This window comes from Rutidosis leptorrhynchoides, chromosome 2, assembly GCF_046630445.1.
Source record: "Rutidosis leptorrhynchoides isolate AG116_Rl617_1_P2 chromosome 2, CSIRO_AGI_Rlap_v1, whole genome shotgun sequence".
NCBI lineage: Eukaryota > Viridiplantae > Streptophyta > Magnoliopsida > Asterales > Asteraceae > Rutidosis > Rutidosis leptorrhynchoides.
The window spans coordinates 119,012,594-119,084,682 of record NC_092334.1 but is presented as its reverse complement, the minus strand read 5'-3'; positions in this window follow the sequence as shown (position 1 = coordinate 119,084,682).

Genomic DNA, 72,089 nt, shown 5'->3' with positions numbered 1-72,089 from the left:
TCACGGTAAGGACTTGGGTCATTCGGGTACTAGGATTTATCGCGTCTTTTTTTGTGTGAGTGTTGCGTCAGTCCGGGTAAAGTACTTTGCATGACCATGTGGAAATAGTAAGGTACGCATTTGTAATAGTGACTGATCACCATTATTACGAAAGTGTATCTTGACACCAAGCATGACATGACAAGTACCGAACGGAGGAAACGTGGCATGGTTGGGATAGAACGGGACGAATTAGGAATCTTTTATTGGTTCCTAGGATATAGTGGTCTCGAGTGATGTGCTTGTTGTCACATCGAGTTCTTTACGAGTCGGGAAGTGTTACGGTGGATTCGGTTAGCTAAGGTGAGTGAGCAATTCACGAGTTTGGTGCGTGCTTAGTAACCCTAAGTAGTGGGTGCACTGTTGAGATTGTTGTTGGTTTTAGTTACCCATCGTAACTAGGATGACCGATTTACGTGTGCGTGTGTGCGGCGAAGACTTGAATTCCGTAATGGAATGCAATAAGTCTAATGATTGTAGTTTTGAGTTACACTCGGTAGAGTGTGTGGTTAGAGAATCGTGTTAGGATTCTTGTTGTGAGTCGCCTTGGAATTGGCGAAATCGAGGAGTCTTCGGGTCGTTAAACTCATGGGAGTGAGACCCGTATAATGTTGATTGTGTTAGTGTGTTGTGGGTTATAGGGTAACATTCCTAATGGAATATCCCTTGTAGTAGTGGTTTTATTGAGGTGTGGAAGGATGTAAGACTTGGTGTTGCCAAGCATCTCCTTAGTAATGGGTGAAAAGTTTCGTTAGGCTATATCGATTGGCCTTGTGGAATTTTGCGTGTAGCGTGTGATCGCTAGGAACTTTTGATAAGAAAATAAACCGTGAGGTTTGTCGGGTAGGTATGACTGCAGGCCACTATTATAGAGAGATGGGTGACATCGGGTGTATGGAACCTAAAGATCGAGTTTCTAAAATTCGGTTGATTGTGGTGGGAGTCTGCATGACACGGCGTCAGGTGCCTTCTTATACCTGCTAGTGTAATGTTCAACTCCGGTGATGGTGTGACCACTTTGTGCTTAGGGTGCCCGTGAGATACCCTTGGAAGCATCGAAGATTTTAAATAGTGATCGACGGGTGATAGTGATTCGACGGTTGCGAAAGTCGAAGTTTAAGAGCATTGCAGTAAATACTTCGTAGGAAGTGGCGGATGAGCGAATAGTCGAGGCATATGTCGGACTTTGGTGGAGTTCGCTTTGCGAACGATGAAGGGGCTATTAGTTGTGATTTGTGGTATGAAGGTGCGATGTCGTCGCGTGTACCACATCTCTAGTGATGGTGTATGATGGCTCTGAGAGCTAAAGTAAATTTGCGGTGATTCGGTGATTATGATCAATGATGAGAATGATCATGTTTGTGTTGTGGAATGGTAATTATGCGGGATGTTATCCTAAGTGGGGGAGTTTTTACTACCGCACGAGGAAGCTCCGGTGGTGTTATGTAAAGAGAAGTGGCGTAGTGTACCGTGCTAGGCCTCAATAGGGATTTGGAGTTCCTAACGAAGAAGAGTGACAGGTTGCTAGTGTCGACTCAAGATCGTGCGTTATGATTGAGAGTTACAATTTCGGAATGTTATGTGTAGAATCGTGATGTAAAATTGGGTTGGTGCGAAACCCGGATAGTACTGTTGAGTAGGTACGAGTTCGATTTCGGTATGGATACTGTATTTTCCCTTTCGGGAAACGTGATCTTGGAAATCGTCAGTGGATTATTCCATTTTATGGACGATTGTGAGGCGGGAGTGCCGGTTCCGATTGTCTCACTTAGAGACACGCAGATGTTGTTTGTATGTGAGGGTGTTTGCCCTAGTGATGTGACCCGTTGGGTGCATTGAAATGTCGAGGCCATCCTTAATGGATGGTCTAGGCAGGAGGATTCACCCGGCGTTGGTGAATATTTTGTGGGTCGTGTGGCGAATTGCGAATTTGTTGTCATGATAATTCGCTGTTGACAGGATTCTAGTGCACAAATAGTTTGCATGCTAGTACTAGGAAGCCGTATTGTATGGATGTGTTGCAGGGTTTAGGGGAAAAACCCTGTGTCGAGTATTGACGTTTTGTCTAGCTCGTGGTGTATGATTGTAGTCCTGGATTAATCCAGTGGCAGATGGTTGTATACAGATTGATTGATGGGAAAGTTGTGTCCCTAGTGTGATTAGTTGGCGATACTGAAATTTCTTCGTTGAAGGAAAGTATCTTGTTGCGAGTTGTAGCCGAGAGAACTTGAAGGAATATATGGTGTTTTCTGTATTTCCTAAGTGGGCAGTTTGAACGTTGAGCGCGTGAAATATCGCTTGTTGCGGTAATGCACGCTAGTGATTATTAGCGTGTGGTGAAAACTTCGGATTAATGGAAATTGTTATTGGAATTATTGCGGACATCGAGTTTGGATGTGTGTCGGAGGACTATAGAGTGCGGGTTCACATTTGGTTAAGTGACTAGGATCACGAGGACGTGATCGAAATAAGTGGGGGAGAGTTGTAAGACCCGTTCATTCGTACGATGTATATATGAAGAACACGTACGACGTACAACGAATATATATATATGTAAAGAATGTATATATAAGTATCAAGTATGTATATATATATTATATATATATATATATAAATATATATATATATATATATATATATATATATATATATATATATATATATATATATATATAGTGTACAAGGGTTGAACGAAGGGTTGTATAATGGTATAAAGATGATTGTATGATGTGTGTAAGAAGTGTACCAAGCATGTGCGTATTGCTTGTTCGAATGTCGAAGAAAACTGGAAGTTGTCTGAGTCACAAGGTGTGTACGTACCTTTTCGACCCCAAATAAAGTTTGAGTTGATGTTTCAAAACCTTACCATTAGAAAGGAAATCTTATTACCTTTCCAACGATATTTGATTCATCGAAAACGGAGCTACGATCGAAAAGTTATGGCCAAAACAAGTTACTGAAAACTGTTTTTCCTCGATTGCCAGCACCTGAAGGTTGGAGCGGCGCTCCACCCTATTGAGCGGCGCTCCGATTGCATCTGATGCGTTTTTCAGCATTTTTAAAGAGTTTAAATGAGGGGTGTAAGTAACTAGAGGGGGGTGAATAGTTACTTAATGCGTTTTTACCAATTTTTCGATTGATCACCAAATTCGATTTTACTTTGATCAACCAATTCAACTCAAACTTGATGTGTGTAGTGTATATGTTCAAAATGATAAATGAAGTAATGTAAAGAACATAGACACAAGGATTTATAGTGGTTCGGGTGGATGTTAACTAATCCACCTTAATCCACTCCCTGATTACACTAATCGGGATTTGTTGCTTCACTAAGCACTTTTCTCCAAACCCGGTGGAGATCCGATTTACAAGTCTTCAATCTTCTTTAGTAGACAACAAACCTAATCTTTCTATCCCTTTGAAAGATCAACTCTAACCTAGATCAACTTGTCTTCACCTTGGACAAGTATTAATCTCCAAATAAGATTAATCAACTTCATAAGTCCCTTTAAGGAAGTGGATCACTAAGCTAGCCTATGCTTCCACTAATTGAAGTTACAAGACTTATACACTTTGCAATGATGATCCTAACACGATACTAGGACATACATTACATTAAGTAAACTCACAAGATAAATGATTTTGATTAGTAAGTTTACAACAACCCAATTCTATATCTATAAGATCATAGAATTTTCTCTTGCTAGATCACATTTGAGTAGTAATTTATGCCCTTGTGATCTCTAGAGATATGCCTTTTTAATGTGCAAGAGGGTCAGCTTCAAATGCACTCAAATGTTTGCCTTTTATAGTGAGATTCAAAAAATAGCCGTTGACACACGGTTTCCAGCACGGTCGACCGTGGTGCGACCGTGCGTGCTCCAGTTCAAAATTAGTATCCGTGGTATAGCCGTTTGACTCAGTTTTGAACACCACATTTTGGCACCTTTACTCCTTCTAGCACCTGCAAAAGAAACCAAACATCCTATACAAGTACTATATGCATTAAGTATGTGAGATTTGGTCTTATTGCATGAAAGTGACTAATCATTCCAAAAGTGGCAAACCCAACATTCTTGGAGAAGTGTCTTGATTGATATTTAGGGAAATTTCAGATTGGTCAAGACTTAGTTAGTCACTTTAATGCTATTGGTTCAATTCTAAATGCTAGTCACTATATCATTAACTTTCTAGTTCCAATTAATCACAAGTCATGTTTCATTTGGATTTAGTTAGGGATTAATTGAATAATGTCTCTATAAGATAATCATGAAGTGTTTAGAGACATTAAGGTTAATTTATTCTTGATCAAGCAATCACACTTAGTTACTTAGACTAGACCAAATAGACAATTGACTATAGTTTCATTGTGAACCATTTTACACTTAATCTATTGGAGTAAGTTAGTTACTTGAATCCTAACTAATGAGCACATGGCAAACATATTAATCAAGTTGACAAGTTTATGAGTATTAAGCATATTAGCAAGTAGCAAGTAATACTCACATAGCAAGAGATAGTTATTCTAATATCAATCATATAGATACTTGCACAACTTATAATTCAAGCACTCAATGAGTTTAATGTGCAATATAACACATTACATGATTAATGTGTAAGCACACATTAATGTCCAACAATGCACAAGGGAAGAGCAATATCTAGTTGGGACTTGGTGACCATCCTAAATGTATCTAGGTGTGTTTTAGGATTACAAGTCATTTCTAGTTTTAACCTTGAGATCATTGTTCTTCATTTAGCCTTAATTAATCACTAAGTCATTTCTAATAGCAATCATTGTTCTAGTGACATTGGCTTAAGTGTGTTGGTACTTGATGATCGTACTAAATATATCTAGATAAGAATTAAGATCACAAGTTGTTGATTAACACTTATGTGTTATGCCTAATCTTGGTTAATTAGTCATTAAGATGTCATTATGAAAGGATCCGAAACTAATCATCCGGACGTTGTCCATATTGATTACAAACGAATTACAATAGTTGATAACATTGCGAGGTGCTTGCCCTCTATATGATACATCTTACAAACGTTGCATATATTCTTAAAAGGCAATCTATAGTTACATCCAGAATTGACATATTCGCCTGACATTTCATAATATTCAAATGACCTAAACCGCCATTTACTTAATAATAGTCTCTATGAACTTCAATGACTCGAATGCAACGCCTTATGATATAAGTCCTTAATGGCCTCAAGTAGTATCCTTAGTACGAGCTAATGCACAGCGGAAGACTTAATTCATACCTGAGAATAACATGCTTTAAAATGTCAACATAAAGTTGGTGAGATATAGGTTTAATGCCGGCAGCGATATATATATATATAGACCACAAGATTTCATATATAAACATTTTCATAAAAATATTCTAAGTGGTTGAGCACTTGGTAACCATACTTAACATTTAATCACGTTGCATATTCCCTTTAATATGAAATCTTACTACACTGTACCAAGTGTAGTCACGAAACGAAGTACTGTGCAACCGTTGAATACTGGTCGTCCAGTCCGGTTGGGGTTGTCAGGCCCGATAGATCTATCAACAGGATTCGCGTTTACAATACCGCTGTAAATATTAGTTACCAAGCTACAGGGAAGTATGCCAGTGGTACAACTCAACGTAGAATATATTTTTCAGTTACTTGTGTCCATAACGTAAAACATAAAATACATGTATTCTCATCCCGAAATATTTAGAGTTTAAAAGTGGGACTATATACTCACTGTTGTCTTGAAGATATGTAATTTCGACTCGGTCTCCGATTGATATCACGAACCTATCCATATATAATATATTAATATATTTTCATTTTAAACAATCGTCACATATATATACTTATAATACTTTTAATACTTTGAATAATTCCTTAGTCCGTAGTTAGCAGTCCGATGTTAGTAATTCAATTTTAATGGTTCATTTTTAGGTGTTTAATAAACCCCCAATGAAATAAATAAAAACCCCATCGTATATGTATTGGTCGAGATTAATCTTGACCCACGGTACCGGTGTTGTCAAATGACGTGTTGCGTACATAAAGTACCGGTGTTGTCAAATGATGTGTTGCGTACAAACATGGGATCTTATGATTAATCTTATCGTATTGTTTACGGGTGATCCTGAACCATATAAAATTGAATTATGAGTACATATATATAAAATATCATGTTATCTTAGAAATATGTGATTTATATAAATTTTTCCCAATTAATCCCGAAGTTAAACTAGTCTTGGATAACCAATTTTGTTTCGGTCATAGTTTCTTCGTTACAACTCCGTTTTCGTTGATTCAACTTGCCATCTCCTTGGATCGAGTCCCTCTTTAAGACTATGAACTGTAAATACCTTAGTTTGTATTCAAAATCACACGGCATAGGTGAAACTTTAGTGAAACTTATGAAGTTAAACATTTTCCTTTATGTAAACAACCTTAAATGATTATTTTTCTAAAAATACTTATACTTTGAATTAAATCATGAAATTTTTATGTGTTATCATATTCATAGTAAAAATCATTTTTCCAGAGAATAAACCTCCAATTCAAAGTTTAAAATGGTTTTTAATTATCCAACCCAAAACAGCCCCCGGTTGCACTCCGACGTCGTAAAAACAGTTTTTAAGGTGTTCTTTGAAAAACCAAGTTTTACCTTGTTAAGTTAGCATATATTTAAGTTATATTACAGGTCTTGAAGTATTTTAAAAGTTAAGTTAGAAGGATCTATTTAGTTTGCAAACAAGTTTGAAAACTTTCAAACTATGTTCTTGTTGTTAAAATTGTATACCACAAAATATGATAGCTATATATATATGAATCGAATAAGGTTATGAACATAGATTCTACCTCAATTTCCTTGGACAAGGTTGCTGTAAAAGAGGAGTAAGAACCTAGAACCAAAAGGGTGATGGAAGTGGATGAAAGATTGGAAGTAAGTTGGTGTTCTTGGAAGGATTTCTTGAAGTGTTTTTGTATGGTTTTCTTATGGTGTTTAAGTAAGGTTTTTGAAGGTAAATGATGGGGAAAATGCTTGGAGATGATCAAGTATGAAGTTAAGAGTATTTTGAGAGAGAAATGGAAGTGTAAGTATGAGAAAATGGGGTGAAGAAATGGTGTGCATGCATAAAAACGTTTTTAGGTTATAAAGGAAAAAAAAGATACCTAACTTTGTTTTCTTGCTAAATAATTCATGCTACTTGACAAATGGTTGGTTCCACATGTTTCTTAATCATTTAAGGCTGCTAAGGAGCAGATTTTTATTGGTATATACCAATAGTAAATACATCTAGAAGCTGCGTATGATACGGGTACATATACTCTAGGTATACGTATAGAAATCTTTGAGGAAACGGAACGAGGATTCAAATATAGCTATCTTTTGTAAATATACTTATATTGTTTTATGTATGTAAGCCCTTTAAAAGTGATAAAATACATATCTATACGATGCATGTATAAGTAATATAGGTTATAAGTATTTACGTCGAAAAAACATTACGTATAGTTATCGTTTTGAAAACTTAAGTTAGTAGTTTCAAAATATACTTATAACTTATTGTTATTAATACAAAATGAGATATTAAAACATTCTTAGATCATGTTAAATATGTATATATACATATATATACACAAACGTATAATTATCATATGTTATATAGTTCGTGATATCATCGGTCAAACTAGACGGTCAAACGTTGTGTAAAACTCTTTTCGAAAACATAAGTCTCAACAATTTGGATTGCTTATCATGTTGGTAAGGTTTAATTTATGTACATATTAATCTTATAAGTATAGAACGATCGAAAATAAAAAAATGCGGGTCAACTTTAGGGTTTTTGCTTATCGTGTCGGAACCATATAGAGATTAGAGTTTAAATTTGGTCGGAAATTTCCGGGTCGTTACAGTACCCACCCGTTAAAGAAATTTCGTCCTCGAAATTTGGTAGAGGTTGTCATAAATCACAATAGGAATGTTTTCATGACGAATATGAGGTAATAATGAAATTTTATCATTATTAAAAGATTTAGATAAAATGATTCGGTTATGTGAGACGCACGAGCGAAGCTATCACAAAAGAGTGAAATGAGTAAATATAGAATTGTTGTAACCGATGACGTGATTATGATCGATTTCCGAGATTTAAGGGTTTTAAAGAAAATCTTATGTAATAAGATTTAGTTTTGCGGCGATCAGGATCTTCTTTGATTTAACGCGGCAATCTGTTTTGATTTCTTTGTCGAATATTTCACTATAAATTTACCTCCTTCCCTTTCTTTCTTCCCACATCTTCTATTCTTTCTCTTTAGTTCCTACTTTAAGACATTCGCTAATATGCTCCATCCCATTCTAATCCTTGTTATATTTCTAACTTTCATATCTTTCATTCTTCTTTTTCATCTATCACCAGAAGAATCTATTCTCTTTTATCCTTTCCTTGGAATTATAATGTTTTTAATTCTCCCGTGCCTTTACGTTGCAATACGTATTGATATGCACGGTTTGTAGTTTCGGGGTTGTTGTTAGGTTTTATACCTTCCCTTATATTTCGATGTTCCTACTCCCGTCCCTTAAAATCATTGTCATCCACAGTTAATGCTCTCTCTTATTTGCTGTGGTTTATGTTCCTATTTCTATTCTGAGGTTTTGTCCCTTCGTTTCTTCTTCCCGTCCTCGAGCCAAGCGAACAATGGTCCGAAATTCGTAGGTAGGAAATTTGGAATGAACCTAGCTATCGGTTTTAGAATGAAATTGTAATGGCACGATCTTGATTCGTTAAATTACTCGAATATTCCGGAAAAATAGAACTATCAAGGTGATACGTTCTAATATGTTTGGAGACTTGATAGAATGTAAGAGCCGTGTAACATGGCACATGATGACGGTACTGTGAATCATCACATTCCATTAGAAACTTAACATGACTTACTGTAATATAATGAAGTTGATCAAGTTTCATTATATTATACTAATTCATGCATCAGTTCCCAACACTACTTCAAATCATTTATATTTTAATCTCGAAGGTTTCAGAATTTAGAAATTAACACAGTTTCTTTTATATTGTAATGCAGATGTTACGGAGAGATAAATGATCGCAGATAGGAATAGTTGTAAAAATATCTCCAGAAATATGAAAAATATGTATAACGAATGATATGAAGATATCTTATAATATCTAAGATAAGATGATGATGAAAAATATCATCCGGGCAAGGTTTTGAATAAAGAGTAGGGTTCTTACTGACGGTTTCAGCAGGTACGGAATCGTTTGTATTCTTTGAGAGCAGGTTCAGTCCCTGTGATTTATCCACAGCCTCTTTCATACTTTGCTTCATCCATTTTCTAGTTCCAAACTTTTTTTTTTCCAGCTTTACCACCTTACTTTTCTTTGTCATCAAACTTTTGACCGTTAAAGTCGTTTACAGTTTTTGCTGCTTCGTTAGCATTTCAAGAACTATTTCATAGTCCCGGGTGTTTTTCAGAAACTTCACGTTCAGATTATGAAATTCTTAGGGATAGACATTATAGATATGATGGAAGAAGTTCCGCGAGATTTTCAAAATACTGATTGTTGATTTCGCCAAAAGGATAACGATCTGCTGGTGCACCTGTTGATGTTGTCGAGGGATATAAAAGGTTTTCCGGTAATGACGGCGAAAGGACAAGGTATAAATATCATGATTATAATAGAAATAATCTCACTGAAAAGTCGAAGTGGAGCTGTGACAAAATTAGCTTCTTGAAAAGGAATTGTAGGGTTGTTCTAATAAATGGCAAAGGATTCAATACGTTATGTGTTAAATTATGAATTTGGGTTCGAGAGTTCTTCAGGTGTATAACTGTATGTATAAATCTTCATTCCTTAGGCGAGGTGCGGCGGGTTCAACTTCTCGGTCGAGGTGTTTTCAGGAATCATGAAAGGATTTGAATGCGAATTGTAATCGTCAAGTTACGAATGAGGTTTAAGATAAAAATCAAGTGGCAAGCTTGAAGAATTGTTTAGTTTCATATGTTACAATCAACATTTTAATTCATTTTAATTGTCCAGAGTTTTCTTCTTTATGCCACTTGTTGGATTCTGGTAGGTCAAAATCCGAATATGAAATTTGATTGAAAATGGTTATTCTGGGGTGAGCGGATACGAATATCGGTGGTTGTAAGTAAGATAATAGGTAACCGTTGAATCAGATTCAAGAATGTACAATATAACTTATTAATGTGAATTCTAAATATTCCTCGGGTACTACCCACCCGTTAAAATATTTTCATCATTAATAGTTTGTACGAAGGAATTTTTAATTACTATCTTTATGAAAATATACTTGCATATATATTTTCTTCAGAGATAATCATAGATTTAATGAGTCAATAAGATATTAAACTCATTTGATTTATCGTTAATTCTAGATTACATAATCTCTAAGACTTTAGAAATTACATAATCGTCATACGATACGTAAAGCGAAGATAATCGATGTAGAACGATATATAGAACGAAGATCATACTCGAAGTACAGATATTGAGTCGTGTGATGTTGATATTCGAGATACAGATTGTGATGTTGAGATTTAAGGCGCGGTTGTGATTGGGGTGATAAAGGTACTATCGGCGTTGACGATGGTAGTACGGATTATGCTGCTGGTGCTGCTGTTGGTGTTTGTAACCTTCGCACCATATTCTCCAAAACCACTACCCGAGCACGGAGTTCGTTGACTTCTTCTATTATACCGGGATGATTGACGGTTGGAACGAGCGAATGAACAAGATTTGAAATATGGGATAGTATGTAATCATGACGAGATACTCTAGAAATGAGCGAGAAAATGGTGTTTCGAATAGGTTCGCCGGTAAGTGCTTCAGGTTCATCGTTAAGAGGACAATTTGGTGGATGGAATGGATCACCTTCTTCTTGCCTCCAGAAATTTAGTATATTACGAACCCATCCCCAATTCATCTAGAATAGATGATGGGAAATTGGTTGATCCATTCCGGTAACGCTGTTCTCGGAGCTCGAATGGAAATCCATATCGGCGAAGCTATCGAAGTCGGAGGAATTTGAGCTGGATGAAGAATCCATCTTGTATGGTCGGAGAAATGAATTTTTTTGTTTGGAATAGATTATAGGAGTTGGGTTTGGTACTCTTCAATACATAATTTACATATGTATATATAATATCAAAATCCCATGAATTACGGAGAATCTTTGAAATACGTCAGGCAATGTCTATAGTAACATATACGCTAGGATATGAATTTTGTCTATACACTATCGATGCACTAAATGCAGTAAGACGTGTCTAGACTTAAGAATGATAAGCAGGCAGTTCCCTAAGGATGATAAGCAGATGATTTCCGACTAGGATTGATAAGCAAAACTTTTGACAGGCAGACACGGTCAAAGTCCAGACTCACTCAATGTATCCTAACAACTACTAGTTAGACACACTAATGCAAGGCCTGGTTCGCTAAGACCAATGCTCTGATACCAACTGAAAGGATCCGAAACTAATCATCCGGACGTTGTCCATATTGATTACAAACGAATTACAATAGTTGATAACATTGCGAGGTGCTTGCCCTCTATATGATACATCTTACAAACGTTGCATATATTCTTAAAAGGCAATCTATAGTTACATCCAGAATTGACATATTCGCCTGACATTTCATAATATTCAAATGACCTAAACCGCCATTTACTTAATAATAGTCTCTATGAACGTCAATGACTCGAATGCAACGCCTTATGATATAAGTCCTTAATGGCCTCAAGTAGTATCCTTAGTACGAGCTAATGCACAGCGGAAGACTTAATTCATACCTGAGAATAACATGCTTTAAAATGTCAACATAAAGTTGGTGAGATATAGGTTTAATGCCGGCAGCGATATATATATATATAGACCACAAGATTTCATATATAAACATTTTCATAAAAATATTCTAAGTGGTTGAGCACTTGGTAACCATACTTAACATTTAATCACGTTGCATATTCCCTTTAATATGAAATCTTACTACACTGTACCAAGTGTAGTCACGAAACGAAGTACTGTGCAACCGTTGAATACTGGTCGTCCAGTCCGGTTGGGGTTGTCAGGCCCGATAGATCTATCAACAGGATTCGCGTTTACAATACCGCTGTAAATATTAGTTACCAAGCTACAGGGAAGTATGCCAGTGGTACAACTCAACGTAGAATATATTTTTCAGTTACTTGTGTCCATAACGTAAAACATAAAATACATGTATTCTCATCCCGAAATATTTAGAGTTTAAAAGTGGGACTATATACTCACTGTTGTCTTGAAGATATGTAATTTCGACTCGGTCTCCGATTGATATCACGAACCTATCCATATATAATATATCAATATATTTTCATTTTAAACAATCGTCACATATATATACTTATAATATTTTTAATACTTTGAATAATTCCTTAGTCCGTAGTTAGCAGTCCGATGTTAGTAATTCAATTTTAATGGTTCATTTTTAGGTGTTTAATAAACCCCCAATGAAATAAATAAAAACCCCATCGTATATGTATTGGTCGAGATTAATCTTGACCCACGGTACCGGTGTTGTCAAATGACGTGTTGCGTACATAAAGTACCGGTGTTGTCAAATGACGTGTTGCGTACAAACATGGGATCTTATGATTAATCTTATCGTATTGTTTACGGGTGATCCTGAACCATATAAAATTGAATTATGAGTACATATATATAAAATATCATGTTATCTTAGAAATATGTGATTTATATAAATTTTTCCCAATTAATCCCGAAGTTAAACTAGTCTTGGATAACCAATTTTGTTTCGGTCATAGTTTCTTCGTTACAACTCCGTTTTCGTTGATTCAACTTGCCATCTCCTTGGATCGAGTCCCTCTTTAAGACTATGAACTGTAAATACCTTAGTTTGTATTCAAAATCACACGGCATAGGTGAAACTTTAGTGAAACTTATGAAGTTAAACATTTTCCTTTATGTAAACAACCTTAAATGATTATTTTTCTAAAAATACTTATACTTTGAATTAAATCATGAAATTTTTATGTGTTATCATATTCATAGTAAAAATCATTTTTCCAGAGAATAAACCTCCAATTCAAAGTTTAAAATGGTTTTTAATTATCCAACCCAAAACAGCCCCCGGTTGCACTCCGACGTCGTAAAAACAGTTTTTAAGGTGTTCTTTGAAAAACCAAGTTTTACCTTGTTAAGTTAGCATATATTTAAGTTATATTACAGGTCTTGAAGTATTTTAAAAGTTAAGTTAGAAGGATCTATTTAGTTTGCAAACAAGTTTGAAAACTTTCAAACTATGTTCTTGTTGTTAAAATTGTATACCACAAAATATGATAGCTATATATATATGAATCGAATAAGGTTATGAACATAGATTCTACCTCAATTTCCTTGGACAAGGTTGTTGTAAAAGAGGAGTAAGAACCTAGAACCAAAAGGGTGATGGAAGTGGATGAAAGATTGGAAGTAAGTTGGTGTTCTTGGAAGGATTTCTTGAAGTGTTTTTGTATGGTTTTCTTATGGTGTTTAAGTAAGGTTTTTGAAGGTAAATGATGGGGAAAATGCTTGGAGATGATCAAGTATGAAGTTAAGAGTATTTTGAGAGAGAAATGGAAGTGTAAGTATGAGAAAATGGGGTGAAGAAATGGTGTGCATGCATAAAAACGTTTTTAGGTTATAAAGGAAAAAAAGATACCTAACTTTGTTTTCTTGCTAAATAATTCATGCTACTTGACAAATGGTTGGTTCCACATGTTTCTTAATCATTTAAGGCTGCTAAGGAGCAGATTTTTATTGGTATATACCAATAGTAAATACATCTAGAAGCTGCGTATGATACGGGTACATATACTCTAGGTATACGTATAGAAATCTTTGAGGAAACGGAACGAGGATTCAAATATAGCTATCTTTTGTAAATATACTTATATTGTTTTATGTATGTAAGCCCTTTAAAAGTGATAAAATACATATCTATACGATGCATGTATAAGTAATATAGGTTATAAGTATTTACGTCGAAAAAACATTACGTATAGTTATCGTTTTGAAAACTTAAGTTAGTAGTTTCAAAATATACTTATAACTTATTGTTATTAATACAAAATGAGATATTAAAACATTCTTAGATCATGTTAAATATGTATATATACATATATATACACAAACGTATAATTATCATATGTTATATAGTTCGTGATATCATCGGTCAAACTAGACGGTCAAACGTTGTGTAAAACTCTTTTCGAAAACATAAGTCTCAACAATTTGGATTGCTTATCATGTTGGTAAGGTTTAATTTATGTACATATTAATCTTATAAGTATAGAACGATCGAAAATAAAAAAATGCGGGTCAACTTTAGGGTTTTTGCTTATCGTGTCGGAACCATATAGAGATTAGAGTTTAAATTTGGTCGGAAATTTCCGGGTCGTTACACATTAGGCGTAATTAATCACAATTAGTGTTTCTATAACCAAAACTCAATTGAGTATGGAGAGGACATCTATTCTAAGCATGTTTAGAAGGGTTTCATGAATTATAGATGTCGGGAACTAGTCAAACTTTATTTGGTCAAAAATGGAGACAGAAGAAACTACGGTCGCACTGCGGTTGACCGTGGTGGCGACCGTGCAACTTGTTTTCACAAAACTACGTTGCAATTCAGTTTGGGGTTTCACGGTTGACTATGCGGTCGACCGTAGCTCAACCGTGTGTTTGCCTGAACTTTTAAATTCACTCTTTAACCTATGTTTGACTTGGTCGTTTGCAAGGTAAAGTATGGATTAGTGACCTTGCGTGTTTTATGTTAAGATATCAGTCATCACTTATGCGTATGTGTGTGTCATCATCAAAACATATTTTTTGGTTAATTACACTTTGGTTAATCATACTTAAGTTTATTGTTTAGTGTATTAACCCACATTCAACCAACATTCTCCCTCTTTTTGATGATGACAAACATACAAGTGATGAGGGACATTTTGCTATAAATACGCAAGTGTTAACAATCACTTGTATCCATCTTTCTCCCCCTTTTGTCGAAGCAAAAAGGTTAGCTTCCCCTAGTACTAAGCTCGCCCTTAGAACAAAACTCCCCCTTAAATTGTGCACGTCGGAAAACATATATATTAAAACACAACAAACACACATTTTATTCAAAGTAAGCATGAAACATAGTGATGCATATATGAAAATATGCATAAAAGATATAGTAGAACAATCCTATGTTTGTTCTACATGGGATGAGATGTGCTTGGGTGAGATGAGCATTTCCCCCAAACAAGATTGTTCAGAAAGCGTCGCGAGATCTTGTGAGTTCGACGATTCTGATGATGAAGAATGGACATTTGAGTGGAGGATAATAGTGCAATGAACTGGTCATCTTCCACACTATCATCAGATCGCGTAACACTCCAGGCAGGTGTGTTCTCTCCTTTTGTTTCTTCGTTAAAAGGTCGAACTGAATCATAGTTGATTGGGAGGGAAGTTAGACCAACCGGATGTACATCACGAACGCATTGTTGTGTGAAGAGCTTCGTTAAGTGTGCTCCATAGGGAAGACAGAGATATTCATTGTACACTAGTCCATTCATCCTTTTTGCCATGAATAGTGCCATGTTGACTTGAATTCGGTGTTGGAGACACCAGAGTAGTGAGGCTTCACAGGCATGAACGTTTATGGAAAGTGTTTCCCCTTTGCAGTAGATATTTTGACTTATGACTTTGAGCCAAAGGTCAAACTTAGGTGTAAGATGATTTGCCTTAAGACCATCACTTTGGATTTCAATGTGATTGATGGGCCTTTAACAAAAGGTGTTGATGATGTCACCTTTTGTGACAAATTCGGGAAGACATAGGAGATATGGACTATAGGAGAAGCATTCCACGCCTTCATCGGGAACATGCAACAATTTTCCAAAGTCTTTGAGGGACATGGTGTAGTGACCCGAACTTTTCCATGTTTATATATATTAATTGAGATTGATATTTACATGATTAAATGTTTCCAACATGTTAAGCAATCAAACTTGTTAAGACTTGATTAATTGAAATATGTTTCATATAGACAATTGACCACCCAAGTTGACCGGCGATTCATGAACGTTAAAACTTGTATAAACGACATGACGATATATATATGGATATACATATGGTTAACATGAGATTATGATAAGTAAGTATCTCCATAAGTATATTAACAATGAGTTATATACATATAAACAAGACTACTAACTTAAGGATTTCGAAACGAGACATATATGTAACGATTATCGTTGTAACGACATTTAAATGTATATATATCATATTAAGATATATTAATATATCATAATATCATGATAATATAATAATTTAACATCTCATTAGATATAATAAACAATGGGTTAACAACATTAATTGAGATCGTTAACTTAAAGGTTTCAAAACAACACTTACATGTAACGACTAACGATGACTTAACGACTCAGTTAAAATGTATATACATGTAGTGTATTTAGATGTATTAAAATACTTTTGGAAGACTTCAAGACATATATCAAAACACTCATACTTAACGAAAATGGTTACAGTTACTTTTCCATTCTTTTCTTTCATCAAGAATTCTAGTCGTATTCTTACCCGTATTATACACAGCTTCAAAACATACTTACTATGAGTATATACCAATAGGAACTAGCATGGGATTCCACTCTTGATTATGTCATGTATGACTAATCAATTTTAACTTCTACCATGAGCTAGTCAACTAACTAGAACTCCTTTTAACCCCACTCACCACTCACCAATTACCACTCATCATTCACTCCATTTCACTTCCATTTCTCTTTCTAATTCTCTCTCAACACACACACACACACTATTATGAACGTATTTTTCCAGTAGTTAATCATCATATTCATCAAAAATCACTTCAAGAATCAAGCTATAATCATCATAGGAAGAACACTTCAAGAACACTTCAAAAATCCCTTCAAGTTTACTAATTTACTTCCAAGCTTTCTAATCCATTCCAAGTAATCATCTAAGATCAAGAAACCTTTGTTATATATAGTAGGTTATCTTTCTTATTCAAGGTAATATTCATATTCAAACTTTGATTCAATTTCTATAACTATAAACTATCTTAATTCGAGTAAAAATCTTACTTGAACTTGTTTTTGTGTCATGATCCTACTTCAAGAACTTTCAAGCCATCCAAGATCCTTTGAAGCTAGATCATTTCTTGTCACTTCCAGTAGGTTTACCTACTAAACTTGAGGTAGTAATGATGTTCATAACATCATTCGATTCATATATATAAAACTATCTTATTCGAAGGTTTAAACTCGTAATCACTAGAACATAGTTTAGTTAATTCTAAACTTGTTCGCAAACAAAAGTTAATCCTTCAAACTTGACTTTTAAAATTAACTACACACATGTTCTATATCTATATGATAGGCTAACTTAATGATTTAAAACCTGAAAACACGAAAAACACCGTAAAACCGGATTTACGCCGCCGTAGTAACACCGCGGGCTGTTTTGGGTTAGTTAATTAAAAACTATGATAAACTTTGATTTAAAAGTTGTTATTTTGAGAAAATGATTTTTATTATGAACATGAAACTATATCCAAAAATTATGGTTAAACTCAAAGTGAAAGTATGTTTTCTAAAATGATCATCTAGACGTCGTTCTTTCGACTGAAATGACTACATTTACAAAAACGACTTGTAACTTATTTTTCCGACTATAAACCTATACTTTTTCTGTTTAGATTCATAAAATAGAGTTCAATATGAAACCATAGCAATTTGATTCACTCAAAAAGAATTTAAAATGAAGAAGTTATGGGTAAAACAAGATTGGATAATTTTTCTCATTTTAGCTACGTGAAAATTGGTAACAAATCTATTCCAACCATAACTTAATCAACTTGTATTGTATATTATGTAATCTTGAGATACCATAGACACGTATACAATGTTTCGACCTATCATGTCGACACATCTATATATATTTCGGAACAACCATAGACACTCTATATGTGAATGTTGGAGTTAGCTATACAGGGTTGAGGTTGATTCCAAAATATATATAGTTTGAGTTGTGATCAATACTGAGATACGTATACACTGGGTCGTGGATTGATTCAAGATAATATTTATCAATTTATTTCTGTACATCTAACTGTGGACAACTATTTGTAGGTTACTAACGAGGACAGCTAACTTAATAAACTTAAAACATCAAAATATATTAAAAGTGTTGTAAATATATTTTAAACATACTTTGATATATATGTATATATTGTTATAGGTTCGTGAATCAACCAGTGGCCAAGTCTTACTTTCCGACGAAGTAAAAATCTGTGAAAGTGAGTTATAGTCCCACTTTTAAAATCTAATATTTTTGGGATGAGAATACATGCAGGTTTTATAAATGATTTACAAAATAGACACAAGTACATGAAACTACATTCTATGGTTGAATTATCGAAATCGAATATGCCCCTTTTTATTAAGTCTGGTAATCTAAGAATTAGGGAACAGACACCCTAATTGACGCGAATCCTAAAGATAGATCTATTGGGCCTAACAAACCCCATCCAAAGTACCAGATGCTTTAGTACTTCGAAATTTATATTATATCCGAAGGGTGTCCCGGAATGATGGGGATATTCTTATATATATGCATCTTGTTAATGTCGGTTACCAGGTGTTCACCATATGAATGATTTTTATCTCTATGTATGGGATGTGTATTGAAATATGAAATCTTGTGGTCTATTGTTACGATTTGATACATATAGGTTAAACCTATAACTCACCAACATTTTTGTTGACGTTTAAAGCATGTTTATTCTCAGGTGAATACTAAGAGCTTCCGCTGTTGCATACTAAAATAAGGACAAGATTTGGAGTCCATGTTTGTATGATATTGTGTAAAAACTGCATTCAAGAAACTGATTTCGATGTAACATATTTGTATTGTAAACCATTATGTAATGGTCGTGTGTAAACAGGATATTTTAGATTATCATTATTTGATAATCTACGTAAAGCTTTTTAAACCTTTATTTATGAAATAAAGGTTATGGTTTGTTTTAAAAATGAATGCAGTCTTTGAAAAACGTCTCATATAGAGGTCAAAACCTCGCAACGAAATCAATTAATATGGAACGTTTTTAATCAATAAGAACGGGACATTTCAGTTGGTATCCGAGCGTTGGTCTTAGAGAACCAGAAAATTTGCATTAGTGTGTCTTATCGAGTTTGTTAGGATGCATTAGTGAGTCTGGACTTCGACCGTGTTTTCTTTAAAAATGATTGCTTAACATTTTTGTTGGAAACTATATATTTTTAACATATGAATATTATGTGATATATTAATCTCTTAACGTGTTTGATATTATGTGATAGATGTCTACCTCTAGAACAAGTCCCATTGACTCACCTAATAATAATGAAGAGTCAAATGTAAATTGGAATGATTCGTGGACTGATTCACAAGTTCCCGAAGAGGAACCGGAAGAAGAGTCGGAACCGGAAGAAGAATCGGAACCGGAAGAAGAATCGGAACCGGAAGAAGAAATAGAACCGGTGGGAGAAATAATAAAACTGTTAAGTAAAAGAGAATCCTCAACCAACCGACCAAGGTTAATTATGGTCAATGGTGTTTCTGCCAAGGAAGCAAAATATTGGGAGGATTACCAATTCTCCGATGAATCGGATTCCGACGAGAATTCCGATGATGTTATAGAAATTACCCCAACTGAATTTAAAAAGGCAAAAGAAAATAATAAGGGAAAGGGCATAAAAATAGAGAAATCTAATTCCAACCCCGATGAACTTTATATGTATCGTCAACCCCCGAAGTCCTTAAGTTGTAACAATGACCCGGGAACCTCTAAACCACCAGGTTTTTCTAAACCAATGTGGACAACGACGGCTCGTATTAGGGGAACATCATATATCCCTAGAAACTTGGCAAAACGAACCAAAACCGAACAAGAAGAAACGAGCGAGTCGGAATAAGATAGTTGTATTCGTGTGGTGTAATATATGTAATATAGTGTGCTTATGCTTTATGATATATGTAAAAATTGCTTGTATTAATAAGTATTTTTTTTATGAATCTAACTCTTGTCTATTTTACTGTATAAAAACACAAAATGGATAGACAACCCAATATTTTAAGAGACCTACCCGGAGACATGATTGATGAAATCTTGTCTAGAGTCGGTCAGAATTCCTCGGCACAACTATTTAAGGCGAGATCAGTTTGTAAGACATTCGAAGAACGTTCCAAGAATGCCTTGGTTTATAAAAGGCTTTTGTTCAAAAGATGGGGGATATCACATTGGGAAATCCATAAGTTACGATGTGTTTACTTTGACGCATATATTGCGGGGAACCCAAATGCTATTTTACGCAACGGGTTAAGAAATTATTTTGACTCAGTATATCCGAATATAGGACTTCGTGATTTAGAAAAAGCGGCTAACATGCAACATAAAGAAGCATGTTATGCTTACGGGTTAGTAATGTTCGCTTCTCACCAAAGTGAGAACAAGAACATCAGGCTACAACTATTAAACAAAACATTCCCACAAGTGACGGAGTCGGTAATTGGGGTAAGAAATGAGGTTTTTAGGTTATTACGAGACTGTTGGTCATTACGTAACCCTCGTCCCTTTGACGATGTTACAACACGCTGTCTTATCAACGGCCATAACGGTTATGTTCCACAAGACCAAGGATGGGAAGTAGTCCTAGTAAAACCAGAATGCATGACTTGTTTCTGGACGTATGAATTACGTGTCTTTATTGCCTTTGCTGAACGACTTGTGTACTAGCTAGAATTATCTTCACAACTATCTTGTATCAAAGTTATTGTGTGCTATATTTCATGCTTTATGTAAAATAAGCGGTATTGTAAGTTTGTAAAATATTGTATAAAAGTTTGAACACGAAATATTATTACAATCAGTTTTTCATATAGAATTGTAGTAGTTGAATTATATATTAGCTACTAAGTATGAACTTAACGGGTAGGTACTACCCGAATTTAAACTTATAAAACGCTAATATGAAGAAAAAGCTTTTATAAATGAGTTCATATTATGCTACGAAATACTATTAACTACTCTTAATATTCTGTATGATTAACTTGTTCCATTTGACTATTTTGAAGGAAATGGCACCGACTACTCGACACACCGTGAATATGAATGAAGAGGAATTCCGTACTTTTCTAGTTTCAAACATAGCCGCAGTACAGGCTGCGCTACATACCAACAATAACCTTGGATCTGGCAGTACAGGAAATCGTGTAGGATGCACCTACAAAGAATTCACTGCCTGCAAACCTTTGGAATTTGATGGAACCGAAGGACCGATCGGATTGAAACGGTGGACCGAGAAGGTCGAATCGGTGTTTGCCATAAGTAAGTGTACTGAAGAGGACAAAGTGAAGTACGCTACGCATACCTTCACAGGTTCTGCGTTAACATGGTGGAATACCTATCTAGAGCAAGTGGGACAAGATGATGCGTACGCACTACCGTGGTCAGCATTCAAGCACTTGATGAACGAGAAGTACCGTCCCAGAACCGAGGTCAATAAGCTCAAGACAGAACTTAGAGGGTTACGAACCCAAGGATTTGATATTACCACGTACGAAAGACGATTCACAGAATTGTGCCTATTGTGTCCGGGAGCATTAGAAGATGAGGAAGAGAAGATCGACGCGTTTGTGAAAGGATTACCGGAAAGAATCCAAGAAGATATAAGTTCACACGAGCCCGCCTCCATACAACAGGCATGTAGAATGGCTCACAAACTAGTGAACCAGATTGAAGAAAGAATTAAAGAACAGACTGCTGAAGAGGCCAATGTGAAGCAAGTCAAAAGAAAGTGGGAGGAAAACGGTGATAAGAATCACCAATACAACAACAACAGCAATTACAACAATAATCGCAACAATTATCCCAACAATCGCAACATCAATCGCAACTACAACAAACGGCCCAACAACAACAACAACAACAACAACAGCAACTACAACAATCATCCCAACAACAATAATAACCGCAACAACAACAACAATCAGAAGCAGCTATGCCAAAGGTGTGAAAAGTATCACTCGGGGTTCTGCAGCAAATTTTGCAACAAGTGTAAAAGAAATGGTCATAGCGCGGCGAAGTGTGAGGTCTACGGACCAGGGGTTAATAGAACGAAAGGAACAAATGGTGTCGGAACGAGTAATGGCGGAGCAAGTAGTGTCGGAGTAAGTTATGCCAATGTAGTTTGTTATAAATGTAGAAAACCGGGCCACATTATTAGAAATTGCTCGAACCAGGAGAACACGAATGGACAAGGCTGCGGAAGAGTTTTCAATATTAATGCGGCAGAGGCACAGGAAGACCCGGAGCTTGTTACGGGTACGTTTCTTATTGACAATAAATCTGCTTACGTTTTATTTGATTCGGGTGCGGATAGAAGCTATATGAGTAGAGATTTTTATGCTAAATTAAGTTGTCCATTGACGCCATTGGATAGTAAATTTTTACTCGAATTAGCAAATGGTAAATTAATTTCAGCAGATAATATATGTCGGAATCGAGAAATTAAACTGGTTAGCGAAACATTTAAGATTGATTTGATACCAGTAGAGTTAGGGAGTTTTGATCTGATAATCGGTATGGACTGGTTGAAAGAAGTGAAAACAGAGATCGTTTGTTACAAAAATGCAATTCGCATTATACGAGAAAAAGGAAAACCCTTAATGGTGTACGGAGAAAAGGGCAACACGAAGCTACATATTATTAATAATTTGAAGGCACAAAAACTAATAAGAAAAGGTTGCTATGCTGTTCTAGCACACGTCGAGAAAGTACAAACTGAAGAAAAGAGCATCAATGATGTTCCCATTGCAAAAGAATTTCCCGATGTATTTCCGAAAGAATTACCGGGATTACCCCCACAGCGATCCGTTGAATTTCAAATAGATGTTGTACCAGGAGCTGCACCAATAGCTCGTGCTCCTTACAGACTCGCACCCAGCGAGATGAAAGAACTGCAAAGCCAATTACAAGAACTTTTAGAGCGTGGTTTCATTCGACCAAGCACATCACCGTGGGGAGCTCCTGTTTTGTTTGTCAAGAAGAAAGATGGTACATTCAGGTTGTGTATCGACTACCGAGAGTTGAACAAACTTACCATCAAGAACCGCTACCCACTACCAAGAATCGACGACTTATTTGATCAACTACAAGGCTCGTCTGTTTATTCAAAGATTGACTTACGTTCCGGGTATCATCAAATGCGGGTGAAAGAAGATGATATTCCAAAGACTGCTTTCAGAACACGTTACGGTCATTACGAGTTTATGGTCATGCCGTTTGGTTTAACTAATGCACCAGCTGTGTTCCTGGACCTTATGAACCGAGTGTGTGGACCATACCTTGACAAGTTTGTCATTGTTTTCATTGATGACATACTTATTTACTCAAAGAATGACCAAGAACACGGTGAACATTTGAGAAAGGTGTTAGAAGTATTGAGGAAGGAAGAATTGTACGCTAAGTTTTCAAAGTGTGCATTTTGGTTGGAAGAAGTTCAATTCCTCGGTTACATAGTGAACAAATAAGGTATTAAGGTGGATCCGGCAAAGATAGAAACTGTTGAAAAGTGGGAAACCCCGAAAACTCCGAAACACATACGCCAGTTTTTAGGACTAGCTGGTTACTACAGAAGGTTCATCCAAGACTTTTCCAGAATAGCAAAACCCTTGACTGCGTTAACGCATAAAGGGAAGAAATTTGAATGGAATGATGAACAAGAGAAAGCGTTTCAGTTATTGAAGAAAAAGCTAACTACGGCACCTATATTGTCATTGCCTGAAGGGAATGATGATTTTGTGATTTATTGTGACGCATCAAAGCAAGGTCTCGGTTGTGTATTAATGCAACGAACAAAGGTGATTGCTTATGCGTCTAGACAATTGAAGATTCACGAACAAAATTATACGACGCATGATTTGGAATTAGGCGCGGTTGTTTTTGCATTAAAGACTTGGAGGCACTACTTATATGGGGTCAAAAGTATTATATATACCGACCACAAAAGTCTTCAACACATATTTAATCAGAAACAACTGAATATGAGGCAGCATAGGTGGATTGAATTACTGAATGATTACGACTTTGAGATTCGTTACCACCCGGGGAAGGCAAATGTGGTAGCCGATGCCTTGAGCAGGAAGGACAGAGAACCCATTCGAGTAAAATCTATGAATATAATGATTCATAATAACCTTACTACTCAAATAAAGGAGGCGCAACAAGGAGTTTTAAAAGAGGGAAATTTAAAGGATGAAATACCCAAAGGATCGGAGAAACATCTTAATATTCGGGAAGACGGAACCCGGTATAGGGCTGAAAGGATTTGGGTACCAAAATTTGGAGATATGAGAGAAATGGTATTTAGAGAAGCTCATAAAACCAGATACTCAATACATCCTGGAACGGGGAAGATGTACAAGGATCTCAGGAAATATTTTTGGTGGCCGGGTATGAAAGCCGATGTTGCTAAATACGTAGGAGAATGTTTGACGTGTTCTAAGGTCAAAGCTGAGCATCAGAAACCATCAGGTTTACTTCAACAACCCGAAATCCTGGAATGGAAATGGGAAAACATTACCATGGATTTCATCACTAAATTGCCAAGGACTGCAAGTGGTTTTGATACTATTTGGGTAATAGTTGATCGTCTCACCAAATCAGCACATTTCCTGCCAATAAGAGAAGATGACAAGATGGAGAAGTTAGCACGACTGTATTTGAAGGAAGTCGTCTCCAGACATGGAATACCAATCTCTATTATCTCTGATAGGGATGGCAGATTTATTTCAAGATTCTGGCAGACATTACAGCAAGCATTAGGAACTCGTCTAGACATGAGTACTGCCTATCATCCACAAACTGATGGGCAGAGCGAAAGGATGATACAAACGCTTGAAGACATGCTACGAGCATGTGTTATTGATTTCGGAAACAGTTGGGATCGACATCTACCATTAGCAGAATTTTCCTACAACAACAGCTACCATTCAAGCATTGAGATGGCGCCGTTTGAAGCACTTTATGGTAGAAAGTGCAGGTCTCCGATTTGTTGGAGTGAAGTGGGGGATAGACAGATTACGGGTCCGGAGATTATACAAGAAACTACCGAGAAGATCATCCAAATTCAACAACGGTTGAAAATCGCCCAAAGTCGACAAAAGAGCTACGCTGACATTAAAAATAGAATTTGAAATTGGAGAGATGGTCATGCTTAAAGTTGCACCTTGGAAAGGCGTTGTTCGATTTGGTAAACGATGAAAATTAAATCCAAGGTATATTGGACCATTCAAGATTATTGATCGTGTCGGACCAGTAGCTTACCGACTTGAGTTACCTCAACAACTCGCGGCTGTACATAACACTTTCCACGTCTCGAATTTGAAGAGATGTTTTGTTAAAGAAGATCTCACTATTCCGTTAGATGAAATCCAAATCAACGAAAAACTCCAATTCATCGAAGAACCCGTCAAAATAATGTATCGTGAGGTTAAAAGACTTAAGCAAAACAAGATACCAATTGTTAAGGTTCGATGGAATGCTCGTAGAGGACCCGAGTTCACCTGGGAGCGTGATATTTACATGATTAAATGTTTCCAACATGTTAAGCAATCAAACTTGTTAAGACTTGATTAATTGAAATATGTTTCATATAGACAATTGACCACCCAAGTTGACCGGCGATTCACGAACGTTAAAACTTGTATAAACGACATGACGATATATATATGGATATACATATGGTTAACATGAGATTATGATAAGTAAGTATCTCCATAAGTATATTAACAATGAGTTATATACATATAAACAAGACTACTAACTTAAGGATTTCGAAACGAGACATATATGTAACGATTATCGTTGTAACGACATTTAAATGTATATATATCATATTAAGATATATTAATATATCATAATATCATGATAATATATTAATTTAACATCTCATTAGATATAATAAACAATGGGTTAACAACATTAATTGAGATCGTTAACTTAAAGGTTTCAAAACAACACTTACATGTAACGACTAACGATGACTTAACGACTCAGTTAAAATGTATATACATGTAGTGTATTTAGATGTATTAAAATACTTTTGGAAGACTTCAAGACATATATCAAAACACTCATACTTAACGAAAATGGTTACAGTTACTTTTCCATTCTTTTCTTTCATCAAGAATTCTAGTCGTATTCTTACCCGTATTATACACAGCTTCAAAACATACTTACTATGAGTATATACCAATAGGAACTAGCATGGGATTCCACTCTTGATTATGTCATGTATGAATAATCAATTTTAACTTCTACCATGAGCTAGTCAACCAACTAGAACTCCTTTTAACCCCACTCACCACTCACCAATTACCACTCATCATTCACTCCATTTCACTTCCAATTCTCTTTCTAATTCTCTCTCAACACACACACACTATTATGAACGTATTTTTCCAGTAGTTAATCATCATATTCATCAAAAATCACTTCAAGAATCAAGCTATAATCATCATAGGAAGAACACTTCAAGAACACTTCAAAAATCCCTTCAAGTTTACTAATTTACTTCCAAGCTTTCTAATCCATTCCAAGTAATCATCTAAGATCAAGAAACCTTTGTTATATACAGTAGGTTATCTTTCTTATTCAAGGTAATATTCATATTCAAACTTTGATTCAATTTCTATAACTATAAACTATCTTAATTCGAGTAAAAATCTTACTTGAACTTGTTTTTGTGTCATGATCCTACTTCAAGAACTTTCAAGCCATCCAAGATCCTTTGAAGCTAGATCATTTTTTGTCACTTCCAGTAGGTTTACCTACTAAACTTGAGGTAGTAATGATGTTCATAACATCATTCGATTCATATATATAAAACTATCTTATTCGAAGGTTTAAACTCGTAATCACTAGAACATAGTTTAGTTAATTCTAAACTTGTTCGCAAACAAAAGTTAATCCTTATAACTTGACTTTTAAAATTAACTACACACATGTTATATATCTATATGATATGCTAACTTAATGATTTAAAACCTGGAAACACGAAAAACACCGTAAAACCGGATTTACGCCGTCGTAGTAACACCGCTGGCTGTTTTGGGTTAGTTAATTAAAAACTATGATAAACTTTGATTTAAAAGTTGTTATTTTGAGAAAATGATTTTTATTATGAACATGAAACTATATCCAAAAATTATGGTTAAACTCAAAGTGGAAGTATGTTTTCTAAAATGGTCATCTAGACGTCGTTCTTTCGACTGAAATTACTACCTTTACAAAAACGACTTGTAACTTATTTTTCCGACTATAAACCTATACTTTTTCTGTTTAGATTCATAAAATAGAGTTCAATATGAAACCATAGCAATTTGATTCACTCAAAACGGATTTAAAATGAAGAAGTTATGGGTAAAACAAGATTGGATAATTTTTCTCATTTTAGCTACGTGAAAATTGGTAACAAATCTATTCCAACCATAACTTAATCAACTTGTATTGTATATTATGTAATCTTGAGATACCATAGACACGTATACAATGTTTCGACCTATCATGTCGACACATCTATATATATTTCGGAACAACCATAGACACTCTATATGTGAATGTTGGAGTTAGCTATACAGGGTTGAGGTTGATTCCAAAATATATATAGTTTGAGTTGTGATCAATACTGAGATACGTATACACTGGGTCGTGGATTGATTCAAGATAATATTTATCGATTTATTTCTGTACATCTAACTGTGGACAACTAGTTGTAGGTTACTAACGAGGACAGCTAACTTAATAAACTTAAAACATCAAAATATATTAAAAGTGTTGTAAATATATTTTAAACATACTTTGATATATATGTATATATTGTTATAGGTTCGTGAATCAACCAGTGGCCAAGTCTTACTTCCCGACGAAGTAAAAATCTGTGAAAGTGAGTTATAGTCCCACTTTTAAAATCTAATATTTTTGGGATGAGAATACATGCAGGTTTTATAAATGATTTACAAAATAGACACAAGTACGTGAAACTACATTCTATGGTTGAATTATCGAAATCGAATATGCCCCTTTTTATTAAGTCTGGTAATCTAAGAATTAGGGAACAGACACCCTAATTGACGCGAATCCTAAAGATAGATCTATTGGGCCTAACAAACCCCATCCAAAGTACCGGATGCTTTAGTACTTTGAAATTTATATCATATTCGAAGGGTGTCCCGGAATGATGGGGATATTCTTATATATATGCATCTTGTTAATGTCGGTTACCAGGTATTCACCATATGAATGATTTTTATCTCTATGTATGGGATGTGTATTGAAATATGAAATCTTGTGGTCTATTGTTACGATTTGATACATATATGTTAAACCTATAACTCACCAACATTTTTGTTGACGTTTAAAGCATGTTTATTCTCAGGTGAATACTAAGAGCTTCCGCTGTTGCATACTAAAATAAGGACAAGATTTGGAGTCCATGTTTATATGATATTGTGTAAAAACTGCATTCAAGAAACTGATTTCGATGTAACATATTTGTATTGTAAACCATTATGTAATGGTCGTGTGTAAACAGGATATTTTAGATTATCATTATTTGATAATCTACGTAAAGCTTTTAAACCTTTATTTATGAAATAAAGGTTATGGTTTGTTTTAAAAATGAATGCAGTCTTTGAAAAACGTCTCATATAGAGGTCAAAACCTCGCAACGAAATCAATTAATATGGAACGTTTTTAATCAATAAGAACGGGACATTTCACATGGAAAACCCTTTATCAAACAACCGGAATTTGATGGTATTTGGGGAAGTGAATTCATAGTTAGCATAGAATTCACGAACAAGAGTGGAGTGAATGGGACCTCTCAAATTTAGGAACGAATCCCATTTTATGTAAGCAAAGTTTTCGAGAAGATCTTTTGAAAAGTGCTCAATGGTAACCATACAACCTTCGACAATTGGTCTAGTGCTAACCATTTGTCGGTTGCGGTTGACCACATTTCGTTCTTCTTGAGAGTTAGGAAAGAGATTGTCAAAGGTGTCGGAAATTGAAGAAGACAAGTCAATCACAAAAGGACTGTTTGGAGAGTTGTTTGCTTGACTCATTTTGAGTTAGATGTTGTAGTGAGTTTTGCATCATAATCTACTCAATTTAAAGGGAGAAAGATGAACCTTCATTTAATCTTTCATTCCTTTTTGGAGTAATTGAATCTTTTGAGAATTTTGATCATATTCAAGTATGCTAGTTTATGAATGATACTTTAAGAACAGATTCAACTAGATTTGAGAGGATCAATGTGCATTTATTTTTAAAGAGAGAGAAAGAATGAGTGCCAGACACGTACACGGTCGAGGTACGGTCGACCGTGTAGTTGACCGTCTGAGAACTGTTAGAAGCATAAGTTACTAAATTTGAATTAAACGGATTCTAATCAAGTAATATTCAAATAGTCACACATCCAATTATTACAAACAGATTATTCAACCAACATTTTAACTTCTCTCACTTCATTCAACTCCCAATTCTCACATCACTACTACTTCTACATGAGAATGCCTTTTTTGCTTTCTTTAGTAGCCAGCTGATCTTGGATTGATACTTCTTTATTTTAGCTTGATTTAAGTAAATTCGTTCAGCTTTTGAATCACGATCCAAGCCATAAAAAGGATCATTAGCTTCATCCGGAAACTGTTCTTCATCACTATCGGATATATCTTCCAAGTTGATTTGAGAGTTGGTCATCGCTTCATAAACCCTATCAATCTCATCAGAGTCATCTTCATCATCCCACCCCATCAATGTTAATGTATGACGATTAAATGTTTGATAGTGTAACAACCCTGATTTTTCCGTTACTTCCGTTAACCTTCCGTTAGTTTATTTAACGGCGATTATTTAACTTTTATGCGTTTATGTGTATTAAATGCGTACCTGATCTTCGGAGGGTTTTAATAATTAATATGGGTTGATATTAATTCGAATAAATATTTCGAATAATGAAATACAATAAAAACGATACGATTTTGATAATAGCTTTTTGAGCAACGAAACGCTCGGGTTTATTTTAATAATTAATTTTATTAATTATTAACTTTTTAAAATATTTAATTTATTAGGTTTTTAATAAATTAAACAATTGGTTGCGTTTAACGATTGGGTTAACGTTCTGGGCCTTCGGTACGACTAAACGACACTTAAAACGGACCACGATTACACGGGATTACAAAACGAGAGCCCGGGAACCCCATGAGGGCCCCATTCAGCCAAAACCCCCACCCCACCCCCTTTTATGTTTAATTTTGATTACTTGAGGGACTTATGTGTTAATTAGGGAATTAGGGCTAAATATATAAGGCTTGTGTAAACCTAAACTGTATAATCTTTCCCTATTATTTTTTTTGGTCGATCTCTCCTCCTCTCTCTCTCTCTCTCTTGGCCATCGCCCAACTCACACACACACACACACACACACACACACTCAAACTCAATTTTTGATTAAACCTCAAGAACAAACATTGCAATTCTCGATCTCCTCTACGCATTTATATAGTTCTTTTAGCGATCTAAGGTATAATTGCATAAACCCTAATTCTTAAAATCTGATTTTCATGTGAGTTTCATAGTTATGTTGTCAATTGCTCAAGTCTATACGCGTACGTGTTAATTGTAATCGTTAATTTGGTTGTTTGGTGCGCTAGGGTTTAAAAACAAAATTGTATTTGCTTGATCAGAAAAATTAAGTTTTTCAAATGTTAATTATTATGTTATATTCAGATTCCTTGCGAAAAACTACTGAGTTTAGGCTTTGGATTCGCTTGATTTCGTTTCCGTATGATTAAGTTATGTCAATTTGAATTATCGTTGTGTTTTTGTTGCTTGATCAGAAATCTGGTATTGATAGCAACGAATTGGCATGTGAGAATTATACCACTGGAAAGATAATTTAAAAACACTCAATTTAGACTAGGATATCATGTCGTTTGCTTATGTATAGCCCGGGATATGCTTGAATCAGTGTAAAAGTAGTTTTATACAGCACTTGCATGAAAATAACCTTGTATGATAAAATATGTTAACTTCTGTGATTAAAGCTTTGCATATTTGAAAAGTAGACAAAAATTACCTCATATTTCATGTGGATATCATAGGCTAATTGTATATAGATCTTCGGATAATCGCGTGAGAATGTGACTAACTAAATGAGAATCGAATCTGTAAATTGAACACGGTTTTGTACTCTGTGGATTATGTGAATTTTTTGAGCATGTATGCTTCTGGAAAATGAAAATTAACATGATATGTGACTTATTGTTAGTTTATGTCAATCTCTGAAATCTTATGCATTAGGCACAATAGAGCCATACTTTATGTGAATTCTGATTTGAGCTGAAAACTGAATGTTCAACTTGCACGAATAAAATGTACCAATTGGCTAAACAAAAGTTGCTAGATTTTTGATATGTGTTACTTTGATTTGTCCTGAACTATGGCCACTGGTCTTGTATCAATTGCATGTTCCTAACTCCGGTTATAGCAAAAATGAAATCAGTGCGCGGTCAGAAACAGACTTGGCAAACCCCAAATGTATCCCTTCTGATTCCTGACTTTTAATTGTCATATGAGTCCCTGGCTGGACTTTTTGGAATCAATTTTAAGTATATTTATGATCTGGAGTTTGTCATATTTACTTGAATTTTGTACTATGAGATAATATGCTAAGTATGCTACGTGTTCATAAACTTTGTGCATGACGATAAACTGAAATTGTGAAAATGATCATTCATGACCTAAAACGTATTGTTTGACTTAGGTATGTGTGACAATCGCTCCAAATCTATATGGACGAACACGTCATTCATCGATTTCATTGCGAGGTATTTGACCTCTATATGATACGTTTTGTAAACATTGCATTCTTTTGAAAAGGCACACCCACAATGAATATTTAAATCAAAGGTTTTCGACATCTGATGAATTCTAAATATAGACAATCACCGTAAATAATAGTTTACAATAGTACTTCCGTTGACAATGCAGTCAAAATAAGATACATGGTGATGATTTTGTGAATGCAACGTTTTCTTGAATAAAGCATGCAAGACTCCATGCACATAGCTTGTATAACATGTAAGCAAACTGCGGAAGACTTCTAGGGAACCTGAGAATAAACATGCTAACAAGTGTCAACACAAAGGTTGGTGAGTTCATAGTTTTAGTGTTTCGCATAATCTGTATATAAAAGTGGATCACAAGATTTCAGTTGTTTCATCCAGAAACGTTTATCAATAGATTCTACATAACAGAGCACCCTGGTAACTAAGCTTTAACGTTATAATGATAAATACCCCATTCGTTTTAATACACGCAAACCAACATGTCCTAAACTCAAATAACACACGTCCGTTAAAAGGCTAGCGCTCTAGCTCGGACGGGGATGTCAAGCCCTATGGATCCATATACTGTTATTCGCACCCACCAGTCCATATCCTATGTACTGGCAGCTACTAGTTACCAAAGCTAAGGGATTTTCGGTTCAAACTCAGTGTAGAATTTAGTATGTACTTGTATCCATTGCGTTTTAAAATAAATTGCATGTATTCTCAGCCCAAAAATATAGATTGCAAAAGCAATTAAAAAGGGAGCAAATGAAACTCACGCATATAAATCTAGTATTTTCAGTATTTATAAACAGTCGCATGTATTCTCAGCTCAAAAATATATTGAGTAAAAGGGATCATATGAAACTCACCTTAGCAGCATATAAAGTCGTTCACCAAAATGTGACCGAAACTCGAATTACCAAATAACCGTAGATCTCAACCTAGAGAACATATGTTGGTCAATAAATGTCTATCAAGCTAGGTCAGGTCATAGTGTATCACAATCCTAATGCTCGATGTCGACATACAAAAGTTATCCAAAGTCATTTCAAAAAGTCAATTTTGACAATAGTTTAACAAAACGTGACGTACCTTATATAAGGATTCATTTACTCGGTTGGTAATATTCAAAAATCCAATTTATCAATCTCGTAAACAAGTTGTTTAAATCTTAATTGTAGATTCAAAAGCAATTTCAATTAAATTCAATCATAATTCAGTTGCTCATATCTTTTAATCCGTTCATCGAAATTATTCGATATCTAAATGAAAAGTTATTGATTTTTCGCCAGCTTTCCAAAAACATGTATATCATATACCTTTTACCAGTAATATATGTATTTAATTCGTGATCTATTATAAACTGTTCAACGGCGAAATTTAGCATACACGTATGTATAAATATATATACTCGAGCACTAGACATGGATACACAATTAATATATAAAAGATAAAATATGAGTGCTTACGTATCAATATTGAGATTCAATATTGTAGGATAGTACGTAGAAGTAACGGAGATGATAAACACTAGGTTTGACTTACGAGCAAAACCCTCGAACAATACCCATAACCTCCTTAGTAATAACCCATAGTTTCCTTAGCTCTATCCCACTTGAAAACCCATTTTGAAAGTGACACGCTCATGACCTCGTCGTAGTATTTTAAGTGATATAATTAATAATAATAATAATAATACTATTAATAATAAAAAAATAAATAATAATAATCTTAATAATAATAATAATAATAATAATAATAATTTAAATAAATAAATTTACACATAGTAATATATGTGTAAAACAACTCGCGCAGAAACCTGGTATTTATAGGCATAATTCCTGATTCTGATGCCCATGCGATCGCATGGGTTTTATGCCTATTTCTCATGCGATCGCAAGGCCGTCAGATCCAGCTCACATATTTTTGTTTTCTTGTTTGTCGACATAATTAAATATAATATATATAATATATATAATTTAAATAATTAATTATATATTATATTAAATTCATGTGCATAGTTGACTTGTAAATTTTGTTCCGATGACTCGTACGTTGTCACTCGACTTATGTCCCGGTTCTGGTTTCTCGAACGCATTTTCGTACGCTTAGAAAACTCGCAATTTATGTTTTGTGACTCGTACCTTTGTCAAAATATAGTCTTAAATTATCACTAAACCATATCATTCAAAGTGTATCTTAAACATTCGAGTGTTTTGGTCATTTACTTCTATAAATCATTGTCTCGCTATTTGTTAATATATATATATATATATATATATATATATATATATATATATATATATATATATATATATATATATAATAACAAATCGTTTTATGACCAAGTTAATATATATTTTCGACATTCATAAACACGTTTTAAATATACGTCGTAAGTTATTCATACAATTAATATTCCAACTTATCATATATATTCAAATAAATATTTAAACCAATAAGTTTAATGTACGGTATCAAACAATTAATACATTATTACGTTTTCAAGTTATAGTGTATATATATATATATATATATATATATATATATATATATATATATATATATATATATATATATATATATATATATATATATATATATATATATATGTATCTATATACATATAATTGTTCGTGAATCACCGAGAACAACCGAAAGGTATTTGAATATATGAAAGTAGTTCAAAAATTTTGAGATTCAGTTTTACAGACTTTGCTAATCGCGTCGGAAATATTAATCATACAAATATTAAGTTTAAATTTGGTCAGAAATTTCCGGGTCATCACAGTACCTACCCGTTAAAGAAATTTCGTCCCGAAATTTGAGTGAGGTCGTCATGACTAACAATAAAAATGTTTTCATGCCGTATATGTGTTGATAAATAGAGTTTTATCACCGTTGAATAATATGGATAAAACAATCCGATTATTCGAAGCGTATGAGAGAAGTTATCGTAAAAGAGTGAAATGAAGGAATAGAGATTCGTCTTAATTTTTGACGTAGTTACGATTGATTTCCGGAATTTAAGAAATAGAAAATCTTCATATTCTAAATAAGATTTGATTCTTCAGGATTTAAGGAGATTAAGATCTTCTTTTATTAAATGCGTAATCTGCCTTGATTGCTATGTCTGATATTTCACTATAAATTGACCTTTTCCGTTTCATTTATTTTCACCACTCTTATAAGCTTCTTCCTTATTTCATACTTACAAAAGATTTGTGAAAATGCTTCATCCAGTTCTGATTCTTGATATTTTCTTGGCTATCATATCATTCATTCTTCTTTTTCATCTGCCACCAGAGGAGGTTATTTTCTTCTACTATTACCTTGGGGTTATATTGTTTTTCATTCTCCCGTGTCTTTATATCGCTATACGCATTGATATACATGGTTTGTAATTTCGGGGTTGTTTTCGGGCTTTATATTTTCCATTATATTTCGGAGCTTCATGCTTTCGTTTTCTCTTCCCGACTTTAAGTCAAGCGAATAATGGTCCTAAATTCGTAGCTATACATTTCGGAATGAACATAATTAATGTTCTAAGAAAGAAACGGTAATAGCACAATCTGACTTGTCAAATTACCAGAATACCTTGAAAAGGACCGAATCATTAAGAAAATATTTTCTTGATATTTTTAGAGATTATATAGAATGAAAGAGTTATGTAACATGGTTCATGATGAGGGTGTGATCTGTGAACATTTATCAAGTTCCATTAGAAACTCAGCATGACTTACTGTAATATAATCACGTTGATCAAGTGTCATTATACTATACTAACTCATGCTTCAGCTCCCAACATCACTTCAAAAATATTCATATTTTAACCTCGAAGGTTTCAGAATTTAAAAACTAAAATAGTTTCTTTTATGATGTTACACAGATATCGCAAGGAGAAAATTGATTTCTGATAAGAATGATTATGGAATTATCTCCAGAAATATGGAGGATATTTATAATGAAAGATGCGATGATATCTTAGAATTTCTAATATCAGGGGATGATGAAAAATATTGTCTGCAAGGGTTTAGATTCGGAAGCAAGGTATTTGTTAATGGCTTCAGCAGATACTAAATCATTTGGATTCTTTGAAGGCAGGTTTAGTCTTTGTGATTTATCCACAGCCTCCTTCATACTTTGCTCAATCCGTTTTTTAGTACCAAAATTTTTCTGAGCTTTGCCAATACACTACTCTTTATCATCAAACTTTTGACTGTTAAAGTCGTTTACAGTTTTTGATGCTTCATCAGCATTTTTCAAGATTTCGAGAACTAGTTCATAGTTTAGGGTGTTTTTCAGAAACTTCACATTCGAAGTCTGTAAGTCTTGAAGGTAAACGTTATATGTATATATATAACCGTTGGTGAAAAATTGCTACGAAATTCAATATACTGATTTGCTAATTCCCAGTAGTTGGTATGACAATTGTTGTTAAAAGTTGTATATGAGTACTTGATAGAGTTTCAATGAATAATTATCGTGATTTTTTGGAGAGGCTTAATGATCAATGAAGTTGTTGATAAGTTTACTGCTAATGTGGTGGAATATGAAAGGTTCCCCGATAACAAAAATGTATATGCCAAAGTTACAAGTCTGAAAGGTCGTCGTTAACTGGTTGACCGGTTGATAATACTGGATACATTGAAAAGAAATTGCAAGGTTATTTTCAGTAATAACAATGCTAAAGGATCTTTCACATTTTTAAAGTCAAAGTATAGCTTTGAAAGATGTAGAGATCTAAGAATGATGTCACCCGTTAATTCTTGACTTGGATTCTGATCCGTCAATATCAGAATATGTAATTGAATTTGTATGGAAACGATTGTATATCGCTGTGAGCATAGTTAATAATTTTTGAATCAAAGTTGAAGAATGTACAGTATAACATATTAATTGTGAACTTATATATTTCCCGGGAATTACCTACCCGTTAAAGATTTCACAAGTAATATTTTGTACAAAAGAATTTTTATTACCGTCTTTATGAAAATATATGTATGTATATTTTCTTCAGATGTAACGCAGATTTAATGAGTTAATATCATATTAAGCTCATTTAATTTTTGGCTGGATTAGAAATGAATAATCTTTAAAACATTAAAGATTTCATAATCTTCGTGGAGTATTTTACTAATGTAATCAATACTTCGTTATTTAGTTTTATTGATATTTCCACAGTGAATCATGTTGGTGCTTATGGAACTCTTGCTAACTTCGAAAGGTAAAAATGATGTTTTCTGGAAAGTTTCGAGTATATCGAAAATGAAAATGTAAAATCAATTATGTAATTGAATAATACACTTGGTTTATTATGAAATGGAATTCATTAAGTTGGAACAGAGATTGTAGTTAATAATGGTTAAGTTGTTAAGGAAGGATGTACATCATTGCATATTAGTAATATGAACTAACCGAGTAGTACCTACCAGTTAAGATTCACACGTAATAGCTTAGTACGAAAAGATTTATTTTGATTTCAAAATTCATATATTAAATATACATAAAATTTCTTCAGGGGAAATGAGTTAATACTTTATCGGTTATTGTTGCTGGTATTTCTTGGTAACTACGGTGCGTATGACGTTGATGCTCGTGGAACAGATTGTGAAGTTGAGGTTTGCAATACGAATGTTGTTGGTGGTGGTAATGGTACTGTTGGTGTTGTTGTCGGTGGTACTGTTGATGCCGGTGATGCTGCTGGTGCTTGCAACCTTTGCACCATATTCTCCACAGCCACCACCCGATCGCGAAGTTCGTTGACTTCTTCTACTACACCGGGATGATTGGCGGTTCGGACGAGCGGATGAATAAGATCAAGAATTTGAGATAGTATATTATCGTGACGAGATACTCTGGAAATAAGAGAGAAAATGGTGTCTCGAACATGTTCGTCGGTAAGTGCTTCAGGTTCTTCGCCAAGAGGGCAATGTGGTGGATGGAAGGGATCGCCTTCTTCTTGTCTCCAATAATTAAGTAGGCTACTAACCCATCCCAATTCATCCAGAATAGATGATGGCTAATTGGTTGATCCATTCCGGTTACACTGTCTTCGGAATTCAGGTGAATATCCATATCGGAATAGCTGTAAGAGTTTAAGGAATTTGAACTAGATACGGGATCCATCTTGTATAATTAGGGAGATGATTTTTGATATGAATTAGATTATAGAATTTAGTTTGGTATTCTTCAATACAAAATTTACATATGTATATATAATACCAAATATCATAAATCACGGAGAAATTTTCGGAAGATGTCAGGAAAAGTTTACAGTAACAGATACGCTAAGATATGAATTTTTTGTCTATATACAATTTATGCAATAAATGCAGGAAAACGTGTCTAGACTTAAGAATGATAAGCATATAATTTCCGACAAGAAATGATAAGCAAAACTTTTGACATGCAGACACAGTCGAAATCCAGACTTACTAATGCATCCTAACAACTATCAGTTAGACACACTCATGCAAGACCTGGTTCACTAGGACCAACGCTCTGATACCTCGTGTGACAATCGCTCCAAATCCATATGGACGAACACGTCATTCATCGATTTCATAGCGAGGTATTTGACCTCTATATGATACGTTTTGTAAACATTGCATTCTTTTGAAAAGGCACACCATCAATGAATATTTAAATCAAAGGTTTTCGACATCTGATGAATTCTAAATATAGACAATCACCGTAAATAATAGTTTACAATAGTACTTCCGTTGACAATGCAGTCAAAATAAGATACATGGTGATGATTTTGTGAATGCAACGTTTTCTTGAATAAAGCATGCAAGACTCCATGCACATAGCTTGTATAACATGTAAGCAAACAGCGGAAGACTTCTAGGGAACTTGAGAATAAACATGCTAACAAGTGTCAACACAAAGGTTGGTGAGTTCATAGTTTTAGTGTTTCGCATAATCTGTATATAAAAGTGGATCACAAGATTTTAGTTGTTTCATCCAGAAACGTTTATCAATAGATTCTACATAACAGAGCACCCTGGTAACTAAGCTTTAACGTTATAATGATAAATACCCCATTCGTTTTAATACACGCAAACCAACGTGTCCTAAACTCAAATAACACACGTCCGTTAAAAGGCTAGCGCTCTAGCTCGGACGGGGATGTCAAGCCCTATGGATCCATATACTGTTATTCGCACCCACCAGTCCATATCCTATGTACTGGCAGCTACTAGTTACCAAAGCTAAGGGATTTTCGGTTCAAACTCAGTGTAGAATTTAGTATGTACTTGTATCCATTGCGTTTTAAAATAAATTGCATGTATTCTCAGCCCAAAAATATAGATTGCAAAAGCAATTAAAAAGGGAGCAAATGAAACTCACGCATATAAATCTAGTATTTTCAGTATTTATAAACAGTCGCATGTATTCTCAGCCCAAAATATATTGAGTAAAAGGGATCATATGAAACTCACCTTAGCAGCATATAAAGTCGTTCACCAAAATGTGACCGAAACTCGAATTACCAAATAACCGTAGATCTCAACCTAGAGAACATATGTTGGTCAATAAATGTCTATCAAGCTAGGTCAGGTCATAGTGTATCACAATCCTAATGCTCGATGTCGACATACAAAAGTTATCCAAAGTCGTTTCAAAAAGTCAATTTTGACAATAGTTTAACAAAACGAGACGTACCTTATATAAGGATTCATTTACTCGGTTGGTAATATTCAAAAATCCAATTTATCAATCTCGTAAACAAGTTGTTTAAATCTTAATTGTAGATTCAAAAGCAATTTCAATTAACTTCAATCATAATTCAGTTGCTCATATCTTTTAATCCGTTCATCGAAATTATTCGATATCAAAATGAAAAGTTATTGATTTTTCGCCAGCTTTCCAAAAACATGTATATCATATACCTTTTACCAGTAATATATGTATTTAATTCGTGATCTATTATAAACTGTTTAACGATGAAATTTAGCATACACGTATGTATAAATATATATACTCGAGCACTAGACAAGGATACACAATTAATATATAAAAGATAAAATATGAGTGCTTACGTATCAATATTGAGATTCAATATTGTAGGATAGTACGTAGAAGTAACGGAGATGATAAACACTAGGTTTGACTTACGAGCAAAACCCTCGAACAATACCCATAACCTCCTTAGTAATAACCCATAGTTTCCTTAGCTCTATCCCACTTGAAAACCCATTTTGAAAGTGACACGCTCATGACCTCGTCGTAGTATTTTAAGTGATATAATTAATAATAATAATAATAATAATACTATTAATAATAATAAAATAAATAATAATAATAATATTAATAATAATAATAATAATAATAATAATAATAATAATAATAATAATAATTTAAATAAATAAATTTACACATAGTAATATATGTGTAAAACAACTCGCGCAGAAACCTGGTATTTATAGGCATAATTCCTGATTCTGATGCCCATGCGATTGCATGGGTTTTATGCCTATTTCTCATGCGATCGCATGTCCGTCAGATCCAGCTCACATATTTTTGTTTTCTTGTTTGTCGACATAATTAAATATAATATATATAATATATATAATTTAAATAATTAATTATATATTATATTAAATTTATGTGCATAGTTGACTTGTAATTTTCGTTCCGATGACTCGTACGTTGTCACTCGACTTATGTCCCGGTTCCGGTTTCTCGAACGCATTTTCGTACGCTTAGAAAACTCGCAATTTACGTTTTGTGACTCGTACCTTTGTCAAAATATAGTCTTAAATTATCACTAAACCATATCATTCAAAGTGTATCTTAAACTTTCGAGTGTTTTGGTCATTTACTTCTATAAATCATTGTCTCGCTATTTGTTAATATATATATATATATATATATATATATATATATATATATATATATATATATATATATATATATATATATATATATATATATATATATATATATATATAATAACAAATCGTTTTATGACCAAGTTAATATATATTTTCAACATTCATAAACACGTTTTAAATATACGTCGTAAGTTATTCATACAATTAATATTTCAACTTATCATATATATTCAAATAAATATTTAAACCAATAAGTTTAATGTACGGTATCAAACAATTAATACATTATTACGTTTTCAAGTTATAGTGTGTGTATATATATATATATATATATATATATATATATATATATATATATATATATATATATATATATATATATATATATATATGTATCTATATACATATAATTGTTCGCGAATCGCCGAGAACAACCGAAAGGTATTTGAATATATGAAAGTAGTTCAAAAATTTTGAGATTCAGTTTTACAGACTTTGCTAATCGCGTCGGAAATATTAATCATACAAATATTAAGTTTAAATTTGGTCAAAAATTTCCGGGTCATCACAGTATGACATGTTGACCAATATTTGACATGAACCTACTGATGTTGACTTTAGTCGACTACTTTGACCAAGTTTGACTTTCGGTTGACTTTGTTTGACTTGCATGATATATTTGACTTTCACTTTGAAACGCGTCGAGTCGAGCAATAAGACAACGTACACTATGAAACCACACTTATTTAAGATATAAATATTGACCAACCTACATACGTATACTTATGTTGCATTACTCGGCTATAAACCGTACAAGTTAATTGTTCACTTTTCAATCCGAGCTTTATTCAAAGGTGAGTCTACAGTCCCGCTTTTTACATGTTTTCAGGGATGAGAATACACGCTGTTATATTTACATTTTCAAATACTTTGTATTGACATGAGTACTGCACATATGCATAATGAGTTTGTTCAAAAAGCCTCTAGCTTGAATACTTTTAATACCATCGGTGTAAGCACAATTTAGATGGACGGATCCGTTAGGTTGACAACCTCACCCGCTATAAAAACTGTGGTGCGTTTACTTTGAACATTAAATACATTTGAACAAGTGTATAACATTTTACGAGGTAAGGAGGGTATAGTGGCTTCTATACTCGGGTCATTGCTAGTATTCAGGTGCTCGGTTTATGCAAACGATAGAATCTCGTGGTCAAGGAAACTAAACTATTTTTCTGATAACTGTTTTTCAGATACTGTTACATTACTTTAAACCTGTAGATTCACCAACATTATTTGTTGACCTGTTTTTGCGTGTTGTTATTCTCAGGTCCTTAAGAGGTATGCTTCCGCTGTGTTTGCTGCATGACTGGCCGTGGAGTCAGCATTTGATTTTAAAGAACATTATTTACTTTCGCATTTAAAACTTTTATAACTGTTTAAATACTGTTGGCTTGTGGTTACGATCACAACAGTGTTTCTATTTCGGGATTATTGACTTATGTTTTTGAAAGTTAATTTTTAAATAAAATTAAATGCGATTGCTTTAAGGGTCTCATATAGAGGGCGTAACTGTTAACTGTGGGACCTGAATTAACACGCCGTCAGATGGAAATTTGGCGGGGTGTTAAAGATAGGTTGGATTTATGCGAATGTCATCTGTTGCCTTTAATTTGACAAATAACCTTGTAAGATGCATTCCATAAGGAAGATCTCTTGTTGAGTCCTTTGGCACATTGCTCATTCGTATGGCCATAAAATATGCCATGTTCACTGGAACTTGCATTTCTAGGCACCAAAGGAGAGCTATCTGAGCAGCATGAATGTGTGAGCGATTTCCCATTCTACAGTACACATTGTAGTCGATCACTGTGTTCCATATTCGGAACTTCTTTCGCAGGTGTTTGCTCAACACTCCTCGATTGAGAATTTCTCCTCTTGGAGCATTATCTTCACACAGTGTTCGAATAGCATCATCTTTATTGATGAAATCAGGAATATAAGTCAGACTGTGTCTTGTGTCGAAGAACCTTTCTCCGGTTGCTAGAACATCTAGAAGTTTTCCAAAGTTTTGCAGTGTTACTGTAGTTCTTGAAGCTTTTAGCCTAAAGGTAACTGAACCGTTGGTATAGACGAAGCTAGAGTAAAAGTCTTGAACGAGTGATGGATAAATTGGTCCATCTAGATCAAGAAATACATTCCAGTTTAAATATGAGAAAGCTGCCACCATTTCAGGGAAATCTTTAGCTTCAATTTTTCTTCCTTCTGCTATCGCTCGATCTCTCACTCTTTCTCTGTTAAGTGTTGATTGGTGTGGGCGAAAGTTAGATGAGCTTCCTCCTTGATTTTCCATTTTCTGCGCATTGACACTTTTGATTAATTCAAAGTGCATAATTCAATTGTAGGCAACATGTTTTGCAAACTTTAATTATCATCAATACTTAGATGTTTTGATGTTAATGTTCTTCACATTTTCACTCTTCATTAGTGTCAATGAGTTTGCAACTAGATTAGGGTTTTCACAAAGTTCATATGTGTTCTAGGCTTTTGAAATCGTCATCAACACATGTTTTGACATTCAACATTATTACACTTAATTAGCAACAATGTCATTCATATTATATGAACAATGCTTCTATGAAAATCTAACCTAGATGTATAATGAACCCTAGAATCGTTCAATGTTAAATCAATGTGTAGATATACGATAATCATTACCACAATTGTTTTTTAAATTGTTCTTTAAGAGCAATTTCAATTGTTTGCATCAATTTAGGTTTTGATTCATTCTAGTTAGGGTTTCTTCTTAACCCTAATTCATCATACAAACACAATTGAATGTTAGGAAAGCAAGGATTAATCATACCGAAAGTAGGATTTGAATTTGAAGGAATGCGCGTTTTTCTTTTTTGCGGTCGATCTCTTTAGCCGTGTGTAGGTGTGTGTATTTTGAAGTGGGTTGAAAAGAAATAAGAGTGAGGGTTTAGTTTAAATTAAAACTGAATCAGACCACGCACGGTCGAAGCACGGTCGACCGTGGTGTCAGCCGTGCAGATATTTTTCCACGAACAGGACAAGAGTCTGCGGTCGAGTATACGGTCAGCCGTGGTGCTACCGTGGATCCTTATGATCACTCGTTTCATCACTTCTTCTTTCTTCGAACGCGTTTTGACAATTCTTAGGTTCTATAGAATACTTGAGGACAAGTTTTCTTTTCCTAACATTGAGTGATTACATCCTCCTGATGTTTAATCATCAATGAGACGTAATATACTGTATATATATATATATATATATATATATATATATATATATATATATATATATATATATATATATATATATATATATATATATATATATATATATGTGTGTGTGTGTGTGTGTGTGTGTGTGTGTTTTAATCGCACATAGTATACGTGTGTGTGTTTTAATCGCACATAGTATACACAAAACGCATCAACCTAGTAAGCAATACATGTTTTCACATAAACACACAATCCTAAGGCAAGTAAGCTTCCTACACTTGATCTTTTAAAATCATTTTTCAAAAACAATTTGCATTTGTAAGAAAAACCTTTCTTATATACAAAGTCTTTTGAGAAGGTTGTTCTCATTAACATTTTGATCATTGATTTTGATTGATTTTAAGATTACCCAATCCTTGACTTATTCCTATCATTGAATTGCTAGCTTGGTCCATTTTTCTCATGTTTTCAATTTTCCTAATAATAGATAATGGACTTTGATAACAAGATTTGTGTTTGCTAGAGTCGTGACATAAATTTATTTCATGTTTACCTCTTGAAGAATCACAATTAGTTATCCTTTCAAGTTTTCTTTTCAAAGTGTTATTTTCATCAATTAAAACTTTGTTAAGTTGTGTAACTTTGTGTAATTCTTTCTCCAAAAGTTTTACTTTGTCACGACTACTATCATACACAAATTTAATAGTCTTGTAATCATCTAACAATTCTTCATAATTAGAAGGATAGAATACATGTACCTCATTGCAATCAATGCTCGAGACATCATCTTCTTTGAACAGAGATTCAACCTCTTCTTCACTTTGACCATCTTGATCCATGTCATTCCAAGAGCTCATGAGGCAAAAGTCTTTATTTTCATTCAACCCTTTTGCTTGAAAATCACCAACCGTTTCAAAACCCTTCTCTACTCCTTTACCCTTTAAACTCTTAGAGTTTAAATCTTCTTGAGAACATAGTGAGTCCCAACATTCTTTTGCACTTTCACATGGGATTATCTTTAATCTTTCTTCACTAGGAAGAATTCCATGAAGTAGTAAAATTGCATCAAATTATTTCAAAACATCATTGTTTTGAAATGTTGACTTCACTAGTCTTGAACTAGCTTGTGGTACAAAGTCTCCTACTTTGATTATTCTCCACAAGTAGTAATCCTTAGATTTAAGATAAGACTCAAATCTTAATTTCCACACATCAATATTCATCTTATCAAAGATTGGTGCTTCTTTCACCAATTCTTCCAAATATCCCATCGTTTGAGTTGATTCGAGAATCGTTGACTCAAGATTTTGCACAAAACGAATTTTGACTCTATCGCGATCGTTTGTAGCGCAATGATTTGAGCAACCGCTCAGATACCAATTGTAAGTAACTAGGGAGGGTTGAATAGTTACTTAATACGTTTTTAACAATTTTTCGATTGATCACCAAATTCGATTTTACTTTGATCAAACAGTTCAACTCAAACTTGATGTGTGTAGTGTATATGTTCAAAATGATAAATGAAGTAATGTAAAGAACATAGAAACAAGGATTTATAGTGGTTCGGGTGGATGTTAACTAATCCACCTTAATCCACTCCCTGATTACACTAATCGGGATTTGTTGCTTCACTGAGCACTTTTCTCCAAACCCGGTGGAGATCCGATTTACAAGTCTTCAATCTTCTTTAGTAGACAACAAACCTAATCTTTCTATCCCTTTGAAAGATCAACTCTAACCTAGATCAACTTGTCTTCACCTTGGACAAGTATTAATCTCCAAATAAGATTAATCAACTTCCTAAGTTCCTTTAAGGAAGTGGATCACTAAGCTAGCCTATGCTTCCACTAATTGAAGTTACAAGACTTATACACTTTGTAATGATGATCCAAACACAATACTAGGACATACATTACATTAAGTAAACTCACATGATAAATGATTATGATTAGCAAGTTTACAACAACCCAATTCTATATCTATAAGATCATAGAATTTTCTCTTGCTAGATCACATTTGAGTAGTAATTTATGCCCTTGTGATCTCTGGAGATATGCCTTTTGAATGTCCAAGAGGGTCAGCTTCAAATGCACTCAAATGTTTGCCTTTTATAGTGAGATTCAAAAAATAGCCATTGACACACGGTTCCCAGCACGGTCGACCGTGGTGCGACCGTGCGTGCTCTAGTCCAAAATTGGTATCCGTTGTATAGCCACTTGACTCAGTTTTGAACACCACATTTTGGCACCTTTACTCCTTCTAGCACCTGCAAAAGAAACCAAACATCCTATACAAGTACTATATGCATTAAGTATGTGATATTTGGTCTTATTGCATGAAAGTGACTAATCATTCCAAAAGTGACAAACCCAACATTCTTGGAGAAGTGTCTTGATTGATATTTAGGAAAATTTCAGATTGGTCAAGACTTAGTTACTCACTTTAATTCTCTTGGTTCAATTCTAAAGGCTAGTCACTATATCATTAACTTCCTAGTTCCAATTAATCACAAGTCATGTTTCATTTGGGTTTAGTTAGGGATTAATTGAATAATGTCTCTATAAGATAATCATGAAGTGTGTAGAGACATTAAGGTTAAGTTATTCTTGATCAAATAATCACACTTAGTTACTTAGACTAGACCAAATAGATAATTGACTATAGTTTCATTGTGAACCATTTTACACTTAATCTATTAGAGTAAGTTAGTTACTTGAATCCTAAATAATGAGCACATGGCAAACATATTAATCAAGTTGACAAGTTTATGAGTATTAAGCATATTAGCAAGTAGCAAGTAATACTCACATAGCAAGAGATAGTTATTCTAATATCAATCATATAGATACTTGCACAACTTATAATTCAAGCACTCAATGAGTTTAATGTGCAATATAATACATTACATGATTAATGTGTAAGCATATATTAATGTCCAACACATGCACAAGGGAAGAGCAATCTCTAGTTGGGACTTGGTGACCATCCTAAATGTATCTAGGTGTGTTTTAGGATTACAAGTCATTTCTAGTTTTAACCTTGAGGTCATTGTTCTTCATTTAGCCTTAATTAATCACTAAGTCATTTCTAATAGCAATCATTGTTCTAGTGGCATTGGCTTAAGTGTGTTGGTACTTGATGATCGTACTAAATATATCTAGATAAGAATTAAGATCACAAGTTGTTGATTAACACTTATGTGTTATGCCTAATCTTGGTTAATTAGTCATTAAGATGTCATTAGGCGTAATTAATCACAATTAGTGTTTCTATAACCAAAACTCAATTGAGTATGGAGAGGACATCTATTCTAAGCATGTTTAGAAGGGTTTCATGAATTATAGATGTCGGAAACTAGTCAAACTTTATTTGGTCAAAAATGGAGACAGAAGAAACTGCGGTCTCACTGCGGTTGATCGTGGTGGCGACCGTGCAACTTGTTTTCACAAAACTACGTTGCAATTCAGTTTGGGATTTCACGGTTGACTATGCGGTCGACCGTAGCTCGACCGTGTTTTTGCCTGAACTTTTAAATTCACTCTTTAACCTATGTTTGACTTGGTCATTTGCAAGATAAAGTATGGATTAGTGACCTTGCGTGTTTTATGTTAAGATGTCAGTCATCACTTATGCGTATGTGTGTGTCATCATCAAAACATATTCTTTGGTTAATTACACTTTGGTTAATCATACTTAAGTTTATCGTTTAGTATATTAACCCACATTCAACCAACAAGGGGTATTATGGTCCTTTCGCATATGGACAATTTGGGGACCTCAAAACTGATCCAAAACCTTATCCTAACTCATTCCTTCTCATTTCTCTCCCACCAAACATCTTAGAGAGAGAGAGGAGAGTTCTAGAGAGAGGAAGCTTCAAATGGTGATGAAGATGGTGATTCTTGCCCAAATTGGAGTGGTTCTTGGTGCTTGTTGGTGTTTCTAGCTACTAGAGCTCGTTTTGGTGCTTGAGGTAAACCCTAATCCGAATTGTAGTATTTGATTTCTTGTTTGAGTTAGGGTTTGTGTTAGTTAGAGTTATAAACCCATTTATTGTGAAATTTGGGGGGTTTTGGGTAAGATTCATGTAAGTAAGCCTAAATGGGTGACTTAGGGTTTCGATTGATGAAATTGTAAGTTTGGATCTTGCATGTGTTGGTTAAACCTTAGAACACTTGTGTTGACTTGATTTTTGGGTGTAAGCCCTAATTTAGGTCAAAATGGGTCAATGGGTATTTTGGGACTAGTAAGCTTGATTCGGTTGTCAAATTAAGTTTTGAGTCAAGTTTTGGTAAATCAAGTAGATAAATACTTGATTTAGGTGTTAATTGATGTTTTGGAAATATAACCACTAGTCGATAGTGATTTTGGGCGTTTTGGGACTTATGTCAAAATGGGTTGACTTTGATTGGGCCGAATTTAGTAATGACACTAGTTTTGGTTAAATGGATGTTGAACACTTTTGTTAAAGTGTTAAATGGCGTTTTTGAATGAATGTAATCGTGGGAAGTGATTTTGGGTTAAAATGGTATTTTAACAATAAGTCAAACTTGGTCAAATGCAATATGGGTCAATATTGCATGTGTTGGGGTTTTGGTGTAAATGACGTTTGAAATGATTACTACCTAAGTAGTAATTTAGCGTTAAGACCTAGGTTTGGTCTAATTGGTGTAAAGTATGATTTGGGTTAAATCATACTTTGTTGTGTTGGTTTGAATTATCACCCGAAGTGGTAATTGGTTTGTGTCCATTAGGTGATTAAATGGGCGGGTTTTGGCGAACAAGGTGTGATCCCTCGGCTAAGGGATGTTTGTGTCGAGTTCTCTTTTAGAGAATGGCTATTTATGTGTATATTGTACCTATGTGTGATATAGGTGGTTACTTGCTCGATTTGAGGACGAAGATCATGTTGTACATGACTTGTGCGGGCATTCCAAGGTGAGTGGAATAATTATGCATGTACCTATATGATGTGTTTATTTGTATGAATGGATATGCGTTGTCCAAGTTAGTGGTATATGCGTTGTACTCTAACGAATTATGAATGGATATGCGTTGTCCAAGTTAGTGGTATATGCGTTGTACTCTAACGAATTATGAATGGATATGCGTTGTTCAAGTTAGTGGTATATGCGTTGTACTCTAACGAATTATGAATGGATATGCGTTGTCCAAGTTAGTGGTATATGCGTTGTACTCTAACGAATTGTGAACGGATATGTATTGTCCAAGGGTTAGTGATATATGTTGTTGTACACTAACGGTTGTTATGAACACCGATGAAAAATTCGAGTACCATTCCTTTGTACGATTTGTTAACCATGGTTGTGTGAATTTTGTATTAGCATATTTAATTGTGAACTATATGCTATTGATGTTGCTAGCTTATTGTGAAATGCGAATTTTGGTTTATGCATGATGTTTGCATGGTTGTTGAATTGCTAGCTTGTATGCGGTATTGTGTAAGTGATTGCAAGTAAGTAGATTATATATGTATATATATATATATATAAATATTGCATTCACTAAGCTTTCATAGCTTACCCTCTCGTTGTTTACATTTTTATAGATTCGCGTGGAGGTGATGGCTCGGGTAAGCGTGAGAACTAATGGATTGTGTAGGTTGCTTTAGAAGACGTGCTTTTGGATTGATTAGGATTGGGTAGCGTATTCCCAATCGCCATGCTCGGTCTAAGTTTTGTATTAAACTAAAATGGGTCGAAATGGTCACTTTGTTGTAAGTTGGGTCGATGTGGGCCCGGTGTTGTAAAATTTGTTTTATTATGAAAACGTGTTAGTTTTACTTACTTTATTGCGTTGTGAAAACCGTTTCGTCTAAAAGTACCGGGAAATGGACGATCTTTTTGTCAAAAAAGGAAAGAGTGGACAGACCACTTTGGAGCGCCGCTCCACAGTGGGGCGCGCTGCGCCGAATGCTGAACTGGACAGTTTTGAATAAAAAAAATTTAATTTAAATTTAATCGTGTTTTGGTTGGATAACGGGTTGAGTTGTTACACCTTCCATCTTGAGGAGCCATAAACAAGTTGTGTTGAAAGCCTTGTAGAGTTATAGATATATGCCAACTGTTAAAGATTAATTAAAATAACAATTACAATAATCGTTACTTACCTGAAGTATGAAGATTACCATTTATGGTAATTGGACTTTGGATCAGAAGAATGGTCGAGCAGCAGCAAAAGTCAGCCATAGCAGCCAAGTCAGACAAGTCAAACGACTACAATGCTGGCTACAATGCTAGCATCTTTCCTTATATGATAAAGTGGTTCCAAAAGTAGTTTGGATCCGTACTTTAATAAGAAAATAGCTGTTAGAACATTTGTGTATATATGCATGTTCATATACATTTGTAAAATCACTTCATCTGTTTGAAATAACAGATACATAATCAATAAATATTTCCAAACTTTAATTTACTTGAAAACACCATCAACTAGCTCATAAGATAGCATTGAAAGCCTTGTTGTGTTGCCATCGTGTAGGATAGTTGTATACAGTAGTAGTGAAGAAAATTCTTGATTATGGGAAATAGATCTGTGGGTGCACCATCTGGGTTTTCACTTTGTGACAAAATGTGATGGCATTATTTCCCAGCATCACTTGAGTGAGGAAGCCATGTCGCTGCTTCAACCTACTAGGCAATCACCTGGTTGGATATTTATTATAATAATTATAGTACTTTTAATGTTCAAGTATAGTCCCCTTTGGCTTCTACACTTGGGTCAGACCTGATAAGAACCGCTTGGTTCGGTAAAGGTACAAAGTATCCGCGATCTCGTTTACCCAAACGTGCCCCCTAGAAGTAACCGAAGATACAAATGATCCGTCCTTGTTTACTGCCCCCAAAGTCCAAATGGCATAACCTTCCATTGGTAATGATGATCAAGGATACAGAAATAATGAGTTCGTGAATATGTTTCACGCTCGTAGTTTAACAAAAACGAACAAGGAACCAATATTCTTTAGTTGAAATAATGATTTGGCCACCTTAAACACTTCCCCACGGCGCTAGCAACCTTCTTAATACTTTCGAAAGAAACAAATTTGGCTGAATGCTACGTACTTCAACCCAATTATATCTCATAGAGGACTCTGCTTTAATGGGATCACCAACTTGAACATGAACCTCAATCGATGTGTGAGCAAGGACGTTGGAAAAACACTCCTAGTCGGAAATGACAACACAACCATACGGTCCCTTTTTACATTAATTGGAGATCAGCGCATTGCAATCGAGCAAAAACCGTTTCACTTTGAGTTCTTTCAAACGCAGAGAGTCAACCAACAAGATAATAAGATCCAACATATCGACAACAGTTGGCCAATAAAACAAATTTGAACCTTTTTGTCACAAAACTCCGACTAAAAACATGCGGCTTATGGCAACGACGAAAAGTCCAACCCACAAATATTGGGAGCCCAACACTTTCGAACCATTAAGGGAGAGAAAAGCCTCAGAAGCATGAGAAGTGTGCTCAAAGGAAATGAATGCAAAACTTTAAAAATGCCGCCATTTTTACTGCCGGATCGGTCCAATCTTCCCGTAGTCATCACTAAGCATGTTGCGATAAACCCTTTCTAACCGACCAACGAAAACGATGTTACAACTCTATTAATTGATATATTCTTTTATTCCATTAATTGTAGAATTCAATTCAATTCAATTAATTAGTTGATTTTAAACTTAATTGAAACGTAAATACTCGGCAGATGACCAACGAAGCATTGCTTCAATGGTACCGCGGTTACACTTGTGTACTCGCAGGGTTAGAGGTCTCGGGTTCGAGCCTCGTCACCCGCTCTAGGAATTGAAATATATTCCTTGAAGGTGGCCCAAAGGGAAGGTTTTACCGACCCGCGCCGGGACTAAGATCCGGCCCGCCTGCCCCTCGGGATGGTTAAAGGGTCGGATCCTCAGAGTGTGGTTCGGGTTTCCTGCCCGAAAGCGCGTGTGTGTGTGCAAATGATGACTAGGCTTCGGTCCGGACTGATGCAAGCTTGCCTTTCAAAAAAAAAAAAAAAAAAAAAAAATACTCGGCAGATGAGTTACTATTGATTAATAGTACTCCGTATTAACTTACAGATACAATTTATATCAAATATATTAATTTTATGTATATGTATTTAAACCTACACATTTTACTTTAGGTTATTATATTCTCAGATTCCTCTACACCGGATAATTTGACTAGTTTCAATCTATCCCATGAATGAAATTGAGCATTATATTATAAAGCTTATAATTTGGTTCTTCTTTCAAGTGGCACACTCTAAAAGCACGATTGTTTGCAAATGACATAATAGTATACAAATTTCAACATGATCAATTTAAGCAGGTTTACGCCACAAAGTATTCCCAATTCGATAAATATTATGAGATCCGAGGTTAAGTACGGAGTACCTCGTAACTCATGTCTCGGGGAGTAAGGTGGCTCGCGAGTTTTCAAATCTACAACATGTCATAACTCATAAAGGTAATAATACTACATAATCTCCTGTTGTCTCTTATTCCCTATTACTGTTACATTATTCTCTTAATTACTTATTTGTTAAATAGTTGTTTAGCTTACACATGTCATTAAAGACAAGATGTGATTTCTAGATAACCTGGTTTCACTTGTTCAACATGCATAAATGGTGGTATATCGGGGATTAAGAGGGGAACTCGTGAAAGAAAAACAGTTTACTACCATGAAATTTATACCGGTAAATTCTACTGGAATGATGCTCGGGTTTTTGCCTTTGGCGTTGAAAGACCACGAAAAATTCAATGTCTTTCTTGGTGGACGGATCTTGACGATCCAAGCAGGGCCGGTCCTGATAATCTGGATACCCTGTGCGAAATTATCAAATTATGCCCTATAAATTTTAAACTATAAACTTTTTATATATTATTTAAAATATCATTTCGTGTATTTCTAAGGAAAAGAGTAAATAAATAGACTCCTTAAATGTACTGTTTTAACAAAATTAATTTTAATATGTTTATTGAGTTAACTTTCGAATATGAATTCACTTGAATTTTATTTTATTTTTCTTTATTAAACTTGGAATCTATATTGTAACTTATGTGAAATCAATAAATTTGAAAGTTAAAATTAACTTACTAAATGTTGATTCGAAAATAACTACAAAGTATAACATAACATAGCATATATATACAATTATAATACATAGTCATAGTTAAAATTTGGCCTCAAAATAAAATTTATTAAAAACGCACTATATACTATGCAATGTTATACATAGTATTATATATTAATAAAAAGTTTGAGAAAAAAAAATTTATTACTATATATACTAATTCACATAAATGACATCCAATAAGGTCCCCCCAAGTACCCAGAATCACTGTTAGGCCACATGCAGTCGTTCACAACTTTAACATACATTTTCACTGCCACATCAGCGCCACATCAACACAAACACTTTAACATTCTTTTCACATTACTCTCACTAAACACTTACAATCATATACTCTATTTCAAAGTTTAACCAATTTAAAGTTATTATTCAAATACAATAAATATATACAATTAACATTTTATTAAAAATAAAAAACATAACATAATTAAAAATAAAAAATATTACATAATTAAAAATAAAAAATATTACATAATTAAAAATAAAAGACAATACATAAAAAAGTTACATAATAAATAATAAAAATACTAATAAAAACGAAGCTACTCGAGAGGTGTCGAGTCGTAGTCTTCATCTTCGTTTTGTTGTTCTTCGGTGTCTTCGTTTTCTTCGTCTTCGTCGGTTATCAAGATCGTCTTCATTTTTTGACGATACTTTTGAAGAATTTCTTAGTCTTGCTTTGGCAAGTTCAGGTTGATGGTTGATGGTTGTGTTGAAAATTCGAAAGGCGGATTCATTACTTCCATTACACCCAATTGCCTTTTTTGTTTTTGAGTAGCATCAATTTCTTGTTCTAAAATATACGTGGACCATGTGAATTTGTGGCCCACTTATACATAATCTCCATAGCATTTTTTAAATCACAAATGGAAAGGTAATTTGTGTGACCCTTGAGACTCAAAATCTCTCATCCCATCACTTTTACTTTCGTTACAACTTATCATCTTCATCACCTTAACTTGCAACTTCCATTTAACTTTACTCTAAACTTTCTAAAAAGAAAAAAATCCGATAACTGATCATAAATTTGATGTCCCTCTTTTTGTAATGTGCAAATGCGGTCGCAAATGCCGCCTACCCAAGTTCTACTCTGGATCCAAGGAGAAAATAGGAAGGTTCGAAACTCCTTGACGGTCGTACCAACATCTTATTTGAAATCTTCTGAGGACCTAGTAAACCCTCGGTTCAAATTCGATACAGGTAAGATACTATTTTATTTGTTAGTAGTATTCATATGAAGAACAATGATATTTTTAACAAGGATGGATCTTAAACCATTTAGTTTGGGGGGTTCAGAATTATTCGAAATTAAATGTACAACTAAACAAATACTCCATGAACTAGCCGAACAACAAACTATATTTACGAATAATAAAAACGCTTAACCTTATATATCGACGACCTATTGAAACTTTTGCATTTATAACAAATAGTCTTTTCTACGTATAAAAGTTTACATATGATAAGGAGAACTTACTTTATATCACTGACATTAATAAATTTCATAATTGAATCGTCATATAGTACTCTAAATAAGGCCGTGCTTATGATTGCTATCTTTCTAAATTGTTATAAACTTACGGATTGATAAACAGAGTTTAAAGCAAAATTAGAGTTTATGAAATATAGATTAAAGAAATAAGACATGCATCAATATATTAATGCTAATGGTAAATAGTATGATTTTTATTTGCTTATGATCCCATAACTCTAATCAAACTTTTGGGGGGAACCACAACCCAATACCCGCAATTACTGTTGTTAAAAATCATATTACTCTTCGATTAATTCTCGATTATTCATTTTTAAGTGCAGTCCGTTCGATCTTACAAAATTCGTGTAATTAATCGGTCAACGTCAATTGATGTGTCAAAATCGAATTTGGTAGTCTAAGACGGTCAAAGTTAAAACTGATCAACATTTTTAACATGAATTTAAATTAGAACTTTAGAGTTTTTGAACAAAATAAACAAGATAGTTACGTTAAAGCTTAAGTTTATGTTTATTGTTTTTTAATACTTAAACATATAATTTTTGAAATTAATATTTAAAGGTATAAAGTACAATAAGATTAATCTCCGAATTTTCGATTACACCTTGCAAAGTTTCGACCGGTTAACCCTCGGATAGCGAATTTTGCAATCTTGCCCCAGTTATCCTCCGTTCTTGATTATTTAAATAATATTCATAATATTAATAATTATATATTACAGTATAGTAATAAAAATTAACCACCTATATAATACTTGATGAAGATCAGGGTGTTTTTTTATTGGCTAAAGGATGAAGATGACCGTATGTTTTAGGGTTTTGTTTTGGAATGGAGAGGTTAGAAAAAGATAATGTTGAAGATGTCGTATGGAATACTCAAGATGTCGTATGGAATACTCAAACAACAAAAATTGGCGAGATAAATAGTATATAACTAGTGAAATGAACTGTTGAATCACGAGTTTGTTTAAACGAAACAATTTAATGACATGTTTTAGGTATAAAGTGAATGTAAATGCTAAAGTCCTTTATTTTAATGACCCGTAGAACCATGGATTCGACTACGAAACTTGTCGTTATTTTTACAAACATATAGAGACATGTATTTACGCGTTAATATGATAATTATAATTATAATTAAAATAAATAATAATAATAATAATAATAATAATAATAATAATAATAATAATAATAATAATAAAGTTTGCTCAAAGTTGAGTATTTATATTTTTAATAATAATTATTAGTACTAATAAATGTTTTTTGAAATTTTTTTAGAAAATTAAAATACAATTATTATATAAAGTTGTATAATATGCTTTAAAATTTGTAAATGTATTCATTGGGTGTTCTGTAGAAGATTGTACGATTTGTTTTAAAGTTTGTAAATATGATCATGTGGATGTTATATCATAAGGTTGTATATAATGTTTTAAATATTGTACATATGATCATGGAATGTTTTACTATAAGATTGTACATAATATTTCAAATATTGTACATACAGTTATGGGGGTGTTTTATTTTCTTTCCATAATAATCGTAAAATTTGTTTTTATTTTGTATATTTTTACGGCATTATCGTGTTTTTAATATTTAATTAATTAAGTAGGATTTAATAGAATTAATATATAAAATATTAATGAAATCATCATTTATAAAATTAAAATATAATTAGCTAAATGATGACATCATCATTTTAGAGGTTTTTTAGACTATATAGATGAGTAATTATTAATAGTAATAAAAAAAATTTCCTCATTTTTAATTTAATAGTAATAAAATAATAAATAATCAAATGACTTACACTAGAGTTTAAGTTTTCACGATAAGTCAACTTCTTTTTTGTTGCTAAAAACGGAAATTTATTTAAAGCTATAGACCTTTCATAAAAAATAAAGGACCCTGCAAGAAACTACAATTTTTTAAAGGCAAGTTATCGACATAATCTAGAGGAACTTAACCATCTTTGCGATCATATGCCACACACGCACTCGCTTTCGGAGGAAACCCGAATCACATTTCAGGAACCTGATCCTTAAACCATCCCGAGGGGGTAGGCTTACCAAGTTTGAATCCTAAATGGATTCGGGATATACCCCCCCCCCCCCCTCCCAAAAGGTTATTTTGGAGCTCCATATTGCAGGCAGATTGATTAATAGGATGGGCAGAACGAGACTCGAACCCATGACCTAAACCCAAGCTCATACTCAAGGTGTGGGGATACCACTGAGGCAAACCTGCAGTGGTAAGAAACAACTACAATAATGAAGGACAATACCATTTCAAAGCCTAAAGAGCAAACTCAATACAACCAAAACAAAACGACCGAACAACTTGCAGCTATCCATAAACTAGCTATTGGAAAAGGCCAAAAACCATCAAACATAACACTACAACCATGACGATAAACAAAACAGGAAAACCATACCATAAGGAAATCAACAAACAATAAGACCAACAAAACAAAGAGCATATACATGATAATCAATGCCTTCAACGCCAAGCGAGTTTATCTACACAACCTCCTTGCCACTTACCGAGCTCTATTCTCGCGTAAGATAATTAACCCACCAATTGCTTATACAAAACGGGGTTTTTATGATCTAGAAACCCAATTATAAAATATAGACAAAGATGACCCAATCGCATTAGTTGCATCCGAATCAAGCCCATCCCAAGGTACCGTGCCCGAACCTAGAAGCACATCATGAATGACATGAGAAGAGTTCCTAGTCATAAACCCATGGTCGACGTCATCTTCCTTACCAGTTAAAATGACAAAATCATCGAGTCCCTCCACACACATCTTTTGAGAACTCAACTATAGCGACCCGACAAAATCATCATTGACGGCGCCGTCTACTTAGGTCCCGTTTCGTGGTCATAAGTCTTTAAAACAACGTTTGACCAAAATATGTCGCATTCATTTCAAATGTAAAAGTGTTTCAAGTTTACAAAAGTAGTTTGTAATGACCCGGAAATTTCCGACCAAATTTGAACCTTAACCTTTATATATTTCCGACACGATAAGAAAAATCTGTAATGTTGAGTCTAGAAAGTTTGAAATCTATATTCGGATAAATAGTTACCCTTCGACCAAGCCTGGCGATTCACGAACATTTATGTGTATATACGATATATATTTATTAATTAATAACAAGGTATTAGATATGTAATATTTGGTTTCGATATAAGATTACTATATTTATGGGCGAGAGTAAAAGATAATATAATTGTTATAATAATAATATTATTAACATCTACATTAGTATTATTAATATTATTATGAAACTGAATATAAATATAAATTGATATATTATTATTACTAAAATTATTGTAATTAGTATTATTAATAATATCATTAGTAATATTAATATTACCATCATTGTTATTATAGTTATCAACATTATTATAATAAACATAATATAATTTAATAGGGTTATCATTAATAATATTATTATTATTATCATTTTTACAATTACTTTTATTCTTATTAATATTAGTATAATTTTGATAAAGTTATTATTAATAGCATTATTATTAATTCTATTATCGTTATTAGTATTTTTATTAATAATTAATAACATTAACAGATTTTATTAATAGATTTACATTAGTAATTAATATTACAGAATTTGATATAAGAGATATATAAATAACTGATATTTATTCATAAACATAAATACAGATATATAAAGATAGATATATATATACTAATACGAGATACAGATTGATACAATTTCAGTTCCAGGTTAATATATTTTTTATTAATAATATATTTAATAATTAATAGTAATTATTAGTCTTAAATATAATGAAAACATATAAATCTGATTTCTGGTTCAAGTCATTATCTGATTTTTTTATTTTTGTAGTCTTGTTCTTGTCCAGGATTCCTGGTGTCGACCACCATCAGATAACAACAAACAAATCGCTTCTATGATCTCAATCAGTCGAGTATTATTTATATGTAATGATATCTATCATTACATTTCGAAAATTTAAACCAGAAACCACGATGAACTAAAAACCGTCCTCTGTTCTTGGCTTGAATTAATCTTAACTCGGTTTCTATGAATTTTGAAAATCTATTAATGCAATTCTTCTAGAAATCCCATATGGAAACTCTCTGCTAAGTTTCAAATCCTAAATCTTTTTATCAAGATCGAATTTTGAGGTCAAATATATTTTTCAAAAAGTCAACAGAATGATTATTCAAGAAATTGGAATTCTAGTTGATGTTTTCAGACCAATTAAAGATTTATAAAGTTTCTAGGAACGATTTTGAGCCTATCTCATGTTGTAATTACTAACTATTACGGTCTAGAATCTAAAATCTAATGTTGGGTTGTTCTTCGTGTATTCAATTACACAGATACCGCTGTATATATATATTTTTTTTACTTATCTGTTAATTTAAATCCCCACGAAATCCATTGTGTTTTGATTAATTATCCTAAAGCCGTTTAGATGATCAGTAATTATGTTGAACTGAAATTGGGTCGATTAATTTAATTATTGAAGAAGATGTTGACTAGTGAATACGGGTTATAAGGTTATAATCGGGTTTCAAAATAGAAAAGTCCAAATGGTTGGATGGTTAGGCGTTTGGTTCGGGAACGAGTGGTCATGGGTTTGAATCCAGGATTAGTCACTATTTTTTTTAAAGACCTATAACCTTGAAGGTAGTCTCATTCTTATTAGTATTATTATTTTTTATTATTATCATTATCATTTAAATTATTATTAATATTAATTTTATCATTTTTGTTATTAACGAAGGTATTATTATTACTAACATTATGATTATAATTATTAATTATTAATGAAAGTATTATTATCATTATTGTTATTATTATTATTATTATTATTATTATTATTATTATTATTATTATTATTATTATTATTATTATTATTATTATTATTATTATTATTGTTATTGTTACTAATATTATTATTATTAATATTATATGTATTAGTATTAACATTATAAGAAAAATCATTATTTTTATAATTATTACTATTATTATCATTTTATCAAAATTTATATCATTATTATCATTATTAACAAAAGTATTTTTATTAGAATTATCATTTTTATTATCACTATTTTTATTATTTTAACAGTAATATTATTTTTACATCATTATTATTATTATTAAAAGTATCATTAAAAGTATCATATTTATTAAAAGTTAATAGTTAATATAATTTACAATTTACTTGTTCGATTACGATTATATGTGTTAATAAATATATACATGATATAGGTTCGTGAATCTGAGGCCAACCCTACACTTGTTCAATGATGTTATATGTATTTTTACTACAAAATACATTAGGTGAGTATATAGTCCTTTTTTAAACTCTAAATATTTTGGGATGAGAATACATGCATTTTATGATTTACGTTATGGACACAAGTGATCAAAAATAAATTCTATGTTGAGTTGTACCATGGCATATCTCTTTATACTTGGAAGCTAATATTTACATGAGGAATGTAAACGCGAATCCTGTTGATAGATCTATCGGGCCTGACAACCCCAACCGGGCTGGACGACCAGTTTTCAACGGTTGCACAGTACTTCGTTTCTATATACTACACTTGGTACGGTGTAGCGATTATTTAAGAATATGCTGCGATGATTTAAATGTTAAGTATGGTTACCAAGTGCTCAACTACTTTTACATACACTTGCGAGTGTATTATGTTTAAATATATGAAATCTTGTAGTCCATAGTTATAACGCTGCTAGCATCAAACCTATATCTCACCAACTTTATGTTGACGTTTTTAAGCATGTTTATTCTCAGGTATGAATTAAGTCTTCCGCTGTGCATTAGCTCATACTAAAGACATTACTTGGTGACAATCATCGCAATGGAACCAAATGTTGAAGACTTTGTCCAGGTGGATAAGGATGGGTCCTTACAGGTGGTATCAGAGCGGTGGTCATAGCGAACCAGGTCTTGCATTAGTGTGTCTAACTAGTAGCTGTTAGGATACATTAATGAGTCTGGACTTCGACCGTGTCTGCATGTCAAAAGTTTTGCTTATCATTTCTAGTCGGAAATTATTTGCTTATCATCCTTATGGAATTGTCTGCTTATCATTCATAAGTCTAGACACGTCTTACTGCATTTAGTGCATCGATAGTGTATAGACAAAATTCATATCTTAGCATATCTGTTACTTTGGACTTTAGTTGACATCTTTTCAAAGATTCTCCGTAATTTACGGGATTTTGGTATTATATATACATATGTAAATTATGTATTGAAGAGTACCAAATCTAACTTCTATAGTCCATTTCATACCAAAAATTCATTTCCCCGATTATACAAGATGGATTCCACATCTAGTTCAAATTCCTCCGATCCCGACAACTATTTCGATATAGATTCTCACTCGAGCTCCGACAACAGTGTGACTGGAATGGATCAACCAATTTACCGTCATCTATTCTGGATGAATTGGGGATGGGTCCGTAATATACTAAATTACTGGACACAAGAAGAAGGTGATCCCTTCCATCCACCAAATTTCCCTCTTGGCGATGAACCTGAAGCACTTACCGGCGAACCTGTTCGAGAAACCATTTTCTCTCTCATTTTTAGAGTATCTCGTCACGATTACATAAATCGAATCTTGTTCATTCGCTCGCTCCAACCGCCAATCATCCCGGTGTACTAGCAGAAGTTAACGAACTGCGCGCTCGCGTGACGGCCTTGGAGAACATAGTGCGAAGGTTGCAAACACCAGCAGCAGCATCAACAGCATAATCAGTACCACCATCACCAACACCAATCGTATCATTACCACCACCAACAACCTCATCCGCATCAAACGCCGACCGTATTCTTAACACTCCCAACCACAACTGCGTCGTAAACCTCAACATCACAATATGTACCTCGGATATCAACATCACACGCCTCAGTATCACCATCTGTACTTCAAGTATGATCTTTGTTCTACATATCGTTCTATATCGATTATCTTCACTTTACGTATCGTTCTACCTCATTTATCTTCGTTCGACATGACGATTATGTAATCTCTAATGTTTTAGCGATCATGTAATCTAGTAATAATGATAAATCAAATGAGTTTAATACCTTATTGACTCATTAAATTCATAATTACATCCGAAGAAAATATATATGCAGGTATATTTTCATAAAGATTGTAATTAAAAATTCTTTCGTACAAACTGTTAGTGATGAAAATATTTTAACGGGTAGGTAATACCCGAGAAATATTTAGATTTCACATTAATAAGTTACACTGTACACTCTTCAGTTCTAATTCAGCAATCATTAACAATACTGCTAAAGTCCGCACATATACGTATCCGTTCACCAAAGAACAACTATTTTCATTCAAATTCAATTTCATATTTGGATTTTGACCTATCAAAATTCAACAAGTGGCATAATGAAGAAAACATTGAATAAAATAAAATTTGTTAGAAACAAATGAATTAACTAATTGAAATTTTGTTAAGAATCCAAGCTAACTGTTCCTAGCTAACTGTTCCTAGCTAACTGGTTACATTTTATTTATCGCAATTTAATTATCGCAATTTACATTCTCGCAATTTTAATTATCGTCATTTAATTTCTGTTATTTACTTTTACGCACTTTAAATTGGGACACATGTACACAATACGTCGGATTAATTCTGAGACAATACGTTGTACACGGGTCATGATACATATTTATTTATTTTACGCACTTTAAATAACGGGACACGTATACAAGGTTTCGACATATCATATTGACCCATCTATATATCTATCTTGGAATAACCATAGACACTCTATATGTGAATGTTGGAGTTGGCTATACAGGGTTGAGGTTAATTCCAAAATATATATATAGTTTGAGTTGTGATCAACACTGAGACCGGTACACGGGTCACGATACGTATTAATTAATTCAAATATTATATATTAAATTATATATGAATTTATTGGACTATTGGACTGCTAACTTTAGACAATTAAAATGAATTAAAATATTGATTATAACATATGAAACTAAATAATTCTTCAAGTTTGCCACTTGATTTCATCTTAAATCTCATTTATACCTCAACAGTTACAAACCGCGTTCAAATCTTTTCATGATTCTTGAAAACACCTCAATCAAGAGGATGAACCAGCTGCATTTCATCTACGGAAGAAAAGATGATGCATATAGTTATGCACGTGAAAACACTCAAAACCTGAGTAAACGTTTAACACGTATCTGTGCTAGCTCCTTTGGCGTTGTTATTTTCGAAAATAACCTTACAATCCCACTCCCAATTTGCAAAATTTTGTCACAACTCCAACAAGTCAACTCCGACATTTCATTCGAAACAACCTTATTATAACTTTGATATATATGTGTACTCTTTTATTGTTACCGGAAAATCTTTTATATTTCATCATATTACCATCAGCGTTTAATCATCTAAAAACACAATGCTCCTAAAATCACCTCGGTTTGATAACCGATGACCCAGATCCGTTAACTTTGAAAATGCTGACGAAGCAGCATGTTGTAGATGGTCTTAATGGCCAAAGGTTGATGATAAAAGAAGGAAGTGTTAGGAACGCTCGATAGAAAATTTGGTACTGAAAACCGGATTGAGCAAACCGTGAAGGAGATTCTGAACAAATTACAAGGACTAAACTTGTACATAAAGAATCATGACGATTCTGTAGCAAACACCTTGCTTCTGAATCTAAACCCTTACGGGTAAATCTTCATCATTATCCTTCGACATTAGAAATTCCAAGATATTATCATATCTTTCATTATAAATATCCTCAATATTTCTGAAGATACTTTTATTGTAGTGACCCGAACTTTTCCATGTTTATATATATTAATTGAGATTGATATTTACATGATTAAATGTTTCCAACATGTTAAGCAATCAAACTTGTTAAGACTTAATTAATTGAAATATGTTTCATATAGACAATTGACCACCCAAATTGACCGGTGATTCACGAACGTTAAAACTTGTAAAAACTATATGATGACATATATATGGATATATATATATATAGTTAACATGATACTATGATAAGTAAACATATCATTAAGTATATTAACAATGAACTACATATGTAAAAACAAGACTACTAACTTAATGATTTTTAAACGAGACATATATGTAACGATTATCGTTGTAAAGACATTTAATGTATATATATATCATATTAAGAGATATTCATACATGATAATATCATGATAATATAATAATTTAAAATCTCATTTGATATTATAAACATTGGGTTAACAACATTTAACAAGATCGTTAACCTAAAGGTTTCAAAACAACACTTACATGTAACGACTAACGATGACTTAACGACTCAGTTAAAATGTATATACATGTAGTGTTTTAATATGTATTTATACACTTTTGAAAGACTTCAATACACTTATCAAAATACTTCTACTTAACAAAAATGCTTACAATTACATCCTCGTTCAGTTTCATCAACAATTCTACTCGTATGCACCCGTATTCGTACTCGTACAATACACAGCTTTTAGATGTATGTACTATTGGTATATTGTCATAACCCGACCTTAACCATAAGAACGAGTTAGATAACGTATGATTTCATTGCGAGGTATTGACCTCTATATGCGACATTTTTAAAAGAACAACTGCATTTATTTTACATTACAAACCATAACTCTTATTTTAATACAAGCTTTAGACAATAAAAAGATGATTATCGTTTAGCGATAATCTTAGACTTACAAACTTTACATGTGATGATAACAATACGATTTCTAGCATATTTTACATTACAATTCCTCGGATATGCAGTTTTATTTTTGACACAAATATGCATACTCAAGATCTTGCTTAAATTCAACATGTTGCAGCGGAAGCTTCTAATTATCACCTGAGAATAGACATGTTTAAAACGTCAACATAAAGTTGGTGAGATATAGGTTTAATGCCGGCAGCGATATAAATATAGACCACAAGATTTCATATATAAACATTTTAATAAAAATATTCTAAGTGGTTGAGCACTTGGTAACCATACTTAACATTTAATCACGTCGCATATTCCCTTTATTATGAAATCTTACTACACCGTACCAAGTGTTGTTACGAAACGAAGTACTGTGCAACCGTTGAATACTGGTCGTCCAGTCCGGTTGGGGTTGTCAGGCCCGATAGATCTATCAACAGGATTCGCGTTTACAATACCGCTGTAAATAATAGTTACCAAGCTACAGGGAAGTATGCCAGTGGTACAACTCAACGTAGAATATATTTTTCAGTTACTTGTGTCCATAACGTAAAACATAAAATACATGTATTCTCATCCCGAAATACTTAGAGTTTAAAAGTGGGACTATATACTCACTTTCGTCTTGAAGATATGTAATTTTGACTCGGTCTCCGATTGATATCACGAACCTATCCATATATAATATATCAATACCTTTTCTTTTTAAACAATCGTCACATATATATACTTATAATACTTGTAATACTTTTAATAATTCCTTAGTCCGTAGTTAGCAGTCCGATGTTAGTAATTCAATTTTAAATGGTTCATTTTTAGGTGTTTAATAAACCCCCAACGAAATAAATAAAACCCCCATCGTATATGTATTGGTCGAGATTAATCTTGACCCACGGTACCGGTGTTGTCAAATGACGTGTTGCGTACATAAAGTACCGGTGTTGTCAAATGACGTGTTGCGTACAATCATGGGAATCTTATGATTAATCTTCTCGTATTGTTTACGGGTGATCCTGAACCATATAAAATTAAATTATGAGTACATATATATGAAATATCATGTTATGTTAAAAATATGTGATTTATTTAATTTTCTCCAATTATTTTCGTAGCTAAACTAGTCTTAGATATCCGATCTCGTTTTGGTCATAGTTTCTTCGTTACAACTCCGTTTTCGTTGGTTCAACTTGCCACTTCCTTGGATCGAGTCCCTCTTTAAGAATATGAACTGTAAATACCTTAGTTTGTATTCGAAATCACAGGTCATAGGTCAAACTTTAGTGAAACTTATGAAGTTAATCATTTTTGTTACAAAAATATCATTTAATGACCATTTTTCTAAAAATACTTATACTTTGAATTAAATCATGAAATTTTTATGTGTTAACATATTCATAAGAAATATCATTTTTCCAGAATATAAACCTCCAATTCAAAGTTCAAGATGGTTTTTAATTATCCAACCCAAAACAGCCCCCGGTTACACTCCGACGTCGTAAATTCAGTTTTTAAGGTGTTCTTTGAAAAACCAAGTTATACCTTGTTAAATTAGCATATATTTATGTTATATTACAGGTCTTGAAGTATTTTAAAAGTTAAGTTAGAAGGATCTATTTAGTTTGCAAACAAGTTTGAAAACATTCAAACTATGTTCTTGTTGTTAAAATTTTATACCACAAAATAAGATAGCTATATATATATGAATCGAATAAGGTTATGAACAAAGTTACTACCTCCAGTTACTTGGACAAGATTTCTGTAAAAGAGGAGTAAGAACCTAGAACCAAAAGGGTGATGGAATTGGATGAAAGATTGGAAGTAAGTTTGTGTTCTTGGAAAGGATTCTTGAAGTGTTTTTGTAAAGGTTTTCTTATGGTGTTTAAGGCTTGTTTCTATGGCTAGATCTTCATGGTTTCTTGCTGAATGGTTATGGAGTTTAAGGCTCTTGAGAGTGTATGTGTTTTTAGCTAAAGATTTGAAGTAAAAGTGAATCAAAAATGGAGTACTTCTTACTCCTTAAAAACGTGATCAAGGGGGGGACATGGACAAATTTCAAGCTTGTAATCTTATGTATTTAGTCAAGCAATCATACAAAGTAATTACCTTATACATAAGGCATTGAACAAGGGCTGGTTGGTGGTGATTTGATGTGTATATACCAATAGTAAATACGTATAGGAGCTAGGTATGATACGAGTACATATACTCTAGATATACGTATAGAAATTTTGTGAAAAATGGAATGAGGATTCAAATATAGCTATCTTTTGTGAATACACTTATATTGTTTTATGTATTTAAGTCCTTAAAAAGTGATTAAATACATTACTTATACGATATATGTATAAACATTATAGGTCATAAGTATTTATGTCAATTAACGTTACGTATGGTTATCATTTTGAAAACTTAAGTTAGTAGTTTCAAAATATACTTATAACTTATTGTTATTAATACAAAATAATATATTATAACATTCTTAGATCATGTTAAATATGTATGTATACATATATATACACAAACGTATAATTATCATATATTGTATAGTTCGTGATATCATCGGTCAAACTAGACGGTCAAACGTTGTGTAAACTCTTTTCAAAAACATAAATCTCATCAATTTGGATTGCTTATCATGTTGGTAAGGTTTAATTTATGTAAATATTATTCTTATAAGTATAGAACGATCAAAAAAGTGCGGGTCATTACAGTACCTACCCGTTAAATAAATTTCGTCCCGAAATTTTAAAATTGTACCTATTTTGCGTCATCGAGAAACAAGTGTGGATACTTTTGTTTCATCTGATCCTCTCGTTCCCAAGTAAACTCGGGACCCCTTCGAGCATTCCAACGAACCTTAACGATCGGTATGTTGCTCTGCTTGAGCTGTTTAACTTCACGGTCCATGATTTCGATTGGTTCTTCGACGAATTGTAGTTTCTCGTCGACATGGATTTCTTCAAGAGGAATGGTGAAATCTTCCTTTGCAAGACACTTCTTAAGGTTTGAGACGTGAAAGGTATTATGTACTCCGGCGAGTTGTTGCGGTAACTCGAGTCGATAAGCTACCGGTCCAATGCGTTCCATAATCTTGAACGAGCCTACATATCTTGGGTTCAGTTTACCCCTTTTTCCGAAGCGTATTACACCTTTCCACGGTGACACCTTTAACATAACCATGTCCCCGATCTGAAACTCTAATGGTTTTCTTCGGACATCGGCGTAGCTCTTTTGGCGACTACGGGCCGTTCTCAATCTCTCCTTGATTTGTACTATCTTTTCAGTAGTTTCATGTATGATCTCGGGACCAGTTAATTGTCGATCTCCTACTTCATTCCAACAGATAGGAGATCTACACTTCCTTCCATACAGTGCTTCGAATGGTGCAGCTTTAATGCTCGCATGATAACTATTATTATACGAGAATTCTACTAACGGTAAATACTTATCCCATCCGTTTCCAAAATCGATCACACATGCCCTAAGCATGTCTTCAAGAGTCTGAATTGTTCTTTCACTCTGCCCGTCAGTTTGCGGATGATATGCGGTACTCATATCCAAACGAGTTCCTAGGGCCTCCTGTAGTGATTGCCAGAACTTTGATGTAAATCTACTATCACGATCGGATATAATGGAAATAGGTATTCCATGCCTTGAAACTATTTCCTTTATATATAATCGTAATAATTTCTCCATTCTATCTGTTTCCTTTATAGGCAAGAAATGTGCAGATTTGGTAAGACGATCAACAATTACCCAAATGGTGTCGTATCCCCAGGCAGTCTTTGGTAACTTCGTGATGAAATCCATGGTAATACCATCCCATTTCCATTCTGGGATTTCTGGTTGTTGAAGTAACCCTGACGGCTTTTGGTGTTCTGCTTTGACTTTAGAACAAGTTAAACATTCCCCAACATATGTTGCAACGTCTGTCTTCAAATTAGGCCACCAATAATGCGTCTTAAGATCTTGATACATCTTTCCAACTCCAGGATGTATCGAGTATCTTGTCTTATGTGCCTCATTCAATATTAACTTCCTTAATCCACCCAACTTTGGTACCCAAATACGGTTTGCAAAATATCGAATTCCATCTTCCCGCATAATGAGTTGTTTCCCATACTTCTTCATTATTTCATTTCCTATGTTTTCTTTAGTAAGAGCTTCTCGTTGAGCCTCTTTGATTTGTGAGTTGAGATTCATGCGAATTTTTATGTTCATTGCTCGTACTCGAATTGGTTCTCGTTCCTTTCTGCTTAAAGCGTCGGCCACTACATTCGCTTTCCCGGGATGATAGCGAATCTCACAATCATAGTCGTTTATCAGCTCGACCCACCTACGTTGCCTCATGTTCAGCTGTTTCTGATCGAAAATATGTTGAAGACTTTTATGATCAGTAAACACAGTGCATCTAACCCCATATAAGTAGTGTCTCCATATCTTCAACGCAAACACGACTGCTCCCAGTTCTAGATCATGCGTCGTATAATTCCGCTCGTGAATCTTCAATTGTCGGGATGCGTATGCAATAACTTTCATTCGTTGCATAAGAACACAACCAAAACCTTGTCGCGAAGCGTCACAATATATTTCAAAATCATCGTCCCCTTCAGGTAACGATAAAATAGGCGCCGTAGTTAACTTCTTCTTCAGTAATTGAAATGCGTTCTCCTGTTCCGAGGTCCATTCGTATTTCTTCCCTTTTTGCGTTAACGCTGTCAACGGCTTAGCTATTCGGGAAAAATCTTGAATAAACCTTCTATAATAACCGGCTAAACCCAAAAATTGGCGTATCTGCGTTGGTGTCTTAGGAATCTCCCATTTTTCAATGGCTTCAATTTTTGCTGGATCAACCTGAATTCCTTTGCTACTAACAACGTGGCCAAGAAATTGCACTTCTTTCAACCAGAAAGCACATTTAGAAAATTTAGCATATAGCTGTTCTTTTCTCAACAACTCTAATATCAACCTTAAATGCTGCTCATGCTCTTGCTCACTCTTGGAATAGATAAGAATATCATCAATGAAAACGATAACAAACTTATCTAAATATGGACTACAAACTCGATTCATGAGGTCCATGAATACAGCTGGCGCATTCGTCAATCCAAACGGCATGACCAAAAATTCGTAATGACCATAACGTGTCTGAAAAGCAGTTTTCGGAATGTCCTCTTCTTTGACACGTAATTGATGATAACCCGATCTTAGGTCGATTTTCGAATAAACACATGATCCTTGCAGTTGATCAAATAAGTCATCAATTCTCGGTAGTGGATACCGATTCTTGATAGTTAACTTATTTAATTCACGATAATCTATACACATCCTAAAAGATCCATCTTTCTTTTTAACAAATAGAATCGAAGCTCCCCATGGTGAAGTACTTGGTCGTATGAATCCACGATCCAGTAATTCTTTTAACTAACTCTGAAGTTCTTTTAACTCGGACGGTGCAAGTCTATATGGAGCACGGGCAACTGGTGCAGCTCCTGGTACTAAATCTATTTGAAATTCTACAGATCTAAATGGAGGTAATCCCGGCAACTCTTCCAGAAATACTTCAGGAAAATCTCTTGCCACAGGCACGTCATTGATGCACTTCTCTTTTTCTTTCTTTTCGACTTTATTAACATGTGCTAAGATAGCATAGCACCCTTTCTTCAAGCACTTTTGAGCTTTCAAATAACTAATGAGTTTTAGCTTTGAGTTACCCTTCTCTCCATAAATCATTACTGGCGTTTTATCCTTACGAGGAATGCGAATTGCCTTCTTGGCGCACACAACTTCAGCTCCTATTTTGGACATCCAGTCCATGCCGACTATTACATCAAAACTTCCTAATTCTACGGGTATCAAATCAATCTTAAATGTTTCTCCGGCTAAATTTATTTTACAATCACGGCAAATTTTATCGGCTTTAATCAGTTTACCATTAGCTAACTCAATCATGTACTTAGCATCTAGAGGTAATGATGAACAATTCAATTTAGTGTAAAAATTTCTACACACGTAACTTCTATCGGCACCAGTATCAAATATAATAGACGCTGATAAGTTATTAATGGTAAACGTACCCGTAACAAGCTCCGAGTCTTCACGTGCCTCTCTAGCATTAATAACAAATGCTCTCCCACGTGCAGGTCCAACATTCTTCTCTGGATTCAGGCACTGGCTCTTATAATGACCCTGTTTTCCACACCCAAAACAAGTAACGTTAGCCAAAGCAGTTCTATTTGCATTGGTGGCAGGAGTCTTGGTACCATTTGTATTTGTAACGAGAGCCCTACAATCTTCAGCAAGATGACCCTTTCGATTACATTTGTTGCATACCACATTACAGTAACCAGAGTGATGTTTGTGGCATCGGTTGCATAAAGGATTTTGTCCTTTGTAACCAAAGCCTGAACCACTACCCGCACCTTGCGTGGTTTCTTGTTTCTTAAAAGATTGTTGTTGATTACCTCGATCATAACTTCCATTCCACTTTCTTTTGTTACCTGATACCTTCACATCAGTATTGGATGCTTTCTTATCCAAGATGACCTAATCCATTAGCTCGTTTGCCATGGTTATAGCTTCATGAATTGTCTTAGGTTTCGATGCTGTAACATTTGCCTTGACCTTTTTGGGCAAACCATCTTTGTACATTTCAATCTTCCGTTCTTCGGTTGGAACCAATTCAGGACATAGCAAAACTAATTCCATGAATCGCTGATTGTAGTTGGTGATTTCAGTACCAACAACCTTCAGGCTTCGTAATTCATCTTCCAACTTCCTAACCTCGTTCCTTGGACAATACACGTTGATTAACATTATTTTGAATTCTTCCCAAGGAGTATCATAAGCTACATCTCCTCCTACAGCCTTCACATAATTTTTCCACCACGTGAGTGAACTATTTTGTAAAGTGCACGATGCATACTTGGTCATGTCCTTTTCAACACAACCACTTATTTTAAACACAGTCTCCATCTTTTCTATCCACCGGGTTAAACCGATCGGTCCTTCCGTTCCACTGAATGATGAGGGCTTGCAAGCTTGAAAAGTCTTGTAAGTGCATCCTACACGAGGATTTGGGTTAACTGCAGCAGCTCTTGCAGCTTCGACCCATAACATTCTGTCGTTGACTCGCTGGTTGATGAATTCCTCGACTTCTTGTTCCGTCATTCGATTCAATCGCGCCATTTCCTAATGAAAGAAAATAATTATTCACATGGAATATTATAGATGTAGTGTGTATTTATAGTACATTATAGCTTGTTAATAATATGAACCAGGTATTATTATAAAAGCCTTTTCTTCTTATTAGCATTTTATAATTATATCTAGGGTAGTACCTGTGATGACCCGGAAATTTCCGATCAAATTTAAACTTTAATCTTTATATGTTCCCGACACGATGAGCAAAAATATGTAATGTTGAGTCTCGAAATTTTGAAAACTATATTCATATAATCAAT